The 72089-nt window shown below is 41.9% G+C and overlaps 1 protein-coding gene across 1 annotated transcript; it reads left to right on the top strand.

Moving 5' to 3' along the window:
• Window positions 1-2610: 2610 nt before the first annotated feature.
• LOC122065489 (L-2-hydroxyglutarate dehydrogenase, mitochondrial) lies at window positions 2611-40530 on the top strand. Its single transcript, XM_042629295.1, has 5 exons — window positions 2611-3359; window positions 10531-10812; window positions 10943-11379; window positions 14199-14358; window positions 40111-40530. Exons 1-5 carry the CDS (start codon window positions 3075-3077, stop codon window positions 40222-40224), a joined length of 1278 nt encoding a protein of 425 aa, XP_042485229.1. The 5' UTR covers window positions 2611-3074; the 3' UTR covers window positions 40225-40530.
• The last annotated feature ends 31559 nt before the right edge of the window (window positions 40531-72089 follow it).

Here is a 72089-nt window from a genome sequence, read left to right on the forward strand (position 1 = left end):
GAGTAAGGCTTCGGACCCATGAACTGGATCTTTGAGCAGACTTGTGTGGGGTTTGCACTTTTGTAACTCAGCCTGAGTGTCTACTGGAAGCCCCTAATGGGTATAGAGGGTTGAGTCTCACAGCATCGGTGCCCGTTTAGTTTCCCTGTAGGACTACCTTTGTCTCTCTGGCCGCCAACTCATTCGAGGCTCGAACGCTATCTGTTAATGAACTCTACTTGTCTATTGCCTCGATCGGTTGTCGGCCCCGGGTGCTGTCCGTTTGCAAACGGTACCACAGGTAACCCTTGGGGAGGGTTGATCCGAACTGGTGGATGAACCTACAAAACATATTATTGGTCTCAAGCAACTATATTTACAGGTTGTTTAACTATGCGCTCGTTACCATTGTACTAGGGTTCAACTGGGCGATTGGTGGAGGGGAAGGTAAGTCTCCTCTCACTTGTCAAGCTTGGCCATTGGTCGTTTGACGGTTCTCCCCTGGCTGTGGATGAAACGAGCCGGCACAGGGTGTTGGCAAGGAGAAAACTTTAAAGTTTAATTGCCCGACTGTAGGGCTCTCGGTGTTGGCTCATCCTGCCAGTGGATTCTTGATGTCTATTTCCCTGCTTGAGGCCCTCCGGCATTCACCTGCCTTTTGGAGGATCCTCTCGACCTCCTCGTCCTCCATGTGTTGTAGGAGGAGACAGGGATTGTCCACTACTCAGGTTCATGACTTCAAGCAAATGGCTTGATTAGTAATGTTTCCCACATACGATACCAATCTGTTGCAGCAAGAAATCATCCTAAGAAGTTTCCATGTCATGTATAGAGAAACACACACAAGAGAGTGAGCATCAAGCTAATCCAGTGGGGGACTCCCTAATAGCTAAGTCAGATGTCTCTGCCAACAGATAATTCTAGTAAGAATGGAAAAAGATCAATCCTCTAGAAATGGGGTTTACCTAGGTATTTATAGCTGAAGATGGTGGCTATTGAGTGAGAGTCCCGCTTTAGTAGCTTTCTAATGCTAGTAGGAGTTTGAATATAACAAGAGTTGTAATGGGAAAGTTAATATGGAGAATGTCCTAGTCTTGGGAACTCCACCTATTGGCCATATCCGGGGGATATGGTGAGATATCCTTCCTTCTAGGGAAAATTCAATATTCTGTCAAGAGTCATTTCCGGACTAGGATTAGTCCATATCTTGTAACCCACACGTTGGACTTGGTAAGTCTTTTTAGGTGTATCTTGGTGAGGAAAACAGTTGGAATCTCTCAGGCTAAGCGACCTAAGTTGAGTGGTTTGATTGTCTAGCTACTTACCCCGAGCGACAGGCTATATATGTCACTTTTCGTTCAACTTGTGAGACCCTTGGACCTGTTGTTTGGTTAAGGAACTAATGCAGTTGGGCTTATTCATTGGTTTTAGATAGCCATGTGGCAAGACATTCGTGTAAGGTCCTCCTTAAGCTGATGATTACCATTTGGTAGTGACCTCGGTGTTACTGAGCTTTGTCGGGTTGCTTTGGTTATAGCTTGGTGGAATATCTGCGCTACTTTCCTTGTTGGCATCCGACCCGCCTCTCGGTAGTTAAAGCCATTCTAGTGGAGTTGGTCGGTCAGGCTGTCGTCAGCCCCTTGTCTTCTTCGGGCCAAACAGGTGGCTCGGTCAAATCAAAACCATTCGTGAGGGTCTAGATCATTGTCTATCATACTTGGGCTCGTTGCTCGCTTGGTTGCTGTGGGATGATCCTAAGGATGGGTAATTTTGCCATAATAGATCAATTTCCATTGACCAACGGGGTTGGTAGCCTAGTGGAAGGGAACCTTTGCTCCCATCAACACTCGAGTTGGCTAGTTGTGGGTTCAAGTTGGTATGCCTCCACTATCGCTCGTTGGTCTTGTGGAAGGTTGCTTGTCGTATGGTGCTTTGGCCTGGGGGCTATGATCACTACCATAGAGCACCCTTTATTTCCTCTTATCCCAAAAAAAAAAAAAAAAAAAAGAAGAATAAGATAAGTTTCCATTCGAGTCATATTGACGAGTCCTACACTTTAATTTAAGGCACCGTTTGACAACGTTTCATTTCTGCGTTTTCTTGTTCCTAGAAACGGAGAAACAACCTAAACAGCGTTTGATAAAGTTGTTTTGTTTCACTCGTTTCTAGAAACATAAATCAAAATTTATGCCTATTTATAATTCTAGAAATGACTTTGACGAAACATTTCTAGAAACGAATTTGAGAGAAAAAAAGAAGAAGCTATTATGCATGATAAATCTCTCAATTATTTAAACTTAAAAAGAGGCAACCGAACCCTCTCTCCCTTTTGGGCATCCGATGATACTATTGGGTATTTTAGTGGCATTATGTCTGCAAAAAACATTTCAAGAAACAAGTTTATCAAACACAAAAAAATCCGTTTTTGTTTCTAGAAACGTAAAAATTATCAAACGGTGCCTAAGTAGTGACTTTTTTTCTTCTTTTCTTCTTTTTTTTTTTTTTTTTTTTTTTTTTTTTTTTTTAATTTGTGAAAACATGCATTTTTTATGTTTTTTCAGATCTAAAGAGAATATATACCTACCAATCTATCATCATCGACCCGTGAGACGTTAACTTCGTATCGTGTATTCCATGCTGCCAGAAGGGCTTCAGTTACAGTTTCTACCTTTCTGGTACCATTTGTCCCCAAGAAGAATATAGCCAATAAGGGTGTTTTGCCACGGTGTTCCGTTTCTTCATCTACGACAAATGCATCCTCCTCCATCTAGACTACTACTAGCCTCTACCCGTATAGCTAGAGATGGTATCATTCGAAGCTCACAACACAAGCCGCGAAGGAAAGCTCAGTGCCTCAGGCTAAGCTCATTCACACCTTCTTCAGGGGAAGGTTCTATTGCTAAAGCGTACTTAAACGGGTAGTGCTTCAGGCTACGATCATTGACAGCTCTCTTCAGGTGAAGGTTCTATTGGCTAAAAAACACACTCAGAAGGATAACATGGATGAGCTCCACTGATGATGATACGATTGGGAAGGAACCCAAAAACCGGAAGCATTGGAACTGGCAGTAATTCTGAGTGATTGCCATCGGAAAATGCTGCGAGTTGCTCTTAGAACATTGAAGAATTCCATAAGAAGCACCCCCAGATGCTATGGGTCAAAGAGTTTCTGTACTATTTCGGATAAAATCCCGAAAGAAACAGTAGACTGTGTTGTGATTGGAGCAGGGGTGGTTGGGATTGCTGTGGCGAGAGAGCTTGCATTGAAGGGTAGAGAAGTTTTGGTCATAGAATCCGCTTCCACTTTCGGCACTGGAACCAGTTCACGCAACAGCGAAGTCATCCATGCTGGTATTTATTACCCTCCAAAGTCACTCAAGGTAATCAATTTCCCGAAATTAGATTTATTGTTTTGTTTTTGCAGCAAAGTTAAAGTAACCTACTTACGAATTTCTCTCTTTCCAATCTGATTCTTCTTTTTTCTCTTGAACTTCACCTTAAGAATATACTTTGTGTTGTAATTTGGGAATTTCTTCTGCTGGGTTCTTTTTTTTTTTTTTTTAATTATTATTTATTATGATTTTTTTTATGGGTTTGTTTTTACATTAATGAAGCTTATACTTGATTTTCCCTTCTTTTTTGGCTTGTTGATAATTTTTCTTTTTTTGGTACTCGGGTTGTTGATAACAGAAGATTTAACTTCTAAAAACTAGAGATCCAAAAGGGGGGGTGGTGGTGGGTGGCGGGGACCTTAACATTGACTATGTAATGGGGTTCTAATTCTAGTGATCACCCCCCAGCCCAAAAATAAATAAATAAATAAAAAGCAGAGTTCCAACTAATGGTTCGGGACTCTTGAATTTTCTATTTATTTTCAGGAGTCCCCTTTTACTCAAGATGCTTCCATTCTTTACATCTTTTGAAATGACTAAAATTTTCTATTGGGATAAGCTTCATAAACATACCTGATAATTGCCCATATCTTGCTTTTGGATGCATGGTGATTCTTGTCAATATGCTTGTCTTGCTGTGGTGATAGGAATTCTATCAATTGAGAACTTAATAATATCAAATATGTTTTGGGAGTCTTGGGACCTTGTTCCATCTGCTGTTGTGAATTGTAAAAGATAGTCGAATTGTTTTTTACTTCTTTTTTGACCAATGTATTGCTTCTGATCTATAAGTAAAAAAATTTCTTCATTTATAATTTTTCCTTCAATCTTGAGACTTGAATTTATCTCAATGTGCTTTTACATTTGCCCTCTGATCTACCCTAATTAGTGTCAGGTGTTCAGATAATCAAAGTACAGTCCATATCTCATGAAAAAATTCCAAATTTCATTGTTTTTAGTACTTATTCCAAAATTCACTTTGAAGGTAGGAAGTGATTCTTGCTTGGTTAATGCTTTGCATTTTAATTGCATATAAAATAAAAGACTGGATGTTTGTTAGAATTATGACCCTCCTAAAAGTTCCAGCGTTTTTCTCCTTTTAAAGATCTATGGTTACCCTCCTGGGGGTATTTACAGACCTGGAGCACATCATTCTATTCATCTTTACATATCTCTTAACATTCTTTCCTTTGAAATATAGATCCCTTTGTGAGCTTCTCAAACTTCTATCCTCTCGAAATACTCGAATCAGCCCCAAATCTGTCGTTGTATATTGTATTTTCATTTCTGAAGTCTAATCATCCGTCTGGTAGTTCTTGTATAAACTGTTGGGCATCTGGCTGTGTTGGTCAGCTGGTAGTGAGTTGTCATTGTTGGCAACAAGTCCAATGGTTGTGAGTGGGTCCCATATTGCTTGGTGAGGTGTACTGTGAGGCATTTTGAGTTCATGGCAGTTCACAGAAGCAGCAGGGGTACATTGGTCATTTCGCAGTGTTGAGGTTGTGACATGGCATGTATATGAGGTGTACAACATCCAAGGCAGCTCAGACTGGCAGTGGATATAGCTGGTTTCAGTTGGAATGGCATCAGGGGCAATATTGTAAATTTAGTGGCTGTGGCATCGTAGGGGTGTTTTGGTCTTTTTGGATTTTTTCTGACATGGAAGGCCATGTGGCATGGCCACCTACGCCAGCTCACCCAGCTGAGCTAGCCAAGCTGGCAGCCCAGGCCAGCCAGGCAGGCAGGCCAGCACAGGGGCAGCAGCACATGTGCCACGGACAGGGCCATGGCTGAGGGCCACAGCATAGGGCTGCAGCACCTCAGCCCGGGTCCAATAGCAGGTGATGCGCGCATATTGCAAAGGGCCATGCAGCCATGCCCGCCTGCTGGCTCATCAGCAGGCAGCCAGCCTCTTTGCTTCTTCCTCTCATCATAATGGCTTACATTGGAGAAAAGAGGCAATGATGCCGAGATCAGATAACAGAGATCAAAGCCACATTAACTCACACGTTGCATGGGACATCGAGCGATACTCAGCTTTGGCACATGATCGAGCAACTACTGACCTTTTTTCCTCTTCCAATTAACAAGGCTATCAGCCCTCAACGAACATATAGTAGCCAGAGCTAGACCGAAAATCGTCATGAGCATCTGCCCAATTTGCCTCACAGTACCCATGGATATCAAAGTGAGTATGATTTACGAAAAATAACCCCTTCCCAGGAGATTGCTTGAGATAACAGAGGACAGGAAGCACTGCCTTATAATGATGGACACAAGGAGTCTGGCCAAGTAATAATGAGATACAAAAGCTTGCCAACACCAGCCTCGGATAAGTCTTTTTCTTGTGCAATGGAGGACAGATGGTATCATGAGACAATGATTCGCCTCAATAGGAGTGGAAACAGGCGTTGCTCCAAGAAGACCTGTCTCATCCAAAGGGTCAAGAACATACTTCCTCTAGGAGATAGCAATGCCCTTAGCAGAGCGAGCAACTTCAATGCCTAAAAAATACTCTAAGCATACCAAATCTTTAATGTCAAACTGCTGGCCAAAAAGGATTTTGTCTTCATGATGTGCTCATGGTCATCATCTGTTAAGATTATGTCGTCAACATAAACTAGAAGCATTGTAGTACTGTGTGCTGTCCTAACAAAGAATCCTGAATAATCAAAAGCACTGTGCTGAAAACCGAACTGACACTAATCATCATTAAGCTTCTCAAACCATGCATGGGGTGATTGCTTGAGTCCATAAATTGCCTTATGTAAGTGACAACCATTGACAGCAGGAACATCAGTGTAATATACTGGGGGAAGATCAATGTAAATCTCATGTAAATGATTGTCAAGAAAGGCATTCTTCACATCTAACTGATATAACGACCATGACTTATGGACAGTGATAGACAAAATAACTCGGACTGAATTAAGTTTTGCAACTGAAGTAAATGCCTCTTGATAATCAACACCTGCAATTTGGGTAAATCCCTGTGCAAACAATTGAGCTTTATACATTTCTGTAGAGCCATCAAGACGATGTTTTACAGTGAACAACCATCGGCAGCAAACAGCATTGCTACTATCAGGCATGGGAGTAATTGACCAGTAAGACGATGTCTTACGTTTAAGGGCCTTTATATCCTCTTTATTTTTGAATCAATTGAATAAATAGGAGGCGTGGTGGTCTAATTAACCTATTTCATGTAATCTCTTTTTCTCTCAAGTGAGCAGTGGAAGAGCGTTCTTCAAAGATGTAGAGGCGGCCCCTACTCACAATCACCACCAATCCTCTTCCCCAGCATCAGGTCTTGAAAGATACAATAATATGGAAAAAAGGTTATACTATCGTTATGTTGTTTGGTATACTGGCTGACAACCAATAAATTTGCAGGAAATGATGGAACATGAATAACAGATGAAAGAGGAAATGAAGAGGATAATGATAAGTACTCTTCCCATTAACCTGAGAAATGGATCCACCAACAAGTTTGACCCCCTCAGAAATAGGAAATAATGAAGAAAATACCTCATGCTTACCTGTTATATGATCAGTGGCTCTTGACTCTATAACCCAGGAGCTAGAAGAACAGACTATGAATGATTAGCTAATGCATGGGCTATAACACCTGGGATGATGCTAGTGTTCGGTTTCTCCAGAAAGGCTTTCAAAGAGGACAGCTAAATCTGTTACTCTTGGATAGCATGATCACGGGGGTTAACGGAAGCACCACCATCACTCAGAACATACTCACAGAGATAACTAGGTCAAACAGTTCTGATGGTTCACCTAGGCAAACAACTCCAACCCAATATTTAGGTCTGATTTCAGATCAAGGAACCAAGGAAAATCCTCACAGAGATAACTATGTCTGGAATAGAACAATAGCTAGTAGCTCACAGAGAGAGGTCAATGGACCAAAAACACCTGGTCAATAGAAGCTCCAAAATAGTCCTAGAGTTCCCCAAATAGGGCTGCAAGCAGGTTTGCAGAAGGGCAGCAACACAGCAGTTGATCCTGGCTGAACTAGGTTTTCAGCAGAAAAGAGAGAGAGAGAGAGAGAGTGTGTGTTGCAGTTGGCTATTGGCTGGTCAAGGGGCTGAAATCCTGGTTGAGTGGCCTCCCTGTTGAGGTCTTCAAACCCTCCAAGGGGCCTTGGAAGAGGGCTGCGGGATAGGAGTTCTGGCCAATATCGATTTGTCCCCAAAACCCTGACAAACCTGACTCGATTCTGGCCTCTTTGGTGGTCTTCGATTCAAGTAATTGAAGGCTATTGGGTCTTTTGTCAGAATCAAAATCACTCACAAAAATCAAATTGAAAGAGAACAAGAAGAAGAGATGGATGGAGACATGGAGTTGGGATAGATGTGTGTGGGATAATGGCTATCTCAGCTTGGGCCTCTCACCCGCAGCTATCTCAGCTGTTGATCATCCTCTCTTAGGAAGTTTGGAGTAAGCATTGGCTGCAATTCAATAAGTTCTTCATTAATTCCCAAAATTTTATAATGATCTCCTTTATATAGACTAGGCACAGCCATACAAAATAGAAACAAAGCCAAACAGTAGAGTAACATAAAAAGGAAACTAATAGCTTTAGACTACAAACACTGACTTGTAGACTAAGAAATCATCAGACACTTACAATGACTTTCTAGAAGAATATTTGACTTGTCTAATTGACTGGTCAAACACAAGAAGACAAAAACCAGCTGTATAGCCAAATCGCAGGATAGGAAGAGAAGCTTCTGGACAGCCTGCAACAGGCTGAATTGATGGCTGCTTGGAGGCTCTTGTAGAAGACCAAATAGGGAAGTAAAAATGTAAAATATTCACCATTCAAGGGCTGCTATGCTGGTTCGATGGCTGTAGGAGTGGACCAGCATAGGACCAAAATTGGGGCCAGGCTGGCTGGCTCGATCAGCCCAAAGGCTGGTTGGGCTGGCTGGCTTTCTTCCTCCTTCGATAATATAGGCCAGCATGGGTGTCTACATCAAGGTCTGGACCTCTCTCTTCTGCCAGACCATGTTTGCGGAATTCTTTATCCACTTTTGGAATTTAGATTTGATTGTCAGTTGAGTTAATTTAATTGTCCATTGGGTTTGGGATCCTCTCCTTAAATTTCAGATCAAACCGAACCCATTTGGTTGAGTTTGATTAATTGAAACCAGCAGAGGCTATTGGTATGCCAATCGCTGGTTGCTGTTTCTTTCGTGGGTTGAAGCACTGTTTAAAAAAATTACAGGATAATCCTTGACTCGTTCAATTGCTTTTATCTTAATCCCAAAGTCACACCAAACTTCCAAGAATTACTAAGAATCCCATGCCTTTTGAGTTGTTTTATACTTTACCCCATACCTATTATAGTTATCAGATCAGTCCTTCCCTTTGAAGTTAATTACCATCTTGCCCCTATTTATGCTTAATCCTTCCTACAGGACTCTGAACTTCCATTTATTTACAGTCTTGTCATTAAACGCTAAATTTTAGCTCTTATTCCTTCTTGTGTGCCCATTACAATCTACAGTTAGGGTTATTGAATCTGGGATCACATCACAGCTATTTTTGGCCAGTAGTCCATCTGGGCACACTATCGACCTTCCATATCTTTTCCCAAACCCTTGCTCTCGGGAAGATTTCTTGGCAAAACAAGGTGTTTTCAAGTTGACGTCAATGGGGTCAGTCGTCCATCTGGTAAGGGACAACTAGTTGGATCGTCCAATGCATGGGTCTAACTGGCTAATCATCATCCAACCTTTGCCGATCAACCATAGCTGGTAGTAAGTCAACCACCTTCTCTGATAAGTCATAAAAGATTGCCAACTTGTTCTCACAGGAAATTGGTTGACCACTTATATATTATGGGTGACTTATTCCACATGTTATAGGGCATCTAGGCAATTGGAGATGTTACATAGAATTACATTGTGATATACAAATGTAGAACTCAATCCTATGAACTGTTGAATCATAGACTTGATCACCTCATCCTTTTGCATGCATAGCTGCTCCTTCCAAATCATTGGCCTTTGTCAATTCCTGAATTACCATGGCTTGGTGAAGCTTTAATAAGGTCCAAAACTTGGAAACAGCTTCTCTTGCAAAGCAGGAGGTAAGGCTGCGTACATTTGCCCCTCCCAGATCCTGCAATAGCCGGAGCCTTGTGTACTGAGGTGAAGCTTTAATAAGTTGTGATTTCCAGCTTCTCAATTGCTTTTCACAGTGAACTTGTTTGATACATCCAGTTTAGTACAGGCTTGATGCTTGCATCTCCTCTCAAGTCCATTTGATCTTTCTTGCATAGTTGTCGAGGCAACAAGATGACCCAAGGCGGTGGAGCGGTGCCTAAATGCTTAGGCGACCAAGCGCCCGCCTAGGCAACCAAGGCACCCAAGTGTTATTTTTTATTTCCCCTCTTTCTAACCTTATTTAGCATGCTACATATACCTTATATCATAGAAAATCAATACTAAGCCACATCTAGTCATCAAAAATCAACATTTAGGCTATGTTTAGAAGCCAAGAAACAGAAAATAGTACAAAGACATAATAAAACAAAAATCATAATTACACAATGATTTTTTTATGTCTATCTCTCTCTTCCAATTCAAAATTTTTAAATTTTTTCTCTTCTTGGCTTCCAAACATAGCCTTAGAGAAATTTTCTTGGTCTCTAGTAAGTTTGATGGTCAAATGATTTTAATTTTACATGAGACTTTTTGAATCTAATATATTGAAGGAGTTATGTTTAGGTCAAACCTTATTTGGTGTGCACAAATGTTATTTAAGATCGCCCTGAATGGATGCCTGGAACCCCCAAAACAGCCTAGACGCCAAGGCGGCGCCTTGCCAACTATGTTTTCTTGGGTTTTATTAACCTTTCAAACTTAACAAACATGTTAGTATTCCTAAAATCATCATAACCATTTTTCAGGTCATCACCAAGGTGTCCAGTTTAACAAACTTGAAGCTAGGTGTCCAAGGTTGACATTGCCAAAACCCAATTAGAGAGTTTGGCAGATTACAATCTCTCAACACCTATGACTATCAGCTCCACTTTATCTAAGTTAATATTTCTTGTTTGTTTATTTCTGGAATTTTCTTTTCTGTTGGGGAAAATTTAATAGAAGGATCTAATCTCAACTCTTGAATCTTGATGCAGTCAATTTTTTGTGTAAGAGGGAAGGAATTACTTTACAAGTATTGCTCTGATCATGGGGTTCCTCATGAACGGATTGGAAAATTAATAGTTGCCACAGGATCTTCAGAGATTCCCAAGTTGAATGATATATTGTGCCATGGAATAGAAAATGGAGTCAATGATCTAAGGATGATGGAGGGCTCTGAAGCTATGCGGATGGAACCAGAACTGCAGTGTATGAAGGCCTTGTTGTCACCATCTACTGGGATAGTTGATTCTCATTCCCTCATGCTTTCCTTGATGGTATGGCATTCCAATTTATTTATCCATCTTATGTAAATTTTGAAACAGATAGATGTTTTATAGTCTTGGTTTATCACCTTTGGAATTATATCCTCATTTACACTGGGAAGGTTATGCCTTGAGGCTCCAGGGAGAAGCTGAGAATCATAGAACAACCTTCTCCTATGATACTACTGTAACTGGGGGCCACCTTGAAGGAAATCAAATTCACCTCTATACTGCCGAAAGCAAGGATTTTGAGAAGTGCACAGAGAACTTTCCACCGCAACCAGGGCTTGTCCTGATCCCTAAGCTTGTAGTGAACTCTGCAGGTTTAAGTGCTTCATCCATTGCAAGAAGATACATTGGCATTGCGAGTGGAGTTATTCCTCCCACTTATTATGCTCGTGGTTGCTACTTCACACTTTCGAACACTCCGGTTTCTCCTTTTAAACATTTGATTTATCCTATTCCTGAGGATGGTGGTATTGGAGTGCATGTTACATTGGATATGGGTGGCCATGTCAAATTTGGCCCAGATGTTGAATGGATTAATGATGTAGATGACATATCCATCTTCTTGAACAAGTACACCCACCTCTCTCTCTCTCTCTCTGAGCTCACCATTCAGAATTTATAGCATGTGAAAAATTAATACTTCATTATTTCGTACATGCAGCAACCATCATAAAAGTTAAGAACTTGTTGCATACATCTAGATGGATTACCTACCATATAGCACTCTTTGTTGTTGAATTAAAAAAATAAATAAATAAATTGATATTCTTCATTGTTTGACCTATTCCATTTCCATTCTTTTGTACAGTTGAAAGCCTAGCGACTACATTGGGAAAAGGCCACTGGTTGGATGGTTCTAATTATACAATTGCATTGATTATTGAGTGGTGGAGTTCATTCCCATATGACTTATTGCATTCTTGAAACGGTTAATATGTTGCAAGAGCACATACACGAGAAAGCACCAAATATATGCTGTACATAGGCTTCTATGGACCTTTGACCAGGACTAATTTTAGGCCTAAACATGAGCCCCTTAGTGTGCCATATTATGGGATAGGGTTTGGGCATACTCATGGGCTTGAATTGGCCCATGGCCAGGCAGTAAAGCTGGATGGCACATTTTCCTAGTAGCCAGCTATCCTATACAGCTATGATGGGTCCCCCATAGATCTCAGTTAATCTACTTGTATCTTGGAAGAAAAATGTAGAATTTTATTTGCTTTGGTTCTTGGGTCCTCCTTAAATCCTGAGAAGATTGTTCCCTAGTTACAATTAGGAAGTATTTCCAGTTGTTAAATTTGGAATTTCTTTAATTAAGTTTTAGTAGAAAAGAAAGGTTTTAGATAGTCCTTTGCTTTGCAAGTTTGGCAGGGATTTATTTTTTCATAATCTTTCTATATGGTTAGAGGGATAGGCTCGTTTGGTGAATCCCTTGTCAGACTTAAAGCATGGATTATGAGTCAGCATACCGACAATGCTGTAAGCATCTATCGTTCAGCTGCAACACTATTCATCAACCAGTGCTAATGAGATGTGCAAACCTAATAAGAAGAAAATTATATTTTGGAAGAGGTTGTGGTGGCTACTACAGTGGGGTTGGTAGTATGTAAGTTACATTTTTAATGATGTTGAGAGTATTTCCTATGCTGGGTGGGCCTGTGGCATGATGGTTAAATTGCACTATTATAACATGTTGGTCACAAGTTCAAAACTTAGAAGCAGCATCTGCTGGGAAGCAGGGGATAAGGCTGCATATATTTGGCCCTCCAAACCCTGCAATAGCGGGAGCCTCGTGCACTGGGATGCTCTTGTTTATTTATTTATTTTTAGAGTATTTCCTATGCTATTACTTCTTGCTGTTAGCATAGGGATTGAGGAGCCTAAAAGATATTGAGAGTTATGGTAATAAATGGAGTCTAATCCATCGTTATTAAGGTAGAAAGGCAACCGAGGTGTTTGAGGGCCTTCTAGGGCACTTTGGCGATAGGGCGAGAATAAGGTGTAACCTTACCGAATAAAGCGTTCTAGTGTTATTTTTTTATTGGCACAAATAGCATATTAAAAATTATATAATTCTACTTATATGCTAAATAAAGGTTAAAGATTCATACCAATGCAAGATCTTCATCAGAAAAATAAAGCAATAAAGTGAATAAACTAAGTTTATCTTCATCATAGCATATAATATAACTATGAAACAGAATTATAAATATAATGAAAAAAAAGCTGTTAAAATATGTAAGTATTTATTATACTTATCTCTATGATGCTAAAATGAGTGCCTAATGCCTTCCACTATATTTCTACTCCTGTCAATCTGATTAGGGCTGCAACTAAGGTCAGTATTGCTGGATGGGAAAAGAAAACCAGGAAAAAAGAAGAAGAATGTAAGAAAAGAAGGGAAGTCTTGCTGGTAAGGGAAGAAGAAGAAGAATGAAGAAAGAGAAGAATTGATTAAGGGAAGAGGAATAGAAAGAATGAAGAAAAAACAGATGAGAAAGAGATCTATATATATAGACTTAATCCCATAGTTCTCAAGTGTACAGACCCATAGACTTGCCAATCACAACAAAAGATATGGAATCTATGGTAGTACTTAAAAAAAAAAAAAAAAAAAAAAAAAAATTAAAAGGTTTCCGCCTTGGTCGTAAGAAGCAGTATGGCGTCATAAGGCATCGGTTTAGCCATTAAGGTGGTCGCCTTACGTGAAACCCATAAAGTGCATAACTGCCTTAGCCTATCCATACTGCCTTTACGCCTTGGCATCACCTTAGCAGTGCCTTGGCGATGCCTTAATAACTATGGTCTAATCTCACTATACAATGAAGATGAAAAGGGGATGATTGAGGGGAATCATTATGGTACTGGTGTCTATAGGAACAGTTGATGCGTTATGGCCATTATGATTCCCCTGGTTTTGGGATGGATCAAGTTTATCCATGGCCAGGGATCAAATTTGGAAAGTGGTATATGGCTCTCCCCAGTGACATGGCTTGGATGGGGAGGTCAGGTCAGAGTAACTTGTTGTCTCAGCAGGATCCTCTATGCTAGCTCTCTTGTACCTGCCATCTTTCTCATTGTTTCCCCTTGTTGTCATGCAAGTGTGTGCCTCAAAATGCATCAACTGTTCCCATAGACAGGAGAAAGATCTTAGTCCTGTTGCCACCCCACCTTCCACCACCTCCCCCCCCCCCCCCAAAAAAAAAAAAAAAACTCTCCCATTCTTTGTAATAAAGATAGTATAGAGACTACTTAACATTTATCATCAAGGAATATACCAGATCTGCTGAATATAATTTGAAGAAATGTTGCATTTTGGCATTGAAAAAATTTCCATAAGGAACTACTCAGTTCACAGAAACTTATCTTTCTTTTTTCCTTTTCAGGTTTGACTATTCTGTCTCTGCTGATCGAGCCCAGAGTTTTTACCCAAAAGTAAGAAGATACTACCCTAGTCTGAAGGATGGATCTCTGGAGCCAGGATATGCAGGGATCCGACCAAAGCTTACTGGTCCTAGACAGTCTCCGGCTGATTTTGTTGTACAGGTTTTCTCTATAAACACTGTATACACTGAATTTGTATTCCATTCCATATTTATGTTGGTCTGTTATTGCTAGGTATCTCATAAACTATATACTAAAAATTGACATAATTTGACAGAAAACTTATTCAAGATTATACTTAACATAAAAAGGAGACACTTGTTTTTTGTGAATTTTTCTGTATTGGACATCCCTTATCTATGTTGAACACCTTGTATAAATGTATTTTTGTCTCACAGAATTTTCCATGTTGAACACCTTGTATCTGTTTCATTTGGCACCAACTGTACCAGTGTACTTGCTAACAGAGAAAGTTGGCTTGCTAGTGTGATCATTACCATATGACATTTATACCAGAAAAACACTCGGAATGAAAAGACTACTGAAACATCAGTTAGATGATTATGGTGAAAAAATTGGTTAATTTTGGGAGGGAAATAGTAGCAGGAGGTGACACACAGTTTTAGGAAGCTACAATGATGAATATAAAAATACTACTGGCATATAAAACTCATCCTATAACCTTTTTTGATAGCTTCTCAGGTATATGTTTTCCCTCCCAACGAATGGTGGAATCCAGTTCTTAACTCATTCTAATTGAAACCTCACTCCAACTATTTGGGTTTAGCTATATTAACTCTATTCCAGCATCCACTATTCCTTGGTCCATATCCTCTAGTCAATCATATGTTATTACATCTTTCCTTGGCCTTGCTAACTTGACCTGCATCTTTTCTGGACATCATTATCTGCTTATTAAGGACTTCATGTTGTGTTCTATTGACCCTTCTCATCAGTCCACTCATTGGTGTTCGCTGCATATGGCTAGACCATCTAATTCAATTTTCCTCAACCCATGGACTCCATCCTCTCTCCTTCACTTGACCCACTTACCCCTCCAAACCCGCTCCATCTTTTACTGTCGGACCCATCTTCTCAACCCACCTCTCAGTCGAGGCTCTCTGGTTTCGTTGCCTTCCTCTTGCAACTCCGCTGTCCACTTGCCTCCTCTGGCCCTCTACACTTCCGCCTCCCCTTGGCTGCCCACTTCGGGGCCTTGCCTGGATTCTCTGATGCTCTCCCCCCTGCCCAGCTCTCCCAGCAGGGGCAGGACCTTGACGGTTCTTCGCGCTCTTCCCTTGTCCAGCTCTCCCAGCTATGACAGGACATCGCCGCTCAACCTGCCGCCCTTCTCTCCCAGCAGGGGCAGGACCCCACCATGTTCGCTTCTCCCCCTGCCATGCTCTTCCAGCAGGGGCAAGGCCATGCGGGATCTTCGACCTCCTGCCCTGTCCAACTCTCCCAGCTGCGACAGGACCTTGCAGCTGAGCCTCCTGCCCCTGCTTTTCCAGCAGGGGCAGGGCCACTTCGGCTCTCTGTCGTCCTCCCCTGCCCATCTCTCTCTGTTGGGGCAGGGCCTTGCCACAACGAATTCTCCCCCCCTGATCTGCTCTTCCAGAAGAGTCAGGGCCCAGCCAGATCTTCATTCTCCTTCGCCCTGCCCTCCCACCAGGGGCAGTGCCTTGCAGCAACGTCCACCACCTCGGCCCCTCCCTTGCTGAACCAACTGGTTCTGGGCAATGTCAACCATGACTCCACCACCTTGGCATCGGCATCCACATCAGTCGTGTTGGCTCCGGTATCCACTACTTCTGAAGGAGATACCTTCTTGTTGCCTCTCCACAAACCCCTCCTTGCCACGTTTTCTACCTTTGGTAGCTCCTCTTGCATCAACATCTACAACCCCCCCTTTAGCTGGCGCCACCCCTCCCCTCATTTAAGCTCCACACTCCCCCCTTCCAATCGGGCTTACTCTCCCCCTTTCATCAGCTATCTTCGTCGGCACCGCAGCCAGCCCTCAAACCGGCCCTCCACCAACTCTCTCAGCTGCTTTGAGGAATCTGTGCCCCCACCCCCTCATGATTTGTTGGACCATTTAGAATGTTCGGGGTCTCAATTCGTTAGCCAAGCAATCAGAGATCCGTGCCTGTATCAAGTCCTCCCGGTCGGTTCTTTGCTCTCTCCTTGAAACCAGAGTGTTCGAAGCCAATACCTCACACAAAGCTTCTGCCATTGCTTCCTCCTGGTCTTTCCTCTCAAAATATTCTTTCAGTCGTCTTGGGAGAATTTGGATCATGTAGGACCCCTCTAAAATTCAGCCCTCCCTTATCTCTTCCTCCTCCCAATTCATCCATCTATCTATCTCCATTCCCTCGGCCAATTTTCCCTTCTCTTTCTCCTTCATCTACGATCTCAATGGAGCCTCCGCATGCATCTCCCTCTGAGATGAGCTTCGGCAGCTAGCTTCTCAAGTTGGCTCCCTTCCTTTTGGGGCTCGGGGGTGACTTTAATGTGATCCGTCATCCCCATGAGAAGAGTGGTGGTTTTGGAATCAACTCCACCTCTGTTGAAGCCTTTAACTCATGCATTGAGGACTCTAGTCTGGATGACCTTAGATGGTATGGTATCAAGCTTTCTTGGCATAATAAAAGATCTGGTGCCATCTGGATCGCCTGTAAGCTTGATCATATCTTAGTCAATGAAGCCTAGCTCTCTTCCTTCCCCTCCTCCCATGCTACTTTTGACCCTCCCAACATTTTTTACCATTGCCCCATCTCCTTATTCATTCATCCCCTCATCTTCTTCGGTCCCAAGCCCTTCAAATTCTTTGATGTGTGGTCCTCCCACTCTGGCTTCCTCCTGATGTGGATCTGTGTTCCAAATATGGAATCGGATCGCTTATGGGCCCACTTGGACACTCAATAAATCAATGGCAGATTCGTAATTAAAATAGAGCTTCAACTAGTTGCAGAATTGTAATTAAACTCAAGTTTTCAATGAGGGTGTAGGTATCCACATACTTGTTGCCTTGTTGAAAATCAAGCAATTTATGAAACATCACCTTCTCATAATTAGGAAGAACAAATTTCTCAGTTAGAATCTGCTTTATGACCTCCCAATTGGTAACGAGTCCAAGTTATCTAACAAATTTGGAGTGTAATACATCATCCCACCATGAACATGTATACCCAATAAACTTGGTGAGGATGAGTTCATACTTCTTCTCGTTCGGAAGGGATTTATAAGCAAAAATCCTCTCAACTTTGATGAGCCAATTAAGAAATTCTTCAGGTCCCTTTTCGACACTGAACTTTGGAACCTCAACTTTGATGGCATAATCCTTGTCAGAATATTACCGGGTAACATCTTGGGGTCTGGATCGCGTTGATGTCTGTGAGGTGTATCTTCGATCCATAAGGCATGAAATTAAGGAGGTGGTGCAAATGTTCTTCGTCAACTCGCGTTTCAAACCCCTGCAGAAAAGCAAGAATCTTAGTAAGGGCACCTTGAGTCTCGTCCATGAACTTGTCATATTTTGCCTCATTCTTCTCGACCCTAGCATTAGTTTTCTGTTGATTCTCAAGTACCTCACAATACAATTTGTGCAACTCAGAAATGGTAATATGATCTATCATGGTTAGGAAATTGCAGGAAATTCGCTCTGTTACCACTTGACGTGGATTTAGATTCCAAAACTGAATCGGATTGCTTAGGGTCCCCTTAATTAACAAATAACACAAGTTTCACAACCAAATATCAAAAGAGAATGGCAATTCTATAAATAAATGGAAATTTAGAAGGGAGTGGCAGACTTGTATTTAGATTGAACTTAAAGGCCTAAGCAATGGATAGAATATGCTAGTAGAAAGGGTAATAACTAGAGATAAAATTGGACAATAGATAATAAAAGATAAAAGGTGAGGGTAATATGGGAAAATAATAATAAAGGTGTTAAACAATAAAGAAAAAAAAAAAAAAAACTTTTCCTCTTCTTCTTGTTGTGAGGAACAGAAACCAGCGGAGGGCTTGCTGGCCTATGGGTGCGATTACTCTTCCGATAAGAACCCAATCGGCCAGAAATTTTCAAGGGGGTATCTCAACTCCTAATCCTCTTGATTATAACCAGAAGTGGTTCGAATCACCTACCAACTATTGGGATTGAAGCTCTGAATCAGATCTGATCACTGAAATAGTTGCAGGTTCCAACAGTATCTCAATTCTCACCACACATGTGAGAAGTGGAGGCCAAACTCTCCAGGTTGAATCGCCCTTATATAAGAATCAAGCGTAACAAATCTCGGCCACAACAGTAGAGCATGTGAGAAGCTCGGTTCAGTTTTTGATAGCTTGCAGACACTGCCCAGAATATAGTATGTTCAGGTAAAGAAAGTGACAGCAAGGGGAAGAAGATACGAGAGGGAAACAAGAAGGAAGAAGATCAGTGGGGTGAGAGGTAGTCGAAGCTCACACAACCATGGTTTCAAACGAAAACAACTATTCAATTCCAAAGTCTGTAATCTTCACCGTTACATGGCTATATAGAGGAAAATCAAAGCATAACATTGGAAACTAATTAAAATGAATACTAATATAAATTAGCAACTGAAATAAAAATCTGAATCTCCCAACTAACTTGACCACAGCTTACACTAACAAATAAGGAAACAAATCAAAGTACTAAATTAACCCCATCTTCCCACGCCCAACTGCATCACCTCCATATTGTCCAATCTGCATGGGAAATTCGTGTTTCCCGTGGACTCTCTCCCCCTCTTCCTTTGCTCTTAAGCTTAAAATTGTCAAGCTTGCCCTTAAGAATTGAATTCCTCCACCTATGGCGTCATCTCCTCCAAGGTCTCTGATTGCAAGTCCAAGCTCAAATCCATCTAAATTCGGCTGTAATCCGATCTCCTCAGCTCTTCTCTGGCCCATGAAGAGAAGGAGACCTCCCTTGAGCTGGCTTCTTTCTTGTCTCAGGAAGAAAGCTTCCTTAAGCTAAAGACTCGCATCAAATGGCTTGACCTTGGGGACTCGAACTCTTCTTACTTTTATAAATCTATCAAATCCAGAACCAACTCCAACTCCAACTCCATTCTCCTTCTAGTGGACAGCTCCGGATCCACCTTGAGATCGCCTGCTGGCATTAAAGAGGAGTGTGAGTCCTACTTCAAGGGTATCTTCTGTCCCCCCCTCTTCCTCTTCCTCTTCCTCTTCCTCTTCTGCTCCCCCCTCCCCGCTCCCCCTCAACAAATTCATTCCCAACCATCTTATCCCCCCCTGTCTATTCCCTCTGATAAAAAAATCCATGCGGCTATCCATTCCCACAAGGCTAACAAAGCTCTTGGCCTTGACGGCTCCAGTATGGAGGTTTTCACCTCTTGTTGGGACATCATTGGTGATGATCTCACCAAAGTCATTAGGAGCTTCTTCTTCAACCCTTCCCAAGTTGTTCGCATCAACCACACCTTTCTCCGTCTCATCCCCAAGAAAGTAGGTGCCTCCTCTTTAGTTGACTTCAGGCTCATCTCCTTATGTAACCTCCTGCATAAGTTTATTGCCAAAATCCTTGCCAACTATATCCAGCTTGTTATTGATTTTTTTGTTAGTGTGAAACAATCATCCTTCATTGCTGATTGCGGCATCTTGAATAACATCATTCTTTGTCATGAGATTGTTCGTGGTTTTGACAAGAAATCCCACTCCCCTGCTGCCCTCCTCTAGATTGATATCCACAAGGCGTTTGACTCTATTAGATGGATTTCGTCTTTAGAGTCCTTTCCCTGTCCTTTCCCCCTTCCTTCATTAGTTGATTCCATGCCTGCATCTCCTCCCCCAAATTATCTATTCTCGTGAACAGCTCCCTTGTTGGATTCTTCCCCTCTTCTGTTAGCATTCGTCACGTATGTCCCCTCTCCCCCTTCCTTTTCTACCTTTCTCTTAAAGTCCTCTCCAGATCAATCCAATCCCATATTGACAATCTTTTCATCTCTCCCATCCCCAAGTGCAAAGCTTCCAACCTTACCCACTTAGCTTTTGCTGATGATCTTATGATTTTCTCCAAAGCTGACAGGGGTTCCATTCTACCATTATGTCAACTCTCCACCTCTTTGAGTCCCTCTCTGGCCTTTAGATTAACTGGCTCAAATCCTGTCTTTTTCTAACCGGTGTCTCCGATTCCTCTAAAGCTCGCCTCCTTGAGTAACTGGATTCTCCATTAGGATTCTTCTTGTTAAATATTTTGGTCTTTCCCTCATCTCCTCTAGGCTTACTGCCCATCACTGCATCCCTATGCTCAACCAAATTCACAAGAGGCTCCAACACTGGAAAGGTAGGATGTTGTCGTATGCAGGTTATATGGTTCTCATTCGATCATTGCTTTAATCCTCCTATATTAATTGGTTCGGAGTTTTTCAGCTTCCCAAATCCATCACCAAATCCATTGAATCCCTATTCTGCTCCTTGTGGAAAGGTACCGATTTGCCTAAATTTCTCCACCCCATTTGTTGGTCCTCCGTCTGCCTTCCAAAGAGTGAAGGAGGTCTTGGCATTAGGTGTATCAAGGATGTCAAATCCGCCGCCATCCTCAAGTTGTCTAGAAGGTAGTTTCCAAGCATCCAGGCATTGGGTGTCGTGGCTCTACTCTCCCTTCCTTAGCAAAGACTACCTCTGGACTTGTAGCGCTAAACCTAACTCCTCTTGGGTTTGGCGCAAGATCCTCCTTGCTAGACCCCAAGCCTTGATTGCCATTAAATCTCTTATTTGAAATGGGTCGAATACTTCCTTCTGGCTTGATAACTGGCATCTAGCTCTAGTGCTTTCCCTGATTGTAGGCCATAGATAGATCTATTCCTATAATATCCCTAGATCTGCCCCTGTCTCCTCGATCATCTCCAATGGTTCTTGGACCAACCCCAATATCCCCTCCCTTTCCATCTTCTGGAATTCCATCACCTCCATTCCTCTCCCCTCTTCTAGTGCTGATCGCATTATTTCGTCCCCCTCTTCTTCGGGTCGCTTCTCCTTCTCGGCCTAGAACCACTCCAGATCCTCCAACACGACAGTCCCTTGGCACAAGGTTGTTTGGTTCCGAGGCCACATCCCTCATCATAGCCTTACTGTCTATAGAGCTCTCTAATTGCCTTCCCACCCAATCCTTCCTCATCTTTCGCCATATTCTTGTCTCCTCTGCTTGCTGTCTTTGTTGGAACGGTATTGAAGATACTGACTACCTCTTCTTTGACTGCCCCTTCTCCTCCCGCATTTGGAAGTTTGTCCTTTCCAAATGCTGGCCTACTTGGAGATCCCCCCTTCCCCTTCAAAGAGAGTGGATTTGGATTGACATGACCTTCTCTGGCAACTCCATTCGTGACGCTGCTAGAAAGCTTGCGTTCGGGGCTGCTATCTCCCATGTCTGAATGGAACATAACCTTCGTAGATGCACTTCCAACTCCAGATCTTTCGATAAGATTTGGAAGGCCATTTACTTTGCGTCTCCTCCAAACTTGCTTCCCTCCCCCATAGGTCAGTAGCGGACACCCAAAGGAAAAGGTTTATTGCTGTCTCCTGGGGCCTCCCTTAGCCTATTTTATTCTCCCCTCCCCCCACCCAGTAGGGTTTTTTTTTCATTCGGCTCCTCTGGTTTGTATATCCCCCCTCTTTCCCTATTTTATATATTATCTATTCATAAAAAAAAAAGACCATGGCATCAAAGGGTTAAAGAGTGAATAATAGAGCCCCCTGAAACATGGATACATGTGGAGGTTTCGGAATCTATCATGACAACAACGTGTGAAATTCAGTAAACCACATGAATAGTGATTCAGGGACTGAAAGAATATAGAATTTCTTAAATCTTTATAGATAATTATACAAGTGCAACCAGCAAAATCGTTATTTTTATGTGTGCTTATGAAAATTTATTTGAATTGTCTTCACCCATTACATCTAAAAGCAATAAAAATTGTCTTCAGCCATTACTTACCATGATTAGGTGTGGTTATTGCTCATTAAGACATGTTCTAGGCCACATTTCTGCAAAAAATTTGATAGCATCTCTCCCCTGTTTCTGTAAGAAATTCTCTCAGCCTGATGCAGTGTGAGATCAGTCCAAACAGACCCTTAAAGGGTCCGCATGGTTTTGGTTACAGGCAGCCCAAGCCCCCAACTGAGGCCTATTTTGGTCATCAGTTTAGGCCATACTCAAGCCCATATTTAGGCCCATGTTCTGGTCTTATTCAAGCCCTGGTGAAGCCCTTATTCTTGTCCAAGACAGCTATTGACAGCCTGTTAAAGAAGCCCTAATTCTGGCCAAAGTGTGGAGGTCTTTGGGGGATCTGGTTACTTGTGGTAGTGGGCTTCTAGAAGAGTGTGAAGTTCCTTGGACAGCTAGCAAGTGAAAATGAATATGATCTTATTTAGTTAGTGCATATTTACATTCCATATTAGTGACTTTCTATTTTCATGTAATAGCAAGTTAGTTAGGAATAGTTTCTAATTTCAGACTTAGAAAGTAGGATTGAGTTTATTTAATTGTATTAGGAGTTTCTAATTCCCCTCACATGGGAGGTTTTTCTTGTACAGGTTTTGATGTAAGATTGATTACCCCAGTAATCAATTCCAAATTATACCATTAACAAGCTCCAACAACTCACAGAAGTTAGGATCAGATGTCAGAAATATTTAATCAACTCAAGGAATCTGAAAAAACTAGGGTTAAGAGAGAAATCCGTAACATACAATCCACGTCTGAGGTGACCATGAAATTGGGATCGAAGGAGGTTCATATGGGAAAAAACAAACCCTCAAAATTATGTTGAATTCTGCCGTCTGGTCTGTGAGTTATGATTCTTCTTGATTTTAGGCTTTGAAAAAAGAAGTTTTGGGAGAAAACTTGCTATAGCAGATCCAGGCCACAGATGGCCCTCCAATGCTGGTCAAACCTCCCTGGTAGGCCTTTTGATTGATCCTCAAAATGAGAGCCTTCGTTGATGGCTGAGAGTAAATTGTGGTAGTTCTTGATTTTGAGCCAAAATAGGAAACTTCTGGAGATTTCAAGAACAGCAGCTACAGGCCTCAATTAGCCGCACTCTTCTGATTGAAGGACTCCATTAGGGTGCTGAGTGATACTCCAAAATATGGAAAGAAACTTATCCCAGGTCAGTAAGTTATGATGGATCAAAGTTCTGCCGCAGGGTTGTCTTGTCCTTCTAACCAACTGAAGTTGTTAGCCTTGTGAGTTGTAACCGTCTTAACAATATCCTAACAACCTCCCAATTATTCAGCAGATGTAACAGAAAATAAAGAAATAAAACAGAAACAGAGATGGAGAAGGGTTGAGAAAGGGGAAGAAGAATGGAGGTTTGGGCTGGGCATCTCACACTCTCAGGTTTGGCTTTCTCAGATATGAGTTAAATTAAAAAAATTGTGTTAAACTTGGCTTAGTTCCAATTGCAACTGATGGGTCTCTTATATAGGCCTAAAACTGATTACCAAAAAAAAAAGAGGAAACTCTAAATTGAGTATTTTATTGAAAAATATAAACTAAACTAATCTTTCCTAAACCATCTCTTGACAATCAAGTAAACATAAGAATAGAAATATAACTAACATGTCATCCAAGACATTCAAAAAGGAAACAAAATATTGGCCACTCTGCTGAGCATTATCCCCACATGATTTGAGTAAAAAAATAGAAGCTTATTGCTTTGGCTGAGAGATTCAGTGCTCAGTGAGAGTGATGGTGAGAGGCCCCTCCTATCTTCCTTCTTCTTCTCCTTATTGCAATTGATCCCAATTTCTGAATTTCATTTCTCATCTATCTGAGACCTATCGAACCTCCATTGAAGCTGCTGGTATTGGTGTCTGAATTTCTCTTGGAAGTCCAACGACTCCAACCTTCCATTGCCATTACTGCTGATCGAAAGAAGGAATTCCCTCCCTTGTGATACTGATTTCTGAGGTCTTCTTGAAGAAACCTTAAAGGTGGTCGATCTCTCTGTCCTGCCATCAGGTTCAGCCCACTTTTGGAGGACAGAACCACCCCATTGGGAGCCCCACTCAATCAAGGACTTTGCCTGTTCTGAGGTCAGGATAGGGAGTATTGAAGATCTCTTGTTTTGTGACCTAATTTAAGAATCTGCTGATCTCCAGATTTAGCCATCACTTCAGTCTAATATTTTGAGGGCTGAGTCCCTCCATCTATACTTCTTATATTGCTATGGTTCATGAATGAAGGATAATTTCTGATTCTTGAGTATTGGGATTATTGGCTGCTTCCTATTGCTATATTTGGGCTGGGGTTATTGGCCGTATTTCCTGGGTTTTGTTGGGAGTTCTAGGGATTGAAATAACCTATTTTTCCTACTGTTATTACATATTCTTGTACTGATATTAGACCTAAACCAGTACCTGTTTCGGTTATATTTCTGTGATCCTGAATTGGTTTGGGTAGTTGTCACCTAACCTTACATTACAGCCTCCTGCCATTGATATAGCTGTGAGTCAGTGTTGTGTTGGCATTTGTGTCAGTGACCAACTGTTCATACACGTTAAATACAAATGTGGACCTCAAAGGAGATAAGTTTCAAGGGAATATCCTGAAGCCAAATAGGAGGTAAAGTCTAAAACTTTCTAGTGCAGAAGCAATCCACTATTCAAATGGTGTGGCTGGGGTTAATTTTGATTGGTATTGGTTCAGATTTTGTATGCCAGGGAAGTATAGTCCTTTAATTAAGTTGTGGGCGCAATTATGTAATTTTCTTACATTAGAGTTCAAAGGCAGGTCATGGGGTCTTGGATGATTGACTTATTCCATACTCCATACAACAAAAAAAGCAGGAAATTCTTTGATAAGTTAGCCATCAATGATGATTTTTTTTTAAGTTTATGATATTTTATTATATTAGATGTTGAATTGCCTGTCATTAGGAAGCTACAGTGATGTAGATCCACACTTTCGACTGGGCTATCGCAGGAGGAAAGCCCAGACCAAGAAGTGTTAGTCGATCTCCACTTAAGGGTGGATGTTAGTTGTTAGATAAGGGCCCATTGGGCCCATCGATTATACACTTAAGTGATTTAAGTTATTAATGATTTAAAAGGCCCATCGGGCACATCAATTGCAATTTACCTTGCCCATTAGTGGCTATTAGTTAAGTGGCTAGCAATTGCCTATTCCAATTAGGTTGCTAGTCTAGCCCTATTTGGAGTCCAACTCCTAGTATGTTATGGCTGCTATTGGCTAGTTCTGCTCTCTATTTATAGAGGAGCTCTTGTACTCTTATTTCTCAGATTTAAATAAAGAATTATTGCAGTCAATTGCTTAAACAGCCGGGATAGCTGTGGGTGAGACGCCCTGGCCGAGATAGCCAATCCCACCCACAATTTCCTTGCTTCTTGTTCTCTTATTACTTCAGTTTACTGTTTGGATTTATTATTGCTGTAATAATCAAGTGATAGAAGTTCAGACCTGTCCAGACCCATCAGAACCAGAATCGGCCAGCCTTGAAGTGGGGGTTTTGAAACCTGCGATCTCTCTTCTTGGTCCCATCTTGTGATCAGAACAAACCACCACTGTTTGAAGGTGCTCTAGGCTGCCATAGGACCACTCGGTCCTCTTCTGGAAGCTGTCCAAGAAGTCCAGCTACTGTTCCTGCAGAATTCTCTCACATTCTCTCTTAGGTCTGAAATCAAGAACATGAGTATCTCCCTCACCAACAGTCAGAAGTCTTCCACATTTGGCGGTTGTTGTACCCTTACTGGGACCTACCATCGACCAGAATTGCAGCTCAATCTGAGCACCACAAGTCCAACCGCAGGCCTCTCTCTTTTGCCTTATCGCAGGTCATTTTCTCTCTCCTGCCAATTTGGTTTTGTTTGGTTTTTTTTGTGAACCGATTTGTCCTTATACTGTGGGTGATGCAAATAAGGCTGCACTTACCTGATTGGACCAGCATGATCGGCTTTGGAAGCCAAGCACCATGAACAACCGGTCCAGCTCTGGTTTTTGGTCCAACAAGGTTGGAAGCGGTTTAGTTTAATAATGTATTTTATTTTCTTATGTTTGTTTTTAGGTAGGATACGTAGGATATAGAGAAGTAGGAGTTTGTTTCAGTGTTAAGAGTCTAGGTAGGATCTTATTATTTTCTCTTTAAATACTTTTATATATTCAATATTAGAAAATGTGAAATTTTGAATGAGAATTAATTTGAGTTGTGCAATGTGTGAGGTGTGGTTCCTTTCCTGCCCCCCCCTCTATTCTGATTTTCCCTCTCTTCCCTAAGGCCTTCCATCAACTTGGTATCGGAGCCAAAGGATCTCCATCCCTTTCCCTCTATCTCTCTACTTTCCTTCCCATTCTCTGTTCTGGTTCTTATAGAGACAGAGAACAGTAAAAATAAAAAAGAATCAATTCTGTCCAGAGAAGAATCGACCCCTCTGTCCCACCGTCCCTTCTTTCTCCCAAATCTCTTTGATTGAGACCCTTTTCTATGGTTCCGGCAGCAGAGAGAAAAAAAAAAAAAAAAGAAACAGCAGTGCAGAAGACGAGAAGAGAAGAGAGAAACAGAAATCAGAAGAAGAAGAAGAAGTAGGAAGGAGGAAGAGAAGAATAGAACATAAGAACAGAAAAGAAAAAAAAGGGTGAGGCAGAGAGTCTGTAGGGAAGATCGCACTAGAAAAAAAGAAGCAAGAAGAGAGGGTCAAGAGGGAAGATCGAACCAGGAAAGAAAAAGAAAAAGGAAGAAGAAGAGAAGGTGAGCGATATCAGAAGAAGGCAGTGAAGAAGAGCATACCTGATTTCAGAAGCTCCCGCCATTGCCAGCCGAAGCTCCCTGGAGTTCCGCCGCTGCTCCCCACAGTCGAAGTCGCCAGGCCCTTTCCCTTCTTGCATCAGAGCACCCACGATCTTCCACTTGTGGCTTCTCAGGTTCCCATCTCCAACAAGGAGAAGATCCCTCCTTTGTCGGTAAAACCCGCCCCTTGATCCATCCTTCATCTCCTTATTACCTTTTTATTTACTGAAATACCCTTCCCTTCCTCCATTATCTCTTTTTGTCCTATTTTTTTAATCCCTTCCAAGTATACCCTTAAGAGCATTCGTGATATTATTCCTTTGGATTTAAATTGAACTTTCAATATTTATAATTCTGCCATCCTTGAAAAAAAAAAAGAACACAGAGTTATTTACCATTCTGCCATTGCTCTTTAAACGTCCTTTATTTACTATTTTGCCATCATTTTTTAGTGTAATCTTGCCTATCTCCACCATGGTAGCCAATAGTGAAGTTCTTCAACAACTAAACTCCTATAAAGGAGAAACTGATGCGAAGATTGATGCTCTCACTACCGTTGTCACTTTCCTTAAGACAATGATGGAATCTATGTAAGTTTCTATTGATCGTTTGGTGGCAGCAGATAAACGAAAAAGTCTCATTCAATCTGGGGATTCTTCCAACACTACTCCACAGGATCCCTCAGTACCACTACCACCACCGCCACCACCACCACCACCTCCACCACCATATGAAATTGGTAGATATGATGATGGAGCAAAAAGAGCAACAAAATTGGATGTCCTTGATTTTTATGGAGATAACAATCCAGTACTGTACCTTAACTGGATTCACAGCTTAGAGACATTTTTTAGATGGTATGAGTTGACTGAGGCACGAAAGATCCTATTTGTAGAGGCTAAACTTAAAGGCCTAGCCTGAGTCTGGTGGGTCAAGCAACAACAATAGAACTGAATCCGAGGCATTGGTTTAATCACTACTTGGGCTGAAATGCATGAAATCATGAACCAAAGATTCCTGCCTTCTGATTACAAGCAACGCATGCATGATTAGCTTTGGAAGCCAAGAGCCCAGAAGAACCGGTCCAGCCCAGGTTTTTGTCCAACAAGGGTCGGAAGTAGTTTAGTTTAATAATGTCTTTTTATTTTCTCATGTTTGTTTTTGGGTAGGATACGTAGGAGATAGAGAAGTAGTCTGTTTCAGTGTTAGAGTCTAAGTAGGAGTCTTGTTATTTTCTCTTTAAATACTTGCATATAATCAATGTTGGAAAAAGGTGAAATTTTGAATGAGAATTAATTTGAGTTGTGCAATGTGTGAGGTGTGGTTCCTTTCTTTTTTCCCCTCTATTCTTATTTTCCTTCTCTTCCCTAAGCCCTTCCATCAATGGGAATAGTTCTGGTTTATTTCTTTTGTTCTCCTAGTCTAATTCTGATTGTTATCAAGTTAGCTTTGAGTCTTGAATTGTCTTGTTTGGAGTTGTAATTTGTTGGAGGTAGTTACTTGTAACCTACTTCTACATTATACAGTCTTTACCTTATTAGAAAAGGTTATTTGTTGTCTAGAGTTCCTAGTGAGTAGAAATTTGTTTTCTGTATTTCTATAAATATGTAAGAACCTACCCCTCCCCCCCCCCCCAAAAAAAAAAAAAAAAAAAAAGAAGATGAATTAGTTGAATAAAAAATTTAGATTATTTTGATTTGTTACCAAAGGAAGAGACTAGCTTTTCTCGCTCTTCTTCCCTCTCTCGAATTTGGTAAGGGGATTCTCTCCTCCCCCACAGCTGGAGATTTCCCTTCCTGCTCTTGTTATCCTCTCTCCCCGAATTTCTCTCCAATCTTTGGACAGCACATCAGATTTATTTCTTCTCTTCCCTTTTTCTTCTCTCATCGATTGATGGTTCCAGATCCTAAACCTTAGGATCTAATTTCCTGTTTGGCTCCTCAACAGTTCTGAGTTCCCTTTGATCACAAGCTTCTCTCATATCAAATTCACCTCATCAATCTCTCGATTCTGGTTTGATATTTTTAAATTTGAACCTGGAATTTCAGGCGTTAAAATCTGGTACTGGCCACTAGATCTGAGCTATCGTAGCCATTAGATCTGATTTGTAGATCTAAGCAATATCAGTCTTTGAAACAGAATCTTCGAACTTAGCCCATTACTTACAGATCCATCTTGATCGATCTGCATCAGTTTGGTATTAGAGCCAAACCTTGATCATGGTTATACAGCTGATCCAACATGTGATTAATTTGGTAGAATAGTTTCAGAATTACATGGTAGAAAGTACAGAAGGACTTCACGAGGGGTAAGGAAAAATAGAAGCAATATACACTAATAGAAAGTAGGAAATTGAAAAAGAGTTTCAGCCAATCCTAGAGGATCAGCAAGAAGATCCAATGTTAGAAGAATCAATGAAAATCAAGAAAGACCTCGATTGAAATCATAGATGACCTGATCGACAGCCCAATTGAAGTTGTGAAGCTCTAAGAACATATTCTAATTGGAGAGACAATTTGATGTTATTTGTATGACCGGCTATGACCATTGGAAAATGTAGTGAGGAATGACATGTATAGCGTATGCCTTGTCCCAAGTATGACCTTGGATAGAGCCGATTAGAGGACAAGGATCCATGTATCTAACCCCATTTAGCTGAGATTTTCCTGACTTGCTGGTGGTAGGTTTCTTTCCTTTTACTTTCATTTCTCGTATTCTGTTTTATATGTATCCATGTAGCCAACCCCATTAAGTTGGGATAAGGTTGAGTTTGTTGTATGGAGATTAAGATGGTTGAATTTATTTTTCCTATGCAAATATGAGATGTGAGGAAGGCGATTGTTACTGATTGTGATCGAAATCGTGATCATCCTCACATCAAAGTGGATGATTGTGGATGCTGATCGGTCAATGAAGGTTATCCTACCTTACAAGACTCAAAGATGGGACTTTTCCAACAATAACAATAATGCAGAAGGAATCCAAAATTTAGATCATGTGGCTAGGGTTAATTTTTTCAGTAGTGGTTCAGATCTTGTATAACAAGGTAGGATAGCCTTTTAATTAAAGTTGTGGGGAACTTATGTAATATTATCTTATTTTTATGCGAGGGTTCTCTGCCTGGAAATATGGCCCTTGCATCAACGTGGATGCCAATCATAGCATGCATGGGAGCATCAACAAGGGTGGGATTTTTCACATTCACGGGGCGGGGTGGTCATTTCGTCTCCCTTTATGTCTAGGCGCATGCACCAAGCTACCAAGCAGCTTCTTTTTCCCTATTTTTATATTAGAATTTTAAGGCAGGTTGTGGAGTCTTGTTTAGTCATCGGTTAGGAAATTTTAAAGTTTAAGATGGGAAGCATAGTTGCCACGGTGCTAAGCGTTCAGGCAACAAGGCGCCTAAGGCAATCAAGTGTTATCTTTTATTTTTCCTCTAGTATGCTGTGTATACCTTGTATCATAAAAAATCAACATTAAGCCACATCAAATCATTAAAAATTAACATTAAGTCACATTAAGTCAACATTTAAGGAAATGCTCATGTTCTAAAGTAAGTTTGACTGGTTAAATGATTTTATTTTAACATGAAACTTTTTGTATTAGGTATAGCACATAACCACCTTTCCAACAAGTCTAAGAATACTTAAATCTGAGTTGTAATGACAAAGTTATGTTTTGGTCAAATTTATTTAAAGTGCGCAAATGCTATTAAAATCGCCTGAATGAAATTTATGGACATCAAAACAAAAGATTATTTTATTGGAATTTTGGTTTTTAATAATGTTTTACCATGATAAGATTTATAAAATTTTCAAAATGGAGAAAAACCTCAGATTTTGAGAGTTGAAAATCACCCCTACAACAAAAAATCTAGGTTTTGTTCTTGGACTGGGGGTTTGACTTTTTATCCTTTTGGAATTTGATTTTTGATCTATTTTATTGGATTCAAATGGGGGGCATTCGCTGCCTGCTTGTGTGGCTCCTGCATCCAGAGCGCATGAAATTACCCCTTGCCCCCTTGAAATAAAAAAATTTACAGGGGCCGGCTATGGAATCTTGTTTAGTCATTGGTTAGGAAATTTTTAAGTTTAAGATGGGAAGTGATTCTCTGTCCAGGACCACAGCCTATGCCAGCGTTCCCTATGTCTATCTCTCTCCTCTCCAAAACAAGGGGTAGAGATGTCTTTTCAGATGGGAAGGAGAGAGATAGACACATGGGAGCGCTGGCATAGGCCATATTCCTGGACAGAGTTCTTTTTCCAGTCTAAGATATAGGAAAAGAGCGTTGCCTGCTTGTGTGGCTTCTGCACCCAGACACAGAGTGTGTGAAATTACAGCCTACCCCCACAAAATAAAAAATTCCATCTATGTTGATGCTCTTACGCACGCTTTCATTGCCCCCCCCCCTCACTGGTGTAGGGGCCACACAACCAGACAGTGATCTCTTGCCCTTAAGATATTTATTAAATGTTGAGTTTCTTGTTAGGGAAAAGAAACCCTGCTTGGCAGCATGGCATCAGCTCCCAGACACAAAGAAGGTGGGGGGGGGGGGATGACCGCCCCACCCCTGTGAATGCAAAAAATCCCACCCTTGGTGATGCTCCTGCACATGCTGTGATTGGACCCCACGCTAGCATGGGGCCATGCTGCCAGACAGAGAATCCTCCCCTTGCTTGTTATTAGGAAGCTACAGTCCCTAGTGAATGGTAACTTATTTTCTTTATTTTTATAAATCTGTAACAACCTCCCCCCAATCAAGGATGAATCTGTTGAATGGAAATTTTTTTATTCTTTCGGCTTGTTTCCAAAGAAAATGGCTGGTTTCTTTCTCCCTCTCTCTCCTCCCCCACGGCTGGAGATTTCTCTTCCTTCTCTTGTTATCCTCTCACTGCTAATTTCTCTCCAATATTTGGACTGCACATCAGATTTATTTCTTTCCTTCTTTTTTTACCTCATGAATTGACAGTACCTGAGCCTAAAAGTCAGGATCTAGTTTCCCTGTTTGGCTCCTCAACAGTTCCCTTTGATCTCTAACACCAGCCCTTCTCTATCTGTAATAAAGTAAGAAAGAGAACCAGTACAGCAATGCCCCTAAGGACCAATCTACCCTTATACCAGTACTTACTATTAAGAGTTTTTGTAAAGACATCAGCTAACTGATCACTAGACTGAACAAAATAAATACAAAGAAGACCTTGTTTCAGCTTCTCCTTGTTGAATTGGTGATCTAACTGCACGTGCTTCGTGTGATATTGCTGAACCGGGTTATGAGCAATACTAATAGCTGACTTACTATCACTGATGTAGATAAGTCACTTAAAGGTGTTGGGCCTTTGATCCCATGTGTTTTCCTTGTAATAGGACATTTTAATGGGCCTAAAATATGGGTACAGAGTATGAAAACAAGATTTAATTCATTAGTTTAGTTAGTCATGTTTTGAGTATATTTTCTTTTTTATTTCAGTTTCATAGTCAATTTAGGTTTTCCAATTAGTAAGGATCGGGGTAGGCCTTTCCTTTTTTTAGTGTTGGAATTGGTTTTGAGCCTTTTATATAAGTTTGTAAGGGGCTACAACATTGGACACGAATTTGATTGAATGAAATTTTTTCTTGCTGTTTGCAAAGATTTGCCTGAGACAGTGTGTTCATCAACTAGGATAGTTGAGGGTGAGAGACCCAGCTGAGACAACCATTCCAAGGCCCCCATTCTTCCCTTTCTTCTTTCTTCATCTTCTTCATCCAACAACAGGTAAGTATTCTTCTTCAAGTTTTTCTTGAATTTCTTCAAGTCTTCTAGAAGGTTGGAAGTCACACGTTTTTTTCGGATTAAGCAATTAGCCCATCTAATCAAACTCAAATTTTGACTAGGCATTCAAAACCCTAATTTGGAGATCAATTCAAATCTGAGCCCTTTCTGATGGCTTGATCTTGAGATAGTTGCAAAATACCAATTCTGCCCTTCCCTTCTCGAGATCTGGAAAAAATTACAATTTTGTGTTCAAATAGTTATTGTTTTTCTTCCTTTGGTTGATTCAACTCTTGAAATTAAAGCTTGTTTGCACTTTATTACCCTATTTTTGGGCTGGAAATTACTGTTTTGCCCCTCATGGTTATTGTTTTGTTTTTCCTCCATAGTTGCTGTCCTATTTAACTCCTAGTCTTCATTATTTGTATCTGAACTATCCTTTGACTATATATCCTTGTCAATTGGCTACTGTTTTGATTCTTTCAAATATAGTACTACATCAATGACAATACAACATCATTGGAAATGAAGTAGTCAAGCCCAAATCCTAATGGTCTCAAGGCCACAGTAACTCACAAATACCATGAGCCATTGCTTTGAACTCAGCTTCTGCACTGGACTTTGCAACCACAGCCTGTTTTCTTGCTATGCCAGGTGACAAGATTGCACCAACAAAGGTACAGTATCCTAAGGTGGAACTACGATCATCTAGTGAACCAACCCAATTTGCATCTATAAAAGCCTCCACACACATGTGATCATAAGGCAAAAAAGAATCCCGTTTCCGAGAGTTGAATTTAAGTATCGAAGAATACGAATCATAGCCTCCATGGTCATGCACAAGCTAACTCACCAAGCTTACAACATAGGTGATGTTTGGCCAAGTATGAGACAAATAAATAAGTCATCCAACCAATCATTGATATCTGCCTTTGTCCACCGCTCTTACCATCTTTGCTTTGAAGATGACCATTAGCCTCGAGAAATGTCAACAGGCTACACCCTAATAGTCTAGTCTCTAAAAGAAGATCTAGAGTATATTTTTGTGAAATATGCCTCTAGTTGAGAGAGCAACTTCAATGCTGAGAAAGTAACACAACTTCCCTAGATCTTCTCCTTACTCAAAAAAGCTTTCAGTTTAGCTATCTCAGTAGGGTCGCTTCCACTGACAACAATGTCATCCACATATACAATAAGAATAGTAATATGATCCCCAGAACGTTTAAGAAACAATGTGTGATCTCAGCATCACTCTGTTTGTAACCCACAGACATATAGCCTTATAAAAATGACCACACCAAGCCTTTTGATTTAGCCCCTACAATGCTCATTTCAGTTTGCAAACCTTCTCTTGAGCCTCCTTACCAGAAAAACTAGGTGGAATATCCATGTCAAGTTCACCATGAAAGATGGAATTCTTGACATGAAGTTGTTGCAATTCCCATCCTAAGTTGATAGCATAGGAAAGGATGACTCGGACAATGTTCATCTTGGCAATTGGAAAAAAAGTCTCCTGGCAAGCAATACCATAAGTCTGGGTATACCCATGGTTTAAAGTATCGGTGTTTATCATATCGTATTGGCCGATACGTATTGGTATTGGTTGGCACCGATACAATACCCACTGATACTCTCCGATACCTATGAGGGTAGCGGCCGGAAGATGAGATATCTCTTCCCCTTTCGGGGGGGAAAGGACTTGCATCCCATCCTCTCCTCTCTTTCTCTTTCATGAGGGAGGGGTATGCCGTGTGTGCTTTGCTTGCGGGCCCTACACCACCATACCACCGCTCAGAGATATATGGAGGCCTATTTTGCAAGAGTGTAAAGTTCGTCATTCGGGATGGGGATTTGATGATGGTCCAATACGGGGATGGGGATCATGCAAAAGGGGTTTGGAGTCGCCACCTAGGATTATGGGCCTAAGACTTGGAGGTGGGCTCGATTCCTGAGAACAGGGCCCGATAATTGGTCTGGTCCAAAGATTTAGGGTAAGTGTCAGGTTATAGAATTGGGAAGCTGTTAGGCACCCAATCTGCCCAGTTCACCTGTTCTTCCTACTAGATGCTTAAGAACGAACATTTTTCACGATTATTCCTATTCCACATGCGTGGCTAAGTTATCACACATATGTAAATTGACTGAATTTAAATGATTATATATGCCAAAACAAGGTCAATATAAAGTCTACATTATGCTAATTTGGGTAAGAAATTATACCTGAGCTTCAAGAGGGTTGGATCCCTTGGTTGATGCTAGTACGAACTGGTTTTTGGATTCTCCTGGCTCAGAGGAAGATGGTCTTGACCTCCAACTTCCTTTCTTGAGAGATGCTGACTGTGATAATATTCGGGCAGAGTTTCGGCTAGGAACGGCTACTTTCGATTTTGGATTCGGATAGAGCTTCGGCTAGGAAAGGCTTTTTGGGCTTAGGATGAGGTGGCACTCCAACAGAGCTTCTGCTAGGGATAGGCTATGGGAGGGCTAGGCTAAGGTGGCACTCCGGCAGAGCTTCCGCTGGGAATGGCTATTTCTGAAAAGATTCTAGGGGCACTCGGACAGAGCTTCTGCTAGGAACGACTATTTTTGGAAAGAAATGGATTGAAGATCCCCAAAGTCCCGAAGAACTCTTTGAAGATCTGAACAGAACTCCGGATCTTGACAAAGATCTCTTCGTAGAATCGAAGAACCTCAAAGGGGGAGGGATTTCTACTTCTGGAAAAAACTAAGAACACTCAAAGGTGGGAGGCTAAGAACATACTGTTTTTGGTAAAAAAAAAATGGATTGGACTAAAAACTTGGATTGAAGATCTTCAAAGTCCCCAAGAACACTTCGAAGATCTGAACAAGATTTCGGATCTTGACGAAAATCGCTCCAAAGACCCGAAGAAACTCAAAGGGGGAGGGGAAGAGGAGAGAAGGTAGAGCTTCACTCTCTAAGGGTGGTTGTGATGTTGGTGTGTCAAATTCAAAAGAAACGGGTATTTATAGGATTTTCGGGCCAATAGGGAGGAGAGAGAATTTTTAACCAATCGGTAAAAAGTGGGTTTTTGGACTAATGGGAGGAGAGAATTTTTAACCAATGGGTAAAAAGTGGGTTTTTGGATTAATAGGAGGTTGCGGTGTAGGGTACGCTAGTGGAGTAGTGCATACGTAAAAGTGGGTGAAGAGGAAATCTCTTCACCCGTCGGGCCAGAGGAACACAAATCCCGGCCATTGATGGCACACAAGGTTGGGTTGAAGTGCACAGGGCATAATTGGCACTGATACATGAGTGCCAACATGGTGCAAGGATGGGTAGGTAAGGTGCACAGGCTAGGCAGGCACAGTGCACAGGCTAGGCATGCATGGTGTATAGGCTGGGCAGGCACAGTGCACGTGCAGCTGTGCGCGAGCTGGCTAGCCCATGTGTGAGGTGTGCAATAAAGGGTGTGCGGAACAGCATGCGGGGGTGCGTGCAACAGCAGGCGGGGGCACACGCAGCAACAGACGGGAGAGCCCACAGAAGCAGGTGGGGGCACAAGTAGCAGCACGCGGGGGTGAGCAAGGCTGTGCGTGGGGCTCCTGGCTGGTAGGCAGGCCAGGCGCGCATTGGCCTGCTAAAAGATAGAATTTTTTGGTGACGATTGCAGGAGATCCGTCGGTCCGATTTTGACGTGCCATATATCGTTGGAATTGTATTTCCGAGTACTATCCATTCGTATGGTCATCTTGACCGGATTCCTTCGTATATAAAAATTCAAAAATTGGATCCTCTTTCCGGTGCGGGGCTTCTAGGGTTTTTTAGGTAGGGGATGTTTCCGGGTTTTCTTAGTCAATCATCATCTCTGTTGATCGTAAGTCAGAAGTTGGAAGTCACGTCCAAGATCCGCATTCCATCATAGCCGGAGGAGGGGGACAAAATTGGGTGTCTACAATACCCTTGATACGTAAAATTGAGCCGTGAACAATTGAATTACATGCGTATAGATTCATATTGAACCGTATTGAACCGATACTCATTTTTACTCACTGGTACACAACCAAGGCAACCGAAGCATCCTTCCAATGTGAGTCTATAAAAGCATCCTTCTAACTCTAAGGAATAGAAACAAAGGACAAAGAAGAGACAAACACTTAATAGGAAGATGAAAGAGAATTGTAGGACACAATATTAGAAATAGAGTGTTAAGTACATGTTCTAGTCCCTTTATGAACAACAATAGGTAAATCATCAAAAGGAGGATCACTAGCACTAGGAGGGAGGCGATTACCAGACAGAGGAGGGGAACCTGGATCAGAGGTATGTGACTAGTGTGGCATAGTGGTAGTGGTCGTGTTTAGTCTCCAGAATAAACTTGTAATGGCTTCTTCCCAGGAGTAGTCCATGCAACCAAACTGTCTTTTATCCCCTGCTCAGTTGGATTCCCCTCCTTTGAAATAACGGGCTGCCATCGATAAGAACTAGAAGAGGAGAAGCAACCTGTATAGCACCCGACTCCCCTTGAAGTGAGGCCAATGGGGCATAGTAGGCTTCTGTCTCATGGAAAAAAAATCCATTGTAACAAAGACATGATGCATAGGAGGATGGTAACATTTGTTACCCTTCTTAGTGGTGGAATACCCTATGAAAACACATCAAAGGCCGCATGGGTCAAGCTTCCCATGGAGGTGATGATTGTGTGCAAAACAAACACAACCAAAGACCTTTGGAGGAACAATAAAAGTTGAAGAACTTGTGAGCTTCTCAATAGGCAATGGGAATTCAATATCCGGGGGGCATCCTATTATTGAGGTAAGCCACACTAAGAACAACTTCACTCAAATATTGTGGAGGTACATGCATCTCAAACATAAGAAACTTGGCAACCTCCGACAAATGCCAATTCTTTCGTTCAGCCACACTATTCCGAGCTAGAGTATCTTCATAGCTGGTTTGGTGAATAATTCCATGATCAGGCAAATAAAGTTGGAAAGAAGCATCCACATATTCCTTGTCATTAGCGGAGCGGATTACTACCCGAGCATCAAATTGAGTGTGAACCATACAATGAAATAGTTGAAAACAGTGAAACACTTCACTTTTATGGCCTAATAGATAAATCCAAGTGAGTCTAGTATGACAATGAATAAAAGTGACAAACTGGTGATGATGAAACACTAGAAACACAACGGGTAGGGCCCCACACATCCAAATGGATCAATGAAAAAGGAACTGTGCTTTTATTATCAAAACTTGAATAAATATTTTTAGTTTGCTCGGAAAAAAGACACAAGCGTCACAAAAAAATTCATGCGGAGTACATTTTTTAAAAGGCTAGGAAAAACTTTGGCTAATGTGCCTAGGGGAGGATGTCCCATATGCCGATGCATATATTAATTTGGAAAGTGCAGAAGAAGTAGAGTCCATATGATGAGCCTAAGTAGAATCTCAGAGGAAGAGTCATCGTCAAGAAGATAGAAGCCACCACACACCTTACCACTGCCAATCGTTGCCCCCTGTCTCAAGGTCCTGAAAGACACAATGGGAAGGAAAAAAGGTTACTTTGCAGTTCAGATCCTTGGTAAGACTACTAATAGATAAAATATTAGAAGTAAAATTCGGAACATGTAAGACTACAGATACATGGGATAACCCTTAATAGTCCCTTTTCCTAAGACAAGATAAAGAACCATCAGTGACTCGGACTTTTTTCCTACGTGGCGATGGAGAGTACTTCAAAAATTTACTCAAAGAACCAGACATGGGAGCTGTTGCACCAAGGTCAATAATCCATGGGACGAATACAACAGTCGGTGAAGGCTCTAACTTCATCATCAGATGACATCACGATGCAAAAGGGAGATCTCATCCTGTGAAAAAACAGCACTAGTGGGAGGATCCTCAGAAGTCTCGGCATGGTGGGCATTGGACTGATTAGAGCGACCACAACCACGGCCATGAGAAGAATTGGTAGGCCACCCATAGAGTTTCCACTAATTTACCACAGTAATCCCACTTCACCGCTTCCTTCTCAGAAGTAGAAAGATCACCAGATCATGTAGAACCACCACGAGTACCAGATCCAGAGTGAGAACCGGAACCAGCATATAAGGCTAGCCGATCTTATGGAAGGAGTTGTAGCATGACAGTATGGCGACTATCCTCAGACTGAACTGTAGAGTAGGCTTGCTCCAATGATGGAAAAGGGTCACAATTAAGAACATGAGTCTTAATCTGATCGAACTCAACGTTGAGAGGTACCAGAAAATCGTAGACTTAGTTTGTAAACACTAACCCCAAGGAGGTAGCCAAGTTGGAAAGGACCTTTGCCTCAGGAAGCGTGTGGTTCTGAGTTTGACTCCTCTTACCTCCTTGGGGCCACTCACGTGGTTTAGTGCTCTTCACTTCTTTCGGTAAAAGTTGAATGGTTCTCATTCAACCCTGGTATGACCTGGTCCATGCGGTTGTGGGGTCAATATGGGCCGGCGGGACTAGTCAAGCCAAAGGCCTGGATCCCCGTCGTTAGCAAAAAAAAAGTGTATACACAACAATCGATAGAGGGCCTTTTTATAGCTTTGGCCAAGCTGTTACAAGTATGGAAAGTATTGACTTTTGAGTCCCAACTGAAATAGGAAACTAAACTATAAGGGAAGAACAAATAAAAAGGAAAGTTTTGAAATAGAAACTCCTATCTAAAGAAATAGAGAACTTCAAAAATTACAAAGCTTGCTTGTTAAGTCATCAAAAATTGAAACAAAACTTCCTCCAATGCTGAAATTGATTCTTGCAGGCCAAGCATTCACTAGAGACAAAAAAGACAGCTTTGTTGAGGAAATTGATGGACAAAACTGGAGGCCATATCTCGCATTATTATTTCACTACATTCACTGTACTCTTAGCCCTCTCCAAGATCAGATCCTGATTGAACAGTTACATTTTACATGTCAGCTCTCTTTCTATCGTGCAGGTTTTAGAGAGAGGTTTCTCACCTGTCTGGGTCAGTGAGCTAGAGACCATATGCCATGTCCTTCCATTTCAGAACAAACATGAAAAGATTGAAACTTACTTGAACATGCCAAGTGAATATAAGAAGTATTTAGTCTATGACACCACCATAATGATGTGACACTCTGTACTGACTTATAACCTAGTTTGTTTGAGGTACAGTTGGAATGACCAGTATTAGGCGTCAATTTTTAAAGACTCTTCAATGATATTGTGTAAGAAACACACAGCAAAAACTTGACATCATTTGCATAAGACTTAGGCTGGTAATATGTAATTTTTTTTCTTTCTGCATCACTTGCATCAGACATTTCAAGCATTATCTCTGGATATATTATGTTTTTTCTGCTGTTTTCCTCTCTTTCTCAACTGTTGATTCCATGGCTCATCATGATGCATTTGTGCAGGGGGAGGACATTCATGGGGTGCCTGGTCTTGTAAACCTTTTTGGCATAGAGTCACCAGGCCTAACTTCGAGTCTGGCTATTGCAGAATACGTTGCTGCAAACTTCTTGAAATGATATTTTACAAAGCAATTTTTCATGCTTATATATTATTTGCCAAAAGTTAAATGGCACATTACTTGTTAATATATCTATGGGAAAAAGAAGTCTATCCGGGAGTGTACCCTGTTGTGCTCAGACACAGAGGAGGTGAGATGACTGTCTCACCCAACATAAAAGGTGAAAATCCCCACTCTGTTGATGCTTCCTTTGCACTCTCATTGACTCATACGCTGGTATAGGGGCCACACTCCCAGACAGAGAACTCTTCCCCTATATCTATATATGGTTTTGTCCAATAAGAATGTTCGGGCTTTTTCCTTATCCCCCTTTATTTTCATCATTGGTTTCTTTTCATTTAGAGCAAATCTTAAGTGGTCTTCACAAAACCATCCCTGAGTAGTTATATCACTTGCTATTATCTATGGAACTATAGGAACAATGTGCTTTTCAAACAGGAAAGGCCTAATCCCCTTGTGATCCTTCAGTCGGTGAAACAATGGACAGATCAAGCACACACTCTCTCTAAACCTACCCAGGTGATCTCAATCCATGAGGAATTATCTCACATTGTATTGAAATAGTGATTTGATATGTGCTCATCTAGTCCTTAAGGCAATTGATGGTGCTTATTTTTGTTCTATATTTCAAAATGGGACAAAATGGGGAAATGGTTTATGTGGGGGGAGTGTTGCCTTGTGCCCAGACACATTGAAGAGGGAGGGGTGCAAAATGGCTGCCCTGCACCCATGAAATGCAAAATGATGCCCCTGTTGAAGCTTTCTTGTGTAGGGCCCATGCTCCCCCACAGAAACTCTTCCCCCTTGAGAAGAAACTCTCCCCTTAAGAATATAGCTTATTGCATTTTGACCCAATCATTTGGAGTTGCATCAATATACAATTCGGGCTAAAAACCAAACCAGATTGGATCTGGCAACAGTTCTATAAAGATCTGAGTTGAGACCTGAATAATTGCAGACAGGCCCAGCGTTCCAAATCCGGCTAATTTCCATTTCGATACAGGTGTATCCTTTCCCGCCCAAGTTTCAACTATAGATCCTAGACATGGATTGGACTAGGGCGCTAGATGTTAGTAGTCAAATCACTCTTCAGTTTTACAGTTACAACTGTCAATCGATCAGTTTGGATCAGTTTTGGTTCAGTTTCATCTGTTTTGGTGTGAAGGTGAGTGAAACCAGAACATGAACCAATAAGGGAGCATGGTTTCGGTTCGATTTGGTTTGACTTTGGATTTTTTATTGGTTTTCTTTTTGGCCGTTTTCGATTTGGTTTTGATTTATCATGTAAATATATTCAGAAAGTATGAAAGTGTGTTTTTTTTTTTCTTTCTTTTAATGAATTTTAGGTTGCTACCAATTTCAGTCTGGTTTTAAGTTTGGTCGGTGTTTTAACGGTTTCGATGGGGTCCGGTTTCATTTAGATCTCACAAAATTCCAACCCAAAACATGATCCAATAAGCTCGTATCAGTTTTAGTTTTGATTCGGTTTGGCTTGGTTTCGTGGATTCAGGTTAGGTGATGCTCCTTAAGAATCGATTTTCGATCAGCTATCATATTGACATCAACCGTGATCAATATAGATACAAATACAAATTGGCTAATATGGTACATATATATATTTAAGAAAATTATTTGCTTTGAACTCAAATCGACTTATACAGCTTTGATATGATCGATTAATAGGTTAGTGACCAATATCGTCACAGGTATCGAACTAAATCCCCATGACACCCACCATGTATGGGATTGTTTTCCATTGTGTTTGTGTTGGAGCCAAAATTCAAAATACCCACCTAATGATGTGGCATGGCCAATTTTGGGTATACAAAAGGAAAACATAGGCTGATCGTATCGGTTTGCTACTTATGCATGATGCAATTCCAGCAGACCAACACAGTTAAGGTACACCTGCATAAGGTGATATTAGTCGGACAGGTGGCAACAACATGTTGGAGGAACCACTTCATGGGTGAAGTGGGCGAATGGCATGGGTGACAGAAACATTTAAACTCTCAAGATATATAAGGAGAAAAAGTCGCCCAAGAGGAGGACAATCAACAAATCAGACACGAACCAACTATAATGTAACTTTTTATTTCAATTTATGCTTTTCCTTTCCGGTTTTTAGAGTTAGAGATGGAGTAGAGCTCTCATGTTCACTTCCTTTGAATTTCATAGTCTATCTATTGGACTCTCGTGATTTGTATTTAGAACCCCTTTTGAGGAATATTACACAAATTATTCCTTCAACCATCGGAGGTTTTGATTGTTAAAAGTCCCTAGAGCAATCGGGGCAAGAGGAGAGCCCAAGTCACTTGATCGAAATCAGGTTCAATATTGTATCTGGTTAGGAAGGTTCCTGACACGCCCACGCAATCACTAATATGGTTAGCTGACCGTAGCATGGGGAGGAATTTGTGGCCAAACAATTTGATGGTCCATTTTTTTTTGCCCGAGGGTGGTTCCTACCCAAAAAAAAAATGCACGGGGTGGTGAAGATGAGGGATCTGGCTCCTCTCCATAGAGGGCATCGCTTAGATAGTGCTCATAGAGGTCTAGTCGTATGATATATGGCTTATACAAATCCAACGTCGAGAATTTGTAACCTTATTTTTACCCATTTTTAATCCATTCAATGTCTACTTCGACCCAAACCCCTCAACCAAATATACTACTCTTCTTCCCTAACCTTCATGGTCGAAAATACAATTGATCATTATAATTGAAGCAAGGGATGAGAGCAATCAAAGTTCAATCAAGCCAAATCCAAATGTTTCTTCTGTATTAGATCTAGGAGATCACCAACATTTGGCACCAAAACCCAGCAAACCCAAATGAAACGATAAATGGAGAAGATGATGGAGGTCAACCTTGCTATATGGCCGTTGTAATGAACATAAAAGAAAACAAAGAAAATGGGGGTGTAAATTACATTAAAAATCTATTGGAAAAGAGTACCTGATATTGATTATAAGACTGCTGTTGTTGAGATGGCTTGTCTTCTTTGCTTGATGTATCAGAGAGGATCCGCATAGATGTTGTAGGAAAAGAATAGAGTTGGTTGAGTCGTATCAGAAACAAACACTCTCCTTAAGGTCAGAAACGCCCCCTACAGTAGTACAATTGGGGATTCCTGCGTTTTACCTCCAAGATAAAACAATCACTGATCTTTGTTTGCTTGTACACAGACTCTGATCCTTTGAGAGAGAAAGGCTAGGTTCTCTAAGTACGATTTTTAACAGTGCTTGTATGTAAACGGTCAAAACAGAGAGAGAGAGAGAGAGGTTAGCCAAATGTATTATGTCATGGACAAACTACTGTATATATAGATGTACGTCTTTATTGGTGCAACTTGTACAAGTGTAAAGGTACATGTCCACATATGGACACCTCCCTATACACGTACAGAGGTATTTTTTCATTTGAATGGATATGTACGTATAGACACCTATACATATTTGAATTTAAAATTCAAATCTAGGTTTTCCCTTTTTCAAAAATGGAAAAAAAATGATTGCCAAACCAAATCAATTTCCAAAAAAGGCATGAAAAAGGATTGCCAAACCAAATGAATTTAAAAAAGCGGCCTGACGAACCAAATCAATTTCCAAAAATGGCATGAAAAAGGATTGCCGAACCAAATCAATTTCAAAAGCGGCATGACAAAGGATTGCTAAACCAAATCAATTTCAAGAACGGCATGAAAAGGGATTTCCAAACCAAATTAATTTCAAAAACGGCATGAAAAAGGATTGCCAAACCAGATTTCAAGAATGGCATGATTAAGGATTGCCACTCAAAACCCAGGTAAATACTAACATCTTTCACAAGATTGAAAGGGCTCAAACTTCTTTCCTACGATCGATGGTCCTGGTAAAATCTTAAACTTTGAGTAGTTAAAAGATATTGCCTGTAGCATTTGCACCTCCGTCACCTTTGAGCAAAGTGACGGCAGTACATGCTTTGAGAGATAAAATGTGGTTGTTCTTTTCTCTGCCCTTCGGCTGTGGCATAGGCACCAACCAAAGAGGGACATTCTGTAGACACCCAATTTTATCACCATGCCCCGGCTATAATGACTCGTGGATCATGAATGCAACTCTTCACTTCCAATCAAAAGCAAGGTAACTGACTGAGGTAGCCCTACCCCGACACACTCCCTTTATGCCTGGAAATCCTAAAAACCCTTGAAACCCTTATGTTGAAGAAAAGAGGGGTCCAACTATGACATCACATATATGAAGGATTTCGATCCAAAGTGACTGTATAGATGGATAGTGCTCGGAATCACAATTCCAGCGATATATGGTATGACAAAATCAGACCATCGATCTTTCGTAATCTTTCCTAGAAGATAGAACCCATCCAAACCTGTCAGACCAGGATGTAGGAATATTTTGTGAAATATTCCCTCAGATTATTCCTCCGTGGCCCTGCACCTCACGGCCCCACTGGTACACCCCGCAGCCCCGCCGATGCACCCCATAGCCCTGCGTTTGTGCACCTCACCCAAGCACCCACGGCCCCGTCGGCACACTCCGCAGCTCCATGCCATGTGCAGGCCCATTGGCTTACCCCACACCTCAGCTATGCCCTTGTGCCCCATTGGTTGAAAAACCTAATTTTTCACCCTATTGGTCCCCAAAACCTATAAACATCTCCCATTCCCCTTCCGAAATAACACTTGGTTGGCATACCTCTCCCCCCTCCCTTGGGTGAGCTACTCTCATCCCCTTGCCCTTGTTAGCCCCCTCCCTTGCCTAGTCTAGCAACCCTCTAGCCCATCCCTTGCCTAGCCTAGCACCCCTCTAGCCCATCCTTTGCCTATCATGTCACACCCCGTTCACACAGAACCGGGCCAGTTACCGGGTTAACACCGGTTAACCCAAATCTGCCAGGATCATCTGATACAATATTCCACCACAACATATACACAACTAAGAAAGAGCTCATCAGTTCAGCGGAAGACTTGGTTTACCTGTGAATATTCCCATAATACTTGATACCCAAATTGTGATACAATAGTTAAGTACATGTGGGCCCGAAGGCAAGATATTTACACAAAAAGAATACAATTTACATATCAAATACTTAAAAGGAATCATAAAAAAAAAATCAGATAGTACAGCTCAGCTCGGTGTCAAATGTAAAGCTCAGCTCGGTATCAAAGGTTAGAGCTCAGCTCGGCATCAAAAGTGGAGCTTAGCTCGGTATCAGAACTGCGGTCCCGCAGCATAGCCCTCGCACGAGCAATCCATGCCGTGCTCTAACTCCTCAGGGGCCCACCAGTCCTCTTTAGAGAACTCAACTGTGGGACCCGCCCCGTGCTCATCTAGTTGATGACCTGCAAAATCATCTAAAAGAGGTGTACACGTGGGATGAGCTCACTAGCTCAGTAAGTGGAAAGATGGACCACACAGCAGTCCACACAACAAATCACAACCATATGCACTATATGCTATGCAATACATTTTTAATCACATCCACCTAAGCAACATTACTAAGTCTTTGGTTTAGTGCTACTACAACCATAGTGCGCGTATACTCCGGGTACGAGCTGCGAATTCCATCCTGCGATACGCCCATAGGGCTGTCGGAGAAGGCCCACCGTGAGTACGCAGAAAAATAAAACATGCCGACCACCGGCTCTCAACATAAAATAAATGACAGAAATTAAAGGTGCTGACTCTAGCAATTTAAAAGCAATACGATTGGCCCTCTTGAATATACCACCGGGGTTGCCGACTGTCTTAATGACCAGCCGGGCGTAATGTCTAACCGCCACAGTGACCCGACAACCGTGACCACTGCTTCCCCCCAAATGGTAACCCAACACCTTAACCCCTGTTGGGAAGGGTCGTAGCATGGGAAGGTGATAATCCTAAACCGCATGCTCCTATATGACAATAGTACGATTACATAGTGCTACCACATCCCATCCACGGGCCACCAATGCACTCGTTTCTAGGCCGACTACGACATCTAATCTATTAATGCATCATGCACAATGATGTCAACATTCACCACATAAGCATATCATCACTTGGCAATTAGAAAATAAACACAACACCCATGGCATAACAATGTGAGGATGACTAATCTACATAGCATTTTCATGATGACATGGGTAGTCTAGATACAGTTAAATGAATGCCAAAAAATGTCTTGAAACAAGGCCAAATGTCCTCTCCCCACTTACCTGTAGTGTACAAGGACTCACGCTCGGTACGGGTGAGATCCAGTGCGGGAAGCGTAAGATTTGGTGAACCTATCATAAGTGAGCGGGGTTAGTATTTCGCCAATTTGGGATCAAAATTAACAAGATCAGATGACAAAATTTTGTTTAGAATCCTAAACGAAGGTCGCACATCCGTTTTGGGTCCAATCGGACCTAAAAATCACGTTGGGAGCCTCACGGGTGGGTCGGACAGCCCACCTGTCTGACCCACCAGTCATGACCTACCACCCGGCGGGTAGGTCGGCCTACCGATCGACCCACCGGTCTGACCCACCGGTTGGGCCCGAGGGTCCTGCTAATACCGGCGGGCAGGGTGGCCCGCCGGTTGGGCCCAAGGGTCCTGCCCTCTCAGGCGGGTGCCCACAGGCGGGCCAAATGGCCCACCGATCTTGGCGGGAAACAACCATTTCTTCCCAAACTTCCCCCAACCTTTGGGGATTCAAATGGGGCTTTTCCAAACCCATTCTTCACACATTCAAGGTCTCATAAAATGGTTCTAACCTAGATCTAGGTTAGAGTTAAGGAATGGGAAGCCGTCTTACCTTCTTTGCTCAAGAACTCCTTCAAAACCCCAAAATCACTTCAAATCACCAAGGCTTCTCCAACCTTGTAAACACTCCTTCAAATCCTTCAAAATCAACACAAAGATCATCTATTAAACCTTAGATTCATCATCTCAAGGGGGATTTACAAGACCTCAAGAAATCCTACCCAAATCAAGGGTTTTACTTGGGTATGGTGAAAGTTTAAGGAAACCAGCCTTTGCTCACCTCTAAACGTAGATCTCGTGTTGGAGATCACTCTTCCGACGTCGGAATGGGAAGATCAAGCCTCGACGTCGCTGAAATCCATCTCTTCTTCCTCTTCCTTCTCTTCTCCTCTTCTTTCCCTTCTTTTCTCTCTCCTCTTTACTCTTCTCACCAACGTACGAGTGTCATAAATGAGAAAAGAAAAAGGAAAACTTAAATGCTATTTATACCTCCTAAAATACTAAGTAATCACATGGGTGGGTCACTCAGGTGGCTGGATGCGCCCACTTATGACAACCCACCTAAGGGCCAAAACTTGGCCAATAAGTGGGATTTTGACAGAATTCGGCCCTCGACACGAATCTCACTCATGGCATAAGATATAATATACATATACGCTTTAAGATATGACTACATACCTGCTTTATCCGTACATGGCCTTATGATAGGTGCATGTACACGGCTTGGGTATACCCGTCTCTTCTGGCATTGGCTCGGACTTGTCGGGCCAGCCGGTGTTTAAGGTCACCCTTGCCATCATGGTCCATAAGGAACCCGCCTTAGCTCTTTCCGGTTCTGGTCCTGCATGGTTAAACCGGGTCAATCGTGAAATCAGACCAGGTTTAAGAAGTAGGGTATTACATTTACCCCCCCCTTTCTGAAAATTTCATCCTCGAAATTGGTGTACCTGGTTGTTCAAATAGATGAGGGTACTTGGCTTGGATTTCCTCCTCTTTCTCCCAAGATGCTTCTTCAAGTGAATGATTAGCCCATCGCACCTTTACGTAGGAAATGGAGCGGTTGTGAAGGGTCTTCACCTTTCGGTCCAAAATTTCAGCCGGCTGCTCTGTATAGGTTATGTCAGCTTCCAGATATTCTGGTTCCACAGGTAATACATGAGAGGGATCATGAACGTATCGCTTCAGCATGGATGTATGAAATACATTATGAACATCCCCGAGCGAAGGTGGCAGAGCAAGCATGTAGGCTACTGAGCCAATCTGGGCTAAGATCTCAAATGGTCCGATGTATCTTGGGCTCAACTTCCCCTTTCTGTGAAACCTTTGCAACCTTTTAGTAGGAGAGATCTTGAGAAATACCTTTTCTCCTGGCTGAAATTCAATGTCTTTTCTGCGGGTGTCTGCATAGCTCTTTTGACGAGACTGAGCGGCTTTAATCCGTTCTCGAATAACATCGACCTTGTCACAAGTCATCTGTATCATTTCAGGTCCTAACATTCGGTGTTCGCCTACCTCATCCCAATGCAGAGGAGTTCTGCACTTCCTACCATATAATGCCTCATACGGAGCCATCCCAATTGTAGCTTGGTAACTGTTGTTATAGGAAAACTTCATAAGGGGTATATATTCTTCCCAACTACCACACATTTTCATTGTACACGCCCTGAGCATGTCTTCTAATATCTGTATGGTTCGCTCCGACTGACCATCGGTCTGTGGGTGGAAAGCAGTACTCAAATTCAATTGTGATCCCAAGGCACGTTGGAAGCTTTTCCAAAATCTGGAAGTGAACCTTGGGTCCCTATCTGATACAATGCTCACTGGCACTCCATGCAAGCGCACTATGTTATCCATGTAAAGTTGTGCTAATTTGGCCATAGAGAACTTGGTCTTGATGGGAATGAAATGAGCAGTCTTAGTAAGCCAATCAATGATCACCCATATCGCGTCCATCCCCTTAGGTGTACATGGTAGTCCGGTGACGAAGTCCATTGTAATCCTATCCCACTTCCATTCTAGTACTGGGAGTGGCTGAAGAGTACTATAAGGTCAATGCCTCTCAGCTTTTACTTTCTGGCATGTAAGATAAGTCGCTACATATAGAGCTATTGTGACTTTCATGCTTGGCCACCAGTAATTTTGTTTGAGGTCTTTGTACATCTTTGTACTTCCTGGGTGGAGTGAGTACTCTGAGCTATGTGCTTCTCACACTATCTTGTCTTGTATATCCAAATCATCGGATACACACAATCTACCTCGAAACATCAATGCCCCATCACTGGCTAAAACAAAATCTGGGTCATTCATTGTTTGATCTTGAACCTTAACTCTGATCCGTTGCAATTCAGGATCCAAAGGTTGTTTCATTATTACCTTTTGCCTAATAGTCGGATGCACCTGTAGAGCCGTCAAGGATACAGTCAACCATTTAAGGTTTTCTGGTTGACGTTCCAATTCTAAGGTTGCTCCTTCATATAAGAGAGCTTCATCCATTAGTGTCGCCTCCTGCACAAGTGGTGGGCTGACTGCTAAGCATGAGAGTGACACAGTCTGTGCCTTCCGACTCAACGCATCTGCCACTACATTAGCCTTGCCGAGATGATATTGAATGTTGCAGTCATAATCCTTCCTGAGCTCAAGCCATCTCCTCTGCCTCATGTTCAAATCCTTCTGGGTGAAGAAGTACTTAAGGCTCTTATGATCGCTGTATATCTTACACTTCTCCCCATACAAATAATGTCGCCAAATCTTAAGGGAAAAAATGACTGTGGCTAGTTCTAAGTCATGAGTGGGGTAGTTCTTCTCATACTCCTTTAGTTGTCGGGAAGCATACGCTATCACCTTCCCGCATTGCATGAGAACACAACCCAATCCAACTTTGGAAGCATCAGTGTAGACTGTCATTCTGCCTGTGCCTTCAGGGATGGTCAACATAGGGGCTGACACCAACCTCTTCTTCAATTCCTAGAAACTCTTCTCACATTCCTCTACTTAGTCGAATTTCACACCCTTTTTGGTTAATTTAGTCATTGATGCTGAGATTCGGGCGAAATTCTCAATGAAGCGCCGGTAGTACCCAGCCAAACCCAAGAAGCTTCTAATTTCAGTGACATTCTTAGGGATTTCCCATTCTACTACTGCTTTCACCTTATCAGGATCTACCTCGATTCTGGCCTTAGACACTACGTGCCCCAAGAATCCAACTTGCTCAAGCCAAAATTCACACTTGCTGTATTTGGCAAACAATCGTTGTTCTCTCAACCTCTGTAACACCATTCTCAAGTGTTGAGTGTGCTCCTCTTCTATCTTGGAGTAGATCAAGATGTCATCAATAAAAATAATTACCCATTTATCGAGGACATCGTGAAATACTCGATTCATTAAATCCATGAATGCTGTCGGTGCATTGGTTAACCCAAAAGATAACACTAGGAACTCATAGTGACCATACCGAGTCCTGAATGTGTCTTGGGTATGTCGCTGCTCTTTATCTTGAGCTGATAATAGCCTGATCTAAGGTCTATCTTTGAAAATACCTTGGCACCCTGTAGTTGGTCAAATAAATCATCAATGCGTGGCAATGGATACCGATTCATAATGGTAAGCTTATTCAATTCCCGGTAATCAATGCACATACGCAAGCTGCCATCTTTCTTCTTGACAAACAATACTGGGGCACCCCATGGTGAAACACTTGGGCGAATAAACCCCTTCTCCAATAATTCTTGCAACTGCTTCTGCAACTCCTTCAATTCGGCTGGTGCCATCCTGTATGGAGCTTTAGACACTGGAGCTGCTCCGGGAACCAAGTCTATGGCAAACTCCAACTCTCTATCAGGCGGTAAATGCATCAGATCATCTGGAAAGACGTCGAGAAACTCTTTAACCACCTTTATCTCTTCTAGAGGTGTAATCCTTGCATCAACATCAATTACCGATGCTAAATAGCCTTGACATCCACTCTCCAACAACTTTACCGCTTGAAGTGCAGAGACAAGGACCCTTCTAGCCCATTTCACTTTATCTGCTCGGTATACCAATTCTCTTCCTTCGTCATTTGTCACCCTAATCAGCTTTTCAGCACACATCACATTAGCTCGATGAGCCGACAACCAATCCATGCCCAATATAACATCAAAATTTTGCATATTGAACTTAATGAGTTGGGCATCCAATTTCTTCCCACTAATTTCCACTGGGCACGGCCCATACACCTCCTTCAACTGAGTAACTTTACCAGTAGGCATACTAACAACCATTCCATGATCTAGGATCCTAGGTGGCATCCCAAGTTTCTCGGCAAATCTCTTAGATGTGAATTAATATGTAGCTTCTGAATCGAATAAAACATAGGCTGGTATGCCTAATATAGGTAGGACACCTAGTGTAACAATGCATATAATTTCAGCAGGTCATCAATATTTAACATAAAGAAATTCTTAAATTTAAAATGTACCTGCTACCACTTCTATGCTGGCCTTAGCTTCCTCAGCTGATAGGGCATACATCCTTCCCTGCGGTTGATTTTCCCGAGTTAAGGGAGGTCGGTATGCCGAGGGCTGACTGGAGGGCAAGGCTGGTCTGACCCGATAGTCTTTTGTATAGTGCCCATATAAATGGCAGTTAAAGCAACGAATATGAGATGTCGGAACTGGGGCGGGGCCCCTCTGCACTTGACCTATTGAAGATGGAGGTCGGGGCGACCTTGGAGTTGTAGGTACCGCACTAGTGTTTGGGCAGAAGGATGTGGAGCCCAAACCACCAGCCGGTTGAGGAGGTAGCCAGATGGCCTATAAGGCTGCCTATAAGTAGGCCCAGAACTGTACGACCCACGGTATGCCTTGGAGGAGTTGCCCATATCCGGAAATGGATTTGTTCTCTTCCATAGTCCAGGTGTGAGGGATTGTTCTCCCTTCTGCTTATCCTCCATGGTCTTGGCCTTCTGCACAATCTGGCCATAGTCGGTCAAATCCAAGACCTCCAGTATAGACCCAATGGATGCCTTTAGGCCCTTTAGAAATCTCGCAGCCTTCTCTTCAGCTGTCCTCATATGCCTAGGGGCAAAATGGAACAAGCTCTCAAACTGCTGTTGGTACTCAAGGATAGTCTTACCTCCTTGAGTTGGCTACAAACTCAGTCTCCTTGCGGTCTCTGAAGCTGCGTGGGTAATGATTGTCCAAGAACAACTCCTTGAACTGTTCCCAGGTGGGTTCCGGATGGGCAGCCAACAATATGGGCTTAGAGGCTTGCCACCAAGAGTTGGCCTCCTTCTTGAGTTGCAACCCCGCATAAATGAGTTTCTATGCATCTGTGCACTCAATCACCTTAAATATTTTCTCTAGCTCCTAGATCCACTGGTCCGGCTCCAGAGGATCACTCCCCACCTTAGAGAATACAGGTGGCAAGTTCCTCTTGAACGACTCCACTACCGTTGACGTGTTATTCGTCGGCGGGTAATTAGGAGCATAAGCCGGATAGTAAGAGTATGGAGGGGGCACCCCATACGGAGGAATACTGAATGGTGGAATTGGAGGTGTACCTCCCACTTGTGGCCCCGTACCAGACCCTACAAGCGGGTCCTGTGGAGTAAGTATCCGGGGAGGTTGACCTGACTGAGAAAGGTCCAACTATTGCTGAATAGTAGTCATAAATGCTTGCTGTTGCTGAAGCATTTGTTGCTGGAAAGCTTGTTGTGACTGCTGAATTATGGTAGCAACATCCCCCAGAGTAATAACCGGTGGAGGGTCTGGAAGTAGAGTCAAAGGTGGGTCCCCATGTGCCCCACCCTGACCAAAGGTCTCTGGAGGTGGTGGAAGTGAGGTTTGCCCCACAGAGCGGGACCTCATGGGATTTGGTGGTCGACCGACCGGACGAGGACCACGTGGGGTACCTCGTGCATTGCTACTGGATCTAATACGTACCATCGTATCCCTGTACCTGGAACATATCATACATCACATTGGTTAAATACCAAAGAATTGATATCGGCACACAATTATATGCCAACACGCAGGGTATTATAGTGTATGATAGTTTGCAACTAACCACAACTTGATTCCAAAAATACAGGGTTAGTGCTTCAACAAGTATGTCAGTGGTCCCACTTGACCATAACATATTATTATAAGAATAATAACAATAATTGTAATAATTATATTAATAATAATAATAATAATAGAAATAAATCCTATTTTTTTTAAGTTTTCTCTCAACCAGCGGGTGACACCGGCGGGTAGGTTGGCCCGCCGATCCAATTCTTCAACCGATGGGCTGACACCGGCGGGCAGGATGGCCCGTCGATCGGCCCGCTGGTCCTACCCGAGCAAAAATCTCGAACAGGGCTTCCTGTTCTTCCTTATTTCTTTTATTTCCTCTCTCTGTCTCTCTCTCTCTCTCCCAGGCGATTTTGGAGAGCTTTTTGACGCTTCCACTCACGATCTCACTCAACGATCCGGCGCTTTTGGGAAGATTCAACTCCTCTACTCACAAGTAAGTTTCTTCCTCCCTTTCTTCTCAGAACTTCTACTTGGGGGTAGAACTCATGTGTAGACTTCAATCTAGGTTCTTTTCCCATGTTTCCTTCCATAGAATGGTGTTTCCATGTGAATGTGATGTTTCTCTTGTGATTTATTTCTAGTTCTAGGATTTACTTCATTTTTTGAGAGAATACCCCAACCGTGCCCTAGTTTTCTCCAATTTGGGGATTTCTTCAATTCTTGCTCTTTTTCCCCAATTAATGACTCAAATGCAATGCATTTTGTTTGATTTGTACTTACCATGCTGTAGAGATCATAGAAAGTCCCTTATGTTTGAAATCCCCTATCTTCCCATGAAAATCCATCTTTGGTGTTGGGTTTCCTTTGATTTTCTTTACATCCTTTCGTATTTGTCGACCTCAATAGCATAATAGTAGATGTTTTTGCATATTCTAAATTGTAGAATGACGGCATTTCATCCATGAGCATGTAAGCTTCATGCTTCACTCTATTGTGAGTCTTTCCATTTTTTTTCTTCCTTAGATTGAATTTGCACACTAAGAATTGGGGTTTTTCTTTTCTATCATTCTCTACTTGCCATGCTTTACTTGCCCCTTTCTGTCACATTGCTGTTTTGTCATAATCTCTGTCTTGTTACTGGCCAGGCATTTCATTCATAGGCTTTTTATCATTCCTCACTTGTCACATTTTGTCACATTCTATTTTTTTTCCATGATTTCTGTTTTGTCACTTACCCTTCTTCCCTCTTTTTCTTGCCAGTATGTCATCTCACAAAGGCAAGGAGCCCACATCCTCTGGCACTCGGCGTAAGAACACTGCTTCTAAGAGGAAGAGTGCAGGGACTAGTTCTCCAGCCCCCCGCACAGGGCGACCCGGACCTGCCCCCGTTAATCATTCTGACTATGACGAGGAACTCTTCCACTGTTCAGAGGCAGCAGCCAACTGGCAGGCCTTCCTGAAGAGGTCTGTAATGATGGAGAAGATTGTGGTAGTTGATGACTTCCACAAGATTCAGCTTCAGGAGAGGTTCACAGCATTGGGCTGGCAGTCTATCCTCCACATAGACCGTCTATGCTACGAGCAGTTGGTCCGTAGATTCTACTGCAACCTGAGGTTTCCTACCAGTATGGGGAGTATGCTATAATCAGTATGGTGAAGGAGGTGGACATTCAGCTGACTGTGGACACCCTGGCTAGTATTTTGGGTATCTCTGCAGCGGAGCACCGTTTCTACAGTCCTCCCAGGAGTAAGCCCATAGGTCTGTTCATGAGTTTGGAGACACCGGACTACATCTATGAGACCATTTGTGGCAGCAGTGCACGTCCAGAGTCCGAGACATCATTTTTCCCAGAGGTTCGTGTATTTTCCCGATTGGTCTAGTTCAACTTGCTCCCCAGAGGAGGTCACCGGAACTAAGTGGGCTTCATAGCAGCCTTTTTAGCCTTCTGCATCTATAAGGCTTTAGAGGGAGGTGACGAGCACTTGTGCTTACCCTACGTCATCCTAAAGACCATGGAGCACCACACTTCTCACCCCGAGGATAGAGGATTCCCATATGGTAGGATCCTCACTAGGATCTTTGAGTTCTTCGGAGTGGACCTGAGTGGTGAGGAGGGGAAGACTCCAGCGGACAAGTTCAACAGGGGAAATCTCTTGAGGATGGGTCTCCACACCCTTATGGATATACCTTAGAGAGCAGGAGCTCAGAGAGGTAGGGATAGGAGGGCTGCCCCTATGGAGGATGTTCCCATGGAGGAGGAGTCTAGTGAGGAGGATGAGGACTATGTTCCTCAGGATGAGGAGGATGACTTGGTGGATGAGGACATCCTTGAAGAGGTGCCTCAGGAGTCGAGAGGTACTAATCCTGGCTTCACCAGAGCTGCAGGCCCACAGCATAGAGCCCCACCACCTGAGAGTGGTGCATATGGTTTTGAGGGTATGATGTCCACTATGAGGGCTTTGAAGGATGGCCAAGATCAGTTGCTAAGAAGACTGGACGAGAGTGCTTCCAGGGAGGAACGCATCCTGGAGAGGCAGGCTACCTTGGAGAATTCCTTCCTCAGACTGGGCCAGGACTTGGATACCACGGCCAATGCCATCTAGCAGATTTTAGCCGACTTCAGAGGGAGGTACGGCTGGTGAACTCGAGGTTTGACTACTATGACCATTGCCTCAACGTCAACTCTAGACTTTAAGCGAGCGTAGTAGTATTGGATGACGACGATGACGATCATCAGTGAGGACTTAGCTCGTCCACACCAGCTTCTCACCTGTTTCCTGTTGTTGGATCTTATTGTATATATTTTTTTCTTTCTTTTTCTCATTCTTTGTACTTTCTCTATAACTGGACTTAATTGTGGGATGATGTGTTTTGATAGTGGCTTGTGGTGAATTTGTATATGTGATGACTTGTGTAGTTTAGTTGTGGTGTCTTTGTAAATTTTGATCATTGTTATATATATGGATCTGTTTATCAGGTGTTTGTGTGAAAATTTTTGGAAATCTCATTTTGCACCGTTATGCTGCCAAAATTTCGTCAAACTTGTACTCAATGGGTTATGACACTAGTTAATTACCCTTTTATTTTCTCTCACGCATGCCATGAATGCAATATCTAAATGCAACCATTTTATTCCTTTCTTTCTTTGGCTTTTAACTCTTTAAAGTTTTTACATTAACCCAATCCCATTTTCCTATTATAGATTCTACGGGGTCTAAACGGTATGCTATGAGTGGAGTACATCATCACGCTCTGATACCACCGTTGTCACACCCCGTTCACACAGAACCGGGCCAGTGACCGGGTTAACACTGGTTAACCCAAACTGCCAGGATCATATGATACAGTATTCCACCACAGCATACACACAACTAAGAAAGAGCTCATCAGCTCAGCGAAAGACTTGGTTTACCTGTGAATATTCCCATAATACTTGATACCCAAATTGTAATACAATAGTTAAGTACATGTGGGCCTGAAGGCATGATATTTACACAAAAAGAATACAATTTACATATCAAGTACTCAAAAGGAATAATAAAAAAAAATCAGATAGTACAGCTTAGCTCGGTATCAAATGTAGAGCTCAACTCGGTATCAAAGGTTAGAGCTCAGCTCGGCATCAATAGGTAGAGCTCAGCTCGGTATCAGAACTGCGGTCTCGCAGCACAGCCCTCGCACGAGCAATCCATGCCGTGCTCTAACTCCTCAGGGGCCTACCAATCCTCTTCAGGGAACTCAACTGTGGGACCCGCCCTGTGCTCATCTGGTTGATGACCTGTAAAATCATCTAAAAGAGGTGTACACCTGGGATGAGCTCACTAGCTCAGTAAGTGGAAAGATGGACCACACAGTAGTCCACATAACAAATCACAACCATATGCACTATATGCTATGCAATACATTTTTAATCACATCCACCTAAGCAACATTACTAAGTCTTTGGTTTAGTGCTACTACAACCACAGTGCGCGTATACTCCGGGTACGAGCCGCGAACACCATCCCGCGATACGCCCATAGGGCTGTCAGAGAAGACCCACCGTGAGTACTCGAAAAAGTAAAACATGCCGACCACTGGCTCTTAACATAAAATAAATGACAAAAATTAAAGGTGCTAACTCCAGCAATTTAAAAGCAGTACGATTGGCCCTCTTGAATATACCACCGGGGTTGTCGACTGTCCTAATGACCAGCCGGGCGTAATATCTAACCGCCACAGTGACCCGACAACCGCGACCACTGTTTCCCCCCAAATGGTAACCCAACACCTTAACCCCTGCTGGGAAGGGTCGTAGCATGGGTAGATGATAAACCCAAATTTCATGCTCCTATATGACAATAGTACGATTGTATAGTGCCACCGCGTCCCATACCACGGGCCACCAATGCACTCGTTTCCAAGTCGACTACGACTTCTAGTCTATTAATGCATCATGCACAATGATGTCAACATTCATCACATTAGCATATCATTACTTGGCATTTAGAAAGTAAACACAACACCCATGCATAACAATGTGAGGATGACTAATCTACATAGCATTTTAATGATGGCATGGCTAGACTAGATACGATTAAATAAATGCCAAACAATGACTTGAAACAAGTCCAAACGTCCTCTCCCCACTTACCTGTAGTGTACAAGGACTCACGCTCGGTACCGGTGAGAACCGGTGCGAGAAGGGTACACTTTGGTGAACCTAACATAAGTGAGCGGGGTTAGCATTTCACCACTTTGGGATCAATATTAACATGATCCAATGATAAGATCATGTTTAGAATCCTAAAAGAAGGTCACACATCCGTTTTGGGTCCAATCGGACGTAAAAATCATGTTCGGAGCCTCTCGGCTGGGTCGGACAGCCCACCTGTCTGACCCACCAGTCAGACCCATCGGTCTATACCGGCGGGTAGGTTGGCCCACCGGTTGGCCCATCGGTCTGACCCGCCAATTGGGCCTGAGGGCCCTGCCCTCTCAGGCGGGTGCCCAAAGGCGGGCCAGATGGCCCATCGGTTTGGCCCACCGGTCTTAGCGGGAAACTGCTGTTTCTTCCCAAACTTCCCCCAACCTTTGGGGATCCAAAGGGGGCTTTTCCAAACCCATTCTTCATACATTCAAGGTCTCATAAGATGGTTCTAACCTAGATCTAGGTTAGATTTAATGAATGGGAAGCCATCATACCTTCTTTGCTCAAGAACTCCTTCAAAACCCCAAAATCACTTCAAATCAACAATGCTTCTCCAACCTTGTAAATACTTCTTCAAATTCTTCAAAATCAACACATAGATCATCTATTAAACCTTAGATTCATCATCTCAAGGGGGATTTACAAAATCTCAAGAAATCCTACCTAAATCAAGGGTTTTACTTGGGTATGGTGAAAGTTTAAGGAACCCAGCCTTTGCTCACCTCTAAACGTAGATCTAGTGTTGGAGATCACTCCTCTGACGTCGGAATGGTTAGATCAAGTCTCGGCGCCATTAAAATCCATCTCTTCTTCCTCTTCCTTCTCTTCTCCTCTTCTTTCCCTTCTTTTCTCTCTCTTCTTTACTCTTCTCACCAACGTACGAGTGTCATAAATGAGAAAAGAAAAAGAAAAACATAAATGCTATATATACTTCTTAAATAACTAAGTAATTCACATGGGTGGGTCACTCAGGTGGGTGGATGTGCCCACCTGTCCGCCCACCTGAGGCCCAAAACTTGGCCAACAAGTGGGATTTTGACAAAATTCGGCCCTCGGCACGAATCTCACTCTTGGCATAAGATGTAATATACGTATACGCCTTAAGATACGGCTACATACCTGCTTTATCCGTACATGGCCTTATGATAGGTGCATGTACATGGCTTAGGTATTCCCGTCTCTTCTGGCACTAGCTCAAACTTGTCGGGCTAGCCGGTGTTTAAGGTCACCCTTGCCATCATAGTCCATAAAGAACTCGCCTTAGTTCTCTCCGGTTTGGGTCCTGCACGGTTAAACCGGGTCAACCGTGAAATCAGACCGGGTTTAAGAAGTAGGGTATTACATATGTGGTCACCCAAATCCACTATACAAATATTTAATTTCATTTTCTCTAACCTAATTATAGGTTTGAATGGTGAGGTGTAGAGGATTTGGGCAAAACCTACTATTTCTAAGGTTTAGTTACCCAAATTGGGGATTTTAGGTGGAAATTTTGTAGACTCAAATTGAGCCATCAATCTTACTAGGATAAGTCTCCTACACTAAACCCCTCTTCCAATTTGTAGTCTAGACAAGTGGGAAGGTGGGTTTTAGAAAATTTGGGCGATTTCTCCATCTCTAGGTTTTGTGTTGTCCAAATTGGGGTTTTTAGATGGGAGTTTTCTAAAGGAGGGTTCATAAACTTGAAAAGAACCCATGATCTTGCTAGGGAAAGTTTCCCACACCAAATCCCCCTCCCAATTTGTAAGTTTAGAGAGTGGGGAGGTGAGATTCGGTTGGGGTGATCTCCCTTAGCTCAACAGAGAGGAAATGGAAGAGAGAGAGAGAGAGAGAGAGAGAGAGAGAGAGAGAGAGAGAGAGAGAGAAGCGTATGGGGGGTTAGAGTGAGTGGAGCTTACCTTAGTTGGTAGGAACCCTTTGCTCCTCCCTTCCTCCTCCTTCCTTGATATCTTTCTCTTTTCTTCTTCTTCTTCTCCTTCTCCTGTTTTTAATTTGGTAGGAATGAAATGAATGTCAAGAGTATCTATTTATAGCCATTTAAGTTAACTAAGTGTTGTTTGGGAGTAAAATGGGTTTTCATTCATTATCGGATTAACTCGATATTTGGTACTAACGGGCCCACCTTGGGATGTCCCGATACATTAATCCATCACCCAATAGGTGGTACTAACCAATAGAGGTGGTTTAACATGCACGGGTCTAAGGGTTGGGGTCCCATGGCCAAATGATCTAGTTTTGACCGGTATTTTCATCGGAGGTGTTCACCTATGAAGATTGAATTGGTTCACTTTATGTGGAAATGAATCTTTAAGTTGAGGGGGCCTTCCCCAAGGTATTTCCAGTGTGTGGGCCCCACCTCTTGGTATTTTTCTCTTATAAGGTTCGGGGATTTTCCCGTGAAGTGTGAGGGCTTGGCCAACCTTTTCTTTCATGTCTGGAACCCCTTCCAATTATTGAGGCATGAGTAGCAGGTGCAAGCGGGGTCATTCTTCCCTTTCTGAAAAAATACCATTGCTACCTAGTATTCATTGGTACTAGTGTCCCCCGGTACCTCATATGTACATTTAAAATACAAAATTTTAGAGCACGAGTATAACATTCCCCCCTCCTTATAAGAAATTTCATCCTCGAAATTTTACGTACCTAGTAATCCGAACAATTGAGGATATTTCTCTTTCACTTCATCCTCACGTTTCCAAGACGCATCTTGTTTGGAGTGATTCCTCCACTTGATCAGCACATAGGAAATAGTTCGATTACGGAGAATGTGGTCACTCTAGTCATTGATCTCTTTTGGGTATTCCATGTACCTCCAACCAGTGTCAAGCTCTAAGGGTATATGTGTCAAAATATGAGCTAGATCAAGAATGTACTTCTTGAGCATGGAAATATAAAATACATTATGAGCTCCTTCCAATTCAGGTGGCATAGCAACTCGATAAGCCACTGTTCCAACTTGACTCAATATCTCATAACGTCCCATGTATCGAGGACTTAGCTTTCCCTTCTTGCCGAACCTCTTCATTCCTCTCATTGGTGAGACTTTCAGAAAAATTTTATCACCCACCTCAAACTCTAGGTGCTTCTGTCTAACATCAGCATAGGTTTTCTGTCTTGACTGAGCTACCTTGATCCTCTCCCTATTTACATCCACTTTCTCACAAGTGGCCTGGATTAGTTCCAGGCCTAGGATCCTTCTTTCTCCAACTTCATCCCAATACAAAGGTGTTCTGCATTTCTTACCTATAGTAGCTTGGTAGCTATTGTTACAGGAGAACTCTATGAGTGATAAGTGCTCGTCCCAACTATAGCTCATGTCCAGCACACAAGCTCACAACATATCTTCTAGAGTCTGTATTGTCCTCTCTGACTATCCGTCTATCTGCGGATGGAAGGTTATACTAAAGTTCAGCTTTGTCCCCATTGCTTTATGTAAACACTTCAAGAATTCAGGTGTGAATCTGGAATCAATTTTGGAGATAATACTAACTGGTACCCTGTGCAGTTGGACAATATCAACATATAGTTGGGCCAAATTCTCCCTGGGATAAGTAATCTTCATAGGATGAAGTGGGCTACTTTGGTCAGCCGGTTTATAATTACCTAGATTATGTCATTCCCCTTCTGAGTACGTGGCAGTCCTGTAACAAAGTCTATGGTGATGTTTTCCCACTTCCATTCTGGTACGGGTAGGGGCTGTAACAAACCATGTGACCTTTGTCTTCCAACTTTGATTTGTTGGCAATTCAAGCACTTGGTGACATGACAGGCTACATCGGCTTACCTGGATGGATCGAGTAGGGTGAACTGTGAGCTTCTTTCAATATCAATTCTCTCATCTCTTCATCCTTTGATACACAAAGCCTATACTTGAACTTTAGGACTCTATCTTCAGTCAACTTGAAGTCCAAGTCCTTTTGTCTTCCTTCTTTGATGTCATTTGCTATCTTCTGAAGACCTTTATCTGATACTTGAGCAATTTGGATTTTCTCTAGAATGACGGTTGTATCATAAGTGTAGCCAAAGTCACTGTCACCTCATTCATTAGTAGTTCTAAGTCCATTTTTCTAGCTTCTTCAATCAGCTATTTGTTCACAGTCAGTGCTACCAAGGACAGAGTCTGGGATTTCCTACTCAATGCATCAACCACAATATTGGCCTTTCTAGGATGATAGTGGATGGTGCAATCATAATGTTTCATTAGCTCTAACCATCTCCTCTGTCTCATATTCAACTCCTTTTGGGTGAAAAAATATTTTAAGCTTTTATGATCGCTATAGATCTCACTCTTTTCACCGTTTAAGTAGTTCCTCTAGATCTTTAAGGCAAAGATTACTGTTGGTAGCTCTAAGTCATGAGTGGGGTGATTCTTTCGTAGTCCTTTAGCTGTCAAGATGCATATGCTACAACTTTGCCATTTTGCATCAATACACAGCTCTAAATCATGAGTGGCGTGATTTTTTTCATAGTCCTTTAGCTGTCAAGATGCATATGCTACAACTTTACCATTTTGCATCAATACACAACCTAGGCCCAACTTAGATGCATCACTATATACCACCATGCTGGTGTTGCCTTCTGGAACAGTGAGTTCTGGAGCTATTACTAATTTCTTATTTAATTCTTGAAAACTTTCTTCGCATTCTTTGGACCAGTCGAATTTCATTCCCTTTTGTGTTAGTCGGGTCATAGGAGCAAAAATATGTGAGAAATTCTCTGTGAACCTTTTGCAGTGTCCCACTAATCCCAGGAAACTACGGATCACATCAACATTCTTGGGTGCCTCCCAATCCACTACAACTTTTACTTTCCCAGTATCAACTTCAATGCCCTTCTTTGAGACAACATGCCCTAAGAAATGTACTTGAGTAAGACAAAATTCACATTTACTAAATTTTGCATACAACTGCTTCTCTCTCAACCTCTGCAATGCCAATCTCAAGTGGATAACATGTTACTCTTGGCTCTTCGAATAGATCAAAATTTCGTCAATGAACACGATAATAAAGTTGTCTAACATATCATGGAGTACTCTGTTCATCATCTCTATAAACACTGCAACTGCATTGGTTAACCCAAATGGCTTAACTAGGAACTCAATAACGAGTTCTGAAAGCGATCTTCTTGATGCCACATTCTCTGATCTTGAGTTGATGGTAACCAGATCTGAGTCAATTTTGGAGAATGTGGTTCCACCTTGCAATTGATAAAAAAGATCATCAATTCTGGGCAACGGATACTGGTTCTTGATAGTCAACTTGTTGTGTTCCCAGTAGTCTATGCACATTTTCATGCTCCCATCCTTCTTCTTGAAAAAGAGCACTGGTGCTCCCTAAGGGGACACATTGGGTCGGATGAATCCTTTCTCTAATAAATCTTGTAATTGTTCTTTAACTCCAATTCAGAGAGTGACATCCTATACAAGGCTTTGCACACAGGTGCTACTCCAAGAATTAAATCAACAGTGAACTCAGTCTCTCGGTCCGGGGGTAATCTAGGTAAGTCTTCGAGAAATACATCTGGGAACTCCTTCACTACTTCTATTTCCTCTACAGATTATCTCTCCTTAGTTATGTCCACCACAGATGCCAAGTAAGCCTCACATCCTTATTCTAATAACTTGGTCACTTTAAGTGCATATATCACTAGCTTTTTGGATTTCTTGATCTTTCTTCCTTTGTATACAAATTCCCCTCCTTCGTGGAGTTTGAATATAATTTTCTTCTCGGCACATAGAACATATGCCCTGTAGGTGGATAACTAATCCATGCCTAAGATGACATCAAAGTTATGCATCTCTAGTTTAATCAAGTGAGCAATCATGTCCTGCCCACAGACTTGAATAGGACATGGCTCATATAACTCCTCCAATCATACTTCACTTCCAGTTTGTGTGCTAACTACTAACTTGTGTGTCAACACCTTTGGCTTAATATTCATCTTAGCTGTAAAAGTTAGAGATACAAATGAATGTGAGGCACTAGTGTCAAATAATACATAGGTAGGAATCATTAAGATTAGTAAAGTACCTATGACAACTTCGGGTGATGCCTCTGCATCCTCAGTAGTTAGTGCAAGCACCTTCCCTTGTGGCCTGGTTCCCTGTGGTGCCTAAGCTAGATGGATAGTTGATAGTGGCTACACTGGTCTAGCTGGTCCTACATAGGGGTCACTTGGTCTCCTCCGTGGACAGCTTTTGGCAAAATGACCCATTTGTTGACAAATGAAACACCTGTATGGAAGCATCTGGGTTTGAGCTGCAGTGGGTGGTGGTTGAGCTTATTCTGCCTTTGGTCTTCTAAACTGGTTAGGAGCCACACCAGAATATGCTCCCCTACTAAATCTACTAGGTGCTACTGTCCTCTTTCCTTGTAGGGCTTGGTAGTTCTCTCTTTGCTTGTCCTGAATGGATTTGACGGCTTGAACTACTTGGGCATAGCTGTGGAGGTATTGAGCAACTAACATAGCCCCAATGGTGGGCCTCAACCCCTTTTCAAACCTCTTGGCCTTCACATGATCCCCCTGCAAATGCTTAGGTGCAAAGAAGAATACCCTCTCAAACTCTTATTGGTATTCCAACACAGATTTGGATCCCTGTTTCAGATCCATAAACTCTGTCTCCTTCCTTTCCTTCACATTGTCCAGGAAATAGTTGTTGTAGAATGCCACCTTAAAGTGCTCCCATGTGAGGTTAGGCTGTAAGGCCACTAGGATTGGTTTAGTGGACTTCTACCATGCGTTTGCTTCATTCTGCAGTTGGTAGGTTGCACACATCAATTTTTTCTCTTCGTGAGGGTCAACACCTCAAATGCTTTCTCCATTCCCTCCACCCATTTGGTGGGTGCCAAAGCGTCCTGTGCAATCCCGCTAAATTAAGGGGGCTTAAACTTTTAGAACTTTTCCATCACCTTCACATTGTCCATAGCCATAGGCAATATGACTTGGCTTTGTGGTGTCATCTGTCTCTATGGAACTAATAATTCAGGCTATGATGCTGATTGTACATTGGAGATTGTTTGTTGTACTAGGGGTGTAGGGACTTGCTGTGCCTGGGGAGCAGCTGTAGGGACTACACTGGGTGCTTGTTGCACTGGTGGTGGAGCAGTCTGTCCCTCTTGAGTCTAATCACAATACTGACCGACACACTTAGACCAATCATAAAAATCCAGTTGCTGTTGTTACAACCCTTGCGTCATCACATTTTGTTGTTGTTGTAGTCCTTGCAACATGTTGCCAATGATCGAAGTTACATCCAGAGCATATAGTATAGGTGGAGCAGGTGGGATTCTCGATATAATGGCCTTGGGCACTACCTCCCTATCGGGTTCAAGAGGTGGTGATAGGTTAGCAACAGATCTAGTGGCATGACGCTACCTTTTGGGTGGTCATCCCACTTAGGCACGAGTTTTCCTTGGTGCCATAGGAATCTCTTGTTTTAAGAAGAAAAAGTCAATTCCATCCAACTTGCACCACCTAAACCAAATTTATACATGCGTAGAAATTCAATTTAGCCATCCATGCATGCAAAAATCAGCCCATTCGGATAAATTTTACCTCCACCTCCTATGGAGTATATTTTCTAGGATTTCATAGTGTTTTTCTTATCTCTAATTGCTATGAGCTTGCACCTTAAATGTCTTCCTTATACCTGTAGATCATAATGGAAAACTTGTGGACTATCTTGAGTTCAACTTTGAAATGATCCCAATAAGAGAACTCAATGAGCTAATGTTTTCCCTAACTTTTAGCCTTTGGAAATGATAATGAATACTCAATTAATTGTTTCCTTAATAGGCCATAAGTGGGGTATTTATGTAGGTTTTAAGCAATCCTAAACTAGGTAGGAGTATAATCAAATTTGGGGAAGAAATATGAACAAACAGACATGTTTTTCCTCTACCGGTAATTGCTGGTTCCTACCAGTAGTTACTGGATTATAGAAAAGTTGGGTGAAAACCATCTGATAGACATCTGGCTAACCGGTAAGGTTACCAGAAGGCATTCAATAGTTACTGCCAAGTGCAGGTTGTTACCGGATCGCCTCTGTCGGTCTTTTTTTGATAAATTTTCTGAACATGGTGCTGAACCGGTTTTGTTCATCTGGGTCTAATGGATTTTTGGTCACAGAACTAAACTAGTAATTACCGCTTCCTACCGGTAATTACCGCTAGGACTATGTTTTTAGGCCTAACTGATTGCGATTATTCAAATATGCATAGCTTTCTCATACGAGGTCTGATTGATCTGATTCAAGTTGCATTGGTTCCATAACTCAATGATCTAAATTTTCATATTAAGTCGATTTCAAAATCAGCCATTTAGTATAAACTAAATACCCTTGAGTAAGAGCCTTGCTGTTGTCTTAACAAAGGGTTATGGTTTGGTTTGTGTCTTTTCTTTCTTATTTATTGAAAATCTTTTCTTCTTCCTACGGTTTGAGACTTATGTTATTATTAATGGAATTATCAGTGTTATTGGCTTCTACACTCAACTTGCCACCCTAAGCATGAACTATGAGTTATTATTTATCTTCAAGTTTTTATTCATAGCCTAATCACCAGCATACCTAACATTTTATAATTTTATGACTTAAAACAGAGTATCACACTCTAATACCACTGGTTTTCACACCCCGCCTCCACTGACCTGAAGGTTAGTGACATGGACATGCACACATGTGTCCACAATCCATTTAAGAACCACGATATAGTACTTTAAGTTCATAAAGTTATGAAATGATTCTACGATCACATAGATAATAATAATCAAAGTATACACAAATGGTGATGTCTAATGATATTTAACATATTTACGAAAAGAAGGTTTTCACAGTGGAATCAAAATTCCCATATGCCCCTAGGGCTACAAATAATAAGTATAAAAAGAATCAAAATGGAAGATGATACTCTCATCCTCAATGTGCTCCGAATGCACATTCATCACATACGCAACTGTCCTCGTGTGGAGCTAGCTCCTTATCACAGAGGTCACCTCCGTAGAGAGTTGGCTCCTTAACCACTGGCTCTGTATGGTTACCTGAATCAACATCTAAAAAGCGTGTAACAAATGGTATGAACTTCCATGAAGCCCAGTGAGGGGTACACACAAACATACACTATAATTATGAAATGCAACAAGTATACAAATGCCCAACCAAACTAATATAAATGAATACAATGACATGCTCTAGATTACAAGAAAACATTTCTAAGGAATAGATTTTAAGTCCAAAGTGGGTATTAGTGCTACTACTACATAGGTGGTATCCCCAGTCACGAATGTATGTTATCCGTCCCCAAGGATACAAGCTAGTTACGAGTCAAGAGCATACCGGTCCCTACACGGCTACTTCGGTACCCGGTAAGCCTATATTAATAATCCACCATAATGCCACTACATTGAATCCAATATCGTATGTAGGGCATACCCAACACCGAACCCAACATCGCTGAGGGTTTGTCACGACGTTGGCATCCCCACCACCTCAGTCACTGGAAATCCTCCCCAACCTCAGACCATCGGACGGTAGGATTAACCAATACATAAACCCCTATTGGAAAGGGTTGTAGCACCAGGGTAGTTATCCTAGCCCAATGCATTCTAACATAGTATGTGTCATGTCACAAAAAAACTCACACACCCCGTGGACGTACAGTGCCAGAACCAACCTTCGGCCACCCTGCACCCAATTTCCACAACACACTCACACACACACTCACCCAGGGCATGCAGTGCCAGAACCGAACATTTGACTACCCTGCATCCCAATTACACACACATGCACAACCACAATTCATACCATCATGTACATCACCATTCTCCATAAGAACAAGGTTATAATATGTAAAATGACATGATCATCCATATATGCATTATGATGTAACATTCCATGAAAACACACAAAATCCCCTCACCTTGAATCTCAAATGTCAGTGGACAGCCGATGACATCGTGCCATGTTGTCTCGTCACTTCTTGGTTCTACTCATAAGATACATACAATATTTAAGAGAATCAATCATCCATAGGGAAATGAGATCCTAGGCATATGTTCTAGCTTCATTTTCTATTTCCCTTTTCTTTGAAATCGTTCTCAAATTAGAGTTTTATCATTATAAGGCAAATTTATATGTGGGTAATGTTCACCCACATCAATTAACTTAAATCTAGTATGTTTAGTGGGTTAGTTAAGCTAGGGTTACACAATGTATCCAAAATCCCCAAAGTTCAAGTCTAGGTTAAGCTAAAACTTGGAAAGTTCGATTGAGGGTTCATATGGTGATCACCAATGGCTTATGTGCTCACCCAAATCCACTATACAAATATTTAATTTCATTTTCCCCAACCCATTATGGGTTTGAGTGGTGGGGTGTAGAGGATTTGGGAAAACCCACCATTTCTAAGGTTTAGTTACCCAAATTGGGGATTTTAGGTGGGAATTTCATAAAGGGAAGTTCATAGACTCAAATTGAGCCATCAAGGATAAGTCTCCTACACTAAACCCCTCTTCCAATTTGTAGTATTGACAAGTGGGAAAGTGGATTTTAGGACCTATAGGCAATTTCTCTATCTCTAGGTTTTGTGTTATCCAAATTGTGGTTTTTAGATGGGGGTTTTCTAAAGGAGGGTTCATAAAATTGAAATGAACCCATGATCTTGCTAGGACAAGTTTCCCACACCAAATTCCCCCTCTCAATTTGTAAGTTTAGAGAGTGGGGTGGTGAGATTCGGTTGGGGCGATCTCCCTTAGCTCAAAAGAGAGGAAATGGGAAAGAGAGAGACTAGCGCATGGGGGGGGGGTTAGAGTGAGTGGAGCTTACCTTAGTTGGTAGGAACCCCTTGCTCCTCCCTTCTTCCTCCTTCCTTGCTCTCCTTCTCTTCTTCTTCTTCTACTCCTTCTCTTTCTTTTAATTTGGTAGGAATGAAATGAATGGCAAGAGTCTATTTATAGCCACTTAAGTTAACTAAAAGCTGTTTGGGAGAAAAATAGGTTTTCATTCATTCCCGGGTTAACTCGTTATTTGGCACTAATGGGCCCACCTTGGGATATCTCGATGCCTTAATCCATCGTTCTTCCCTTCCCAAAAAAATACCATTGCTACCCAATATTCATTGGTAGTGGTGTCCCTCGGTGCCTCATCTGTACATTTAAAATAGAAAATTTTAAGGCACGAGTATAACCGATCTTGACTTGTGTTTCAAGGGAGAGAAAACATTTTGTAGCCATGAATGCCGTTACCAGGAGCTGTTGTTCGACGAGGGAGTTTGAGAAGCATGATTTGGATTTAGATCTTGGAATCTATCTGTGAACTCTTCCTAATCTCTTCTCTCTATTTCTGTTATGAGTTTCCTGTAGCTTGAAGTTAGGTTAATTTGTAATTCTTATGTTGTATATTACCAATATCAATCCAACCATCAATCAATCCAAGGAATGGAGACTCTAGAGTAGACTAAGTTGATTTGAAGATTTTGGATAAAGCGAAAGAATATTAATCCGCTTCTATATATGACTGGTTCTACTTCAATTTAGGTCTTCTTTCTCGTGTTCGTGTAGATTTCCTTCTTTTTCTTGAATTGTTCCTGTTGTTTTCTCAAAAAAAAAAAAAAAAAAAAAAAAAAGCTTAGAACATTGTGGAGATGCTTTTTGGTTGTGATTACTGAAGGAGGCTAAGGTTGGGCTTTTTATCCATAGTTTCTCTTTTTCATAAGGTTGATGATTGGTGAACTTTGCCATCATCTTCCTTTCTTTATTTTATGAACTAAACATCGTCACTCAAGCCATTTGTCGATTCTTTCTGCAACTTGGAAAGGCAGACAACTGGAAAGTGAATCGATTTCATCTCTATAGCTCAGATAGGTTCCTCTCTCTCTCTCTCTCTCTCTCCCCCTCATTATTAGGTTCTTAAATTATTTATAGGAAAAATTGCTTCATTGATATGCTCCTCAAACTGATGGATTAAGTAACCTGGTTGTATTTTGTTTATTTTATAATTGGTCTATTCATATTGTTCTCTCACTCTCTCCAGGGAATAAGCCATCCAACTTGTCTTATGAACAAGAGCTAACTGAAATCCCTTAACCCTAAGGAAAGCCCCTGTGAAATTTCTCAATCTTTCTCCTGCTCCGGTAGGTCCTGGGTTACCCCTATCTCTGTAGAATTGTGCTCTCTCTCTCTCTCTCTCTCTCTCTCTCTCTCTCTCTTTCTCTCCACATGATCTCCATGACCTCAATTGCAACCATCTTGGGCAATATCCCCTATGGAAAAGGATCACTACCACCCCTGCTCTTGTGCTCTTTGTTTGATCTTTGACAGTTAGGGCTAACCTCCAATTTCATTCCTACATTTTCATAATCATAGATTAAAATATTCTTAGATAGACAAAAATTGTTGAGTTGAAATATCTTGATATATATATATATATATATTTTTTAGTTCTCTTTCCTTCCTACTTAGATTGTCAAAGAATGTTTGCTTGTTTGTAAAAATAAGAAATTATATGCCTCTATATGCTATAAACTGGAAATTATAAATTTACATTATAAATAAGTTCTCCATATAGCATGGTTAGGCCAAAAAATAAGTATTCAGATAACTAGAATCCTTAAATATACAAATAAACATGCACAAAATTAAGTTAAACATCCTTGAATAAGTTTATATTTCTTATGATGTATTGTCTTCCAATAAGAATAGTGTTTAGGGAAGGAGTTTATGTTAATGGAATAAAACATCCATCATCCTTTGTTTCTTGAATAAGTTCAACCTAACCATTGTTTCCGATATACTACAAAAGTTTTTAATTACAGATGGAAATATATATGTAATACTTCGGATGGGATACTTCAAGAAAATCAGATGACAACTAGGAACTCTAGGCACTGAGTCTGACACTCCTTGCTTTTTTTTTTTCTAATTATAATACCTAGATGGTTGTCTTTAGCAAGAATCTCCCCAGATTTCTCTTATGCATTCATTTAATTTTTGAAACCTCCTCACCTTGATTTTCTTATTGCTTCAGTCTTAATGATCTTGAGTTACATCACTAGATTAGATTTCAAAATGGTCACAATTTTGCCACTTTTTTTTTACAGAGAAAATTCTTATTGCTTACATTTACTTGGAGGTGTTTCTTATTGATCACAATTCACAATTAACTTGCTTATTTATTTATTTATTTGTATCACAATTTTCTCATTAAGTTTTTCTTTCTATACAAGTATAAAAACCAAAATGCTATTTTTAAAATTGTACACAGAGGTGAGAGACCTAGGGGGATTGTTAAGAGAGAAGAACGTTTTGCAAGAGTGGTTGTAAACTTGGTTAAAGTCATTTTACCAACGTTGCAAGATGTAGACACCCAATTTTGTCACCCTCTCTCGGCTGTGATGACTAAAGGATCGTGGACGCAACCTCATGCTTCCGATCAACAGAGATGACAATTGACTGAGGTGACCCAACCCAAAAACATTCCATACTCACCCAAAAATCCCAGAAATCCCATGCGAGAGAAAAGAAGGGTCCAATTATGACTTTTTATATATGAAGGAATTTGGTCCAAAGCGACTATATAGATTATAGTATTCGGAATCACGATTCCAACGATATATTGTGCATCAAAATCAGACTGTCAGATTCCAACGATACACTGTGTGCACCCACACCATGCCATGAGCACCTAAACTCCACTCATGTGAGCACCCAAACCTTGCCTATATGAGCACCCATGCCTTTCCATGAGCGCTCAAACCCCGGCCATGCAAGCAGCCACACCCCAACCCCCACGAGCCCTTGCGTGCACCAACCCACATCTTTGCGCACCTCGCATGCACCAACCTTGCGTGACCTCAAGTGCACCAGCCCACAGCCTGGCGTGCCCTGTGTGCACCAACCCCACATGTTCCTCCCAATCATCGCGTGCCCCCGCCAGTCATTGCAAACCCCCACCTGTCATTGCATACCCCCACCTGTCACCACGTGCCCCGTCTATCACTGAGCGCCCCCGCCTACCACTGTGCACCCCCACCTGTCATTATGTGCCCCCACCTATCACTGCATGCCCCCGCCTACCACCACGTGCCCTTGCCTACCATATGTGCCCCACCTGCCACCATGCACCCCCGCCTATCACCGCATAGCCCCGCCTATCGTGCATGTGGCCTAGCACTCACCCGTGCTTCCCATCGGTGACCGACATCCTCACTCCGATGATCAAATTTTTGATGAGAGTCCCTCTTCACCCACTTGTGTACTCCGTATTGCCCCACTAGCACACCCTACACCGTAACCTCCCATTCGCCAAAAAAACATCTTTTTCACTCTATTGGCAAAAAAAGCATATTTTTTTCCATTGGTAAAAAAATTACTTCTTTCACCCCATTGGCCAAGAAAAACATCTTTTCACCTCATTGACCGAGAAAAGCATCTTTTCACCTTATTGGCCAAAGAAAT

This window comes from Macadamia integrifolia, unplaced genomic scaffold (assembly GCF_013358625.1).
Source record: "Macadamia integrifolia cultivar HAES 741 unplaced genomic scaffold, SCU_Mint_v3 scaffold2036, whole genome shotgun sequence".
Taxonomy (NCBI): domain Eukaryota; kingdom Viridiplantae; phylum Streptophyta; class Magnoliopsida; order Proteales; family Proteaceae; genus Macadamia; species Macadamia integrifolia.

Excerpts from the sequence above, each read along its gene's own strand:
- LOC122065489 (XM_042629295.1), top strand. The coding sequence starts at position 3,075 with ATGCTGCGAGTTGCTCTTAGAACATTGAAGAATTCCATAAGAAGCACC. Across the intron at positions 11,380-14,198 it reads ATATCCATCTTCTTGAACAA|GTTTGACTATTCTGTCTCTG; the intron begins GTACACCCACCT and ends TTTCCTTTTCAG. Across the intron at positions 14,359-40,110 it reads CGGCTGATTTTGTTGTACAG|GGGGAGGACATTCATGGGGT; the intron begins GTTTTCTCTATA and ends GCATTTGTGCAG.